General features: G+C 47.4%; 6 protein-coding genes across 7 annotated transcripts in view; 2 read left to right on the top strand and 4 right to left on the bottom strand.

Annotated features, from left to right (window-relative positions):
* Positions 1-14,597, top strand: part of LOC137902555 (rho GTPase-activating protein 20-like) — a 15,206-nt gene extending 609 nt beyond the window's left edge. The window contains exons 2-15 of the mRNA XM_068746643.1: positions 1,406-1,491; positions 5,056-5,232; positions 5,853-6,002; positions 6,140-6,181; positions 6,314-6,398; positions 6,523-6,600; positions 6,708-6,774; positions 6,863-7,060; positions 8,823-9,013; positions 9,161-9,325; positions 9,425-9,534; positions 9,895-10,084; positions 12,449-12,566; positions 12,985-14,597. Coding sequence (XP_068602744.1) covers positions 1,406-1,491; positions 5,056-5,232; positions 5,853-6,002; positions 6,140-6,181; positions 6,314-6,398; positions 6,523-6,600; positions 6,708-6,774; positions 6,863-7,060; positions 8,823-9,013; positions 9,161-9,325; positions 9,425-9,534; positions 9,895-10,084; positions 12,449-12,566; positions 12,985-14,597 — 3,270 coding nt within the window. The remainder of the gene's footprint in view (positions 1-1,405; positions 1,492-5,055; positions 5,233-5,852; positions 6,003-6,139; positions 6,182-6,313; positions 6,399-6,522; positions 6,601-6,707; positions 6,775-6,862; positions 7,061-8,822; positions 9,014-9,160; positions 9,326-9,424; positions 9,535-9,894; positions 10,085-12,448; positions 12,567-12,984) is intronic.
* A 7,572-nt stretch (positions 14,598-22,169) lies between these two features.
* On the top strand, positions 22,170-35,243 carry LOC137902563 (radixin). Its single transcript, XM_068746651.1, has 15 exons — positions 22,170-22,370; positions 25,828-25,929; positions 29,629-29,712; positions 30,721-30,816; positions 30,997-31,119; positions 31,222-31,373; positions 31,488-31,571; positions 31,662-31,808; positions 32,158-32,254; positions 32,336-32,499; positions 32,950-33,080; positions 33,210-33,370; positions 33,531-33,623; positions 33,871-34,080; positions 34,387-35,243. The coding sequence occupies exons 2-15, from the start codon at positions 25,918-25,920 to the stop codon at positions 34,549-34,551; spliced, it is 1,719 nt and encodes a 572-aa protein (XP_068602752.1). The 5' UTR covers positions 22,170-22,370; positions 25,828-25,917; the 3' UTR covers positions 34,552-35,243.
* A 1,814-nt stretch (positions 35,244-37,057) lies between these two features.
* LOC137902525 (probable ribonuclease ZC3H12C) lies at positions 37,058-40,434 on the bottom strand. The gene is made up of 6 exons (XM_068746612.1): positions 39,689-40,434; positions 39,372-39,511; positions 39,042-39,276; positions 38,826-38,932; positions 37,897-38,568; positions 37,058-37,341 (listed from the first exon to the last, which is right to left on the bottom strand). The coding sequence occupies exons 1-6, from the start codon at positions 40,432-40,434 to the stop codon at positions 37,058-37,060; spliced, it is 2,184 nt and encodes a 727-aa protein (XP_068602713.1).
* A 6,720-nt stretch (positions 40,435-47,154) lies between these two features.
* Positions 47,155-56,077, bottom strand: LOC137902523 (uncharacterized). The gene is made up of 22 exons (XM_068746611.1): positions 55,963-56,077; positions 55,041-55,251; positions 54,580-54,745; positions 54,258-54,432; positions 54,086-54,157; positions 53,810-53,936; positions 53,580-53,722; positions 53,345-53,491; positions 53,059-53,217; positions 52,628-52,834; positions 52,316-52,520; positions 50,488-50,552; positions 49,904-50,144; positions 49,622-49,802; positions 49,256-49,406; positions 49,013-49,078; positions 48,630-48,741; positions 48,258-48,406; positions 48,006-48,143; positions 47,759-47,920; positions 47,500-47,645; positions 47,155-47,410 (listed from the first exon to the last, which is right to left on the bottom strand). Exons 1-22 carry the CDS (start codon positions 56,024-56,026, stop codon positions 47,162-47,164), a joined length of 3,336 nt encoding a protein of 1,111 aa, XP_068602712.1. The 5' UTR covers positions 56,027-56,077; the 3' UTR covers positions 47,155-47,161.
* Positions 56,078-56,916: 839 nt separating this feature from the next.
* Positions 56,917-62,770, bottom strand: zmp:0000000936 (interleukin-1 receptor type 1). 2 transcript variants are annotated; one of them, XM_068746201.1, is made up of 12 exons: positions 62,630-62,770; positions 60,649-60,726; positions 60,315-60,546; positions 60,030-60,225; positions 59,779-59,950; positions 59,628-59,690; positions 58,965-59,100; positions 58,722-58,876; positions 58,494-58,637; positions 57,976-58,143; positions 57,647-57,879; positions 56,917-57,522 (listed from the first exon to the last, which is right to left on the bottom strand). In XM_068746201.1, exons 2-12 carry the CDS (start codon positions 60,722-60,724, stop codon positions 57,226-57,228), a joined length of 1,872 nt encoding a protein of 623 aa, XP_068602302.1. In that variant the 5' UTR covers positions 60,725-60,726; positions 62,630-62,770; the 3' UTR covers positions 56,917-57,225. The 2 variants fall into 2 exon arrangements, with proteins under 2 accessions (XP_068602302.1, XP_068602303.1); XM_068746202.1 differs by having other exon boundaries at positions 60,030-60,204.
* A 637-nt stretch (positions 62,771-63,407) lies between these two features.
* On the bottom strand, positions 63,408-67,499 carry LOC137902234 (interleukin-1 receptor type 2). Its single transcript, XM_068746312.1, has 9 exons — positions 67,415-67,499; positions 67,075-67,333; positions 66,675-66,849; positions 66,377-66,545; positions 65,942-66,025; positions 65,781-65,846; positions 65,543-65,678; positions 63,843-63,988; positions 63,408-63,719 (listed from the first exon to the last, which is right to left on the bottom strand). Exons 1-9 carry the CDS (start codon positions 67,497-67,499, stop codon positions 63,574-63,576), a joined length of 1,266 nt encoding a protein of 421 aa, XP_068602413.1. The 3' UTR covers positions 63,408-63,573.
* Between the last annotated feature and the right edge of the window lie 1,276 nt (positions 67,500-68,775).

The raw sequence follows: 68,775 nt of genomic DNA, 5'->3' as shown, positions 1-68,775 counted from the left end.
AAAGTACTTTAAAGGTAATATTGAAAATTTAAGTTCTGGCTTCTCATCGCTGCAGCTGTAATAAAAAAAATAAAGGTAGTTTTAAATATGAGTCGTGCATTTTCTGTGAACGCAGTCCTCTTTGGTAGAATTATTAATTTAGTGTAGATTTAATTCATGAATTTGTAGTAAACAGCGCCCCCCATTCAGCGCGTGTTTAAAACGTGTAACTGCAGCTTTCAGCAGCCAGGACGTTGGAGGATTTTAAATCAATAAAAATGCTGCAAAAATCAGAGATCGGTGGAGTTAAAGCCAATATTAATATAATATACAGTATCAGAAATTGATTTAACCTGTATAATAAAATATAATTATTGCGTAGGATATTAATAATGTAATTAGTTCACAGATGAATAGTGAAATAAAGTGAGATCAATAAATAATAACGTCTTAAATGATAATAAAAGTAATTAAAAAAGGTTCTGTGTTTGTGCCAGAATACAATCACTTCCCTTTTCTGAGTGTTTGTCTGCTACATCTCAGCCTGTTCTGTATTCCGGCCCGCTTTGAGAAACACTCTGTCGCGTTCATCTCTGGTAAATTGTGAAAAGCGAACCACCGGACTCGGCCGAGGGAACCGAACCCTCTGCTTTGTCCTCGCCGACTCATAAACTCTGCACAAACGTCGAGTTTCTGCATGCCGCCCAACACCCAGGAATTATGAGTGTTGACATGTAAGTGTCAGAATGTTAAGGGTCCGCCTTGAACTGCACTCGAGGTGCATGATGGGTATTTACTCGGCGCTGGTGACGGGCCCCCGGCTTCCTGTTCGGTTCCTGCATGCGGATTGAAAAGCACGTCAAACGTTGCTCCCCATCCCATCCGCACCTCGTTGGAAATGTGTGTGTGTGTGTGTGTGAAAAGCAGAAGTGCATCAATCGTGGAGGTCGTATGGAAAACTGCTGACCTTTGCAGGATCGTCTGCGTCAGTGAAACCGTTTCATGACGTTTTGACGTCCTGAATAAACACGCTAGAAACGCGCTGCATCTCAAACGGCATGTCGGGATGACCCGAGTCGCCGGAACGCCGCCTCGCCATCGCTGCAAAGCGACCTCAGAGCGCTCGCTGGTTTAATTCCCCTTTGCTGCTTTTGATTCTTCAGCATGAGAGGAAGCACACAAACATTATGCAACCTCCAGACGACACACTTCTCTTCCTCTCGGTCACATCCTCTTCATCAACAGTCCGGTGGCTTTCCTCTTTGCTGCTTTCGCTTCTCGTTGCTTCCCCCCGTCTGTCTGTATTTGTGTTTCGTCTGCTCCTCGTCGCTCGTGAGGATTTTACTCAGAACGGTGCAAAGCATCGCCTTCGGCTTCCATTGACCTTTCTCCCCCCCCCCTTTCTCCCCCTGCCCCCCCCGTGTAGAAGATGAAGACCTTGGCCCAGAGGCGACAGTCGGCTCCCTCGCTGGTCATCAGCAAAGCGCTCACCAGATCCAGGAGCACATCCAGGTATGAGCAAATACAGCAGTTGTTATTCACCAACATTTGTCACTGCAGCTCTGTCACTCGGGGGGGGGGGGCTGCAGGGTTAAGCTGATCACGCTGGACATGAGAAAAATCCAGATGAATAAAGTGTGCTGAAGTGGAAAGTTGGGCTTCCAGCAATATAAATCAGCGGCCGGCCTCCCCAGTCATGGCTCGCTGGGGAGGGGGCGGGGGGGGGGGTCTGACTCCTCCCGGAGCTATCTGGCTTTTCATCACGCTTGTATCCCACAAATCCCTTCCTCTTCCTTTAATGGGCTCGGAAATAAGCCATGCAGGCCCCTCGGGTGGGGTGGGGGGGTGGGGGTGGGTTGTTTATTTACTAGAATGATTGTCTCACTTATCTTTTAGCTTTTTTTTTGCAGAGGGGGGGGGGGGGCATTTTAGAGGAAGAAGATATTCCTGAAATTTAATAGACTTTGAAGAAAACAGATTTCTTTTTTTTTTTTTTTATAAGGAAGCGAATCGGAATCCTTTGGGAAATGCGGTGGACTCGCCGATAGACGGAAGACATTGAAAGGCTTTTTCAAAGGACGCATCACCTGCTCCGTCCTACCTGCGTGTCTCCGGACCCTTGGAGTCACGGCTCCACGGTCTCAGGTGTCAGCCTTAACCTTTGACCTCTCATCAGGAGGCTGGGGGGGGGGGGGTCCCCACTCTGGGTCGACACCTCCCGTGTGAAGGAGTGGGTGGGGGATGTCCGGATGTGGTCTCAGCAGGGGAGGGATGTGAAATTAAAGGAGTCATGCGACTCCCGGTTGGGATTAGTGACACTTTCTTTATTTCCTTCTCTTCCTGTTATGAGTTTAAACTTTTTAAGCAGGTTTTTTCCGTGTTTTTGGAAAACCGTTGCGTGGAGTTTTCTGACTTCCTACAGGCCTGTGAACCGACACGGAGCTCAACACAATGCTCAACACAGCTCAGCTGGACCGCCTGCATCACGTCATGCAGCCTCGCCCCTCGGCCTGCAGGCTCCACGGTCCGGGGTATTAAGCGTTCACAGTGGAAACCCCCCCCTTCCTGCGCTGCATGCAGTAAAGTAGATTCGCAGCGAGGAATGGAAACACGTGATTGGCTGAGACTCAACCTCACAGGCACATGTTCCTCATTAATGCACTCATCAGGTTGTTACGCTGCAAGTCGTGACCTGCCGTTTGTGTCATGGTTCTGGTTACGTCGTTTGAGGACGTCCATCCGTCCATCCGTCCACACGTCACGCTAAAGACGGGCTTTAAAGACCTCTGTTAGAACCATCATGTGTGTGTGTGTTGGATAATGCGAGGATATTCAGTCTCATTCTGGCCTCGTTCTTCAATACGTTCTCCTGAAACTCCTTCTACATCGTCCAGAGGGGCGGGCCGATGCCATTGGCCGTTTGGGAATGTCGAATATCTGCATTTTCCAAAAACTCCACTTGCGTTTCTTCTCATTAAAAAGGGCGAGGTCAGCTTCTGGAACACATCGTTGATTCCTTCAACGTGAAGTCTTCTGACGCATTTCCATGGCAACGCTTTGATGTCGGATAACTTGCTTTTTTTTTTAAACATTTTTATCAATCCTGATTCGGGCTGACTGCTGCACGGAACGCGTCATTTTAACGTTCCTCTTTGAGGAACCGGCTGAGCTTCGCCCATTGTTTCGTCGCCTCTCACACATAAAGTCACTTCTCGTTGTCTTTATTGCTGCTTTTACTGCAGCGCTAAAAAAAAAAAAAGCCTTTGTGGATTTATTTGTGCAATGACATCTCACGTATGCAGGTTAACTGACGCACACACACACACACACACACACACACACACACTCTTATAGACCTGACAATCGTCCCTTGTCCTGACAGCCTTTGTGTCGGGGACAGAGGTCAGTCGTCTCATGATGCTGTCCTCCTCGTGCAGAAACACACGTACAAGTTCAACGGGAGACACACAAACACACACGCTGTGTTTTCAGGTCGTCAACCAATCCCAGTCCTCTTTGGGATTATCATTAAACGGGAGCGGATGGAGTTGCATGAAGACAGGTGCATTGTGGGGTTTGGCAGATTCTATTTAGACGGAGAGAAAAAGTCACATTTGGAGAATAAAGAGTGAAAAGCAGGACCCTGGGAGGAAGAATGAAGTCAAGGAAGTTCCCTGGTTCCCTGTCGGCGTTCCCTCGGAGAGGAACACTGACTGGTTTGTGATTCACGGCCACCGGTTTCCATCGGAGGGTCTCGCTCCGGAACCGGTCCCCTTTTTAATGTAGGCGCGGATCTAGATGAAGGCTTTATGTTTATTTTCCATTAAATGGCAGCGTTTAGCAGCTCTACCTAAAGACGGCGACGCCTCAGCTTCGTGATTGATGCTGATCAGACGCATCAGCATTCACACACGGCTCATGTCCCGCTTCATTATTCATGCGTCCAGCATTAGCATGCAATGGGTCACCGCCGCGCCTCGAGTCCCAAAAAAGTCAACAGTTCTCCCCACAGTCTCCTCCACAAAGGCCGTGTCTGCCGGGTCAGGCCGAGCCGGGCCGCCAATTTATCAACATCACACGATGCACAATGGCGCCCGTCAGCCGTTGCACGTGGGGCATTCCCCCCCCCCCCCCCCCCCAGCAAAGGGGGGACGTGTCCGTGGGACCCATTGGGAAGCTCTGAGGCTCTGAAAAACATTTACAAGCTGCAAACCAGAAAGAAGATGCTTGATTGACATTCCGGATGGGAGAAGGAGATTTGTTCCACTCCCAGTTTTTTTTTTTTACCCCTTAGATGGTATAAATCTAAGAACTCCTGAGGTTCGCTCGGCCTCCCCTTGATTTACTTTGGGCAACACAAACAGAAGGAGACACACTCCGGGGAAATCCTTTTGCCTTTCTCTAATTAATGACGAGCAGCCGTTCATGTGATCTCTGATTCTTTGTTTCCAACCAGCGAGTCGAGTTGGAACGCCGCTGAGGTGTGTGCGTGTGTGTGTGTGTGTGTGTGTGTGAACCCAGAAGTGGGTGTGAACATGCGTGAGAGAGCAAACTTAAAGTGTGTGTGTTTATGTACACAAAAGAGACACAGAGATAGACAATTTGTGTGCGTGTGTGTGTGCGTGTGTGTGTGTAACTGGAGATTTAGGTCTTTAATCTGCCCTCTGGGGTAAACAGGAAAGGATGGAGTTCTTAAACCATTTCCTCTTCCTCCCAGAATTCCCTCCTGAGTTCTCCCGTCCATCAGTGGCACAGATTGACGGCGTTCCATGAAGGTTGTGTGAAAGTGAAGGACAGAAACGGTCTATTCAATGTTCGAGATTGAAAACGGGACGTGGACGGGGAGGGGGAGGGGGGGGGGGGGGGGGGCTCACCGCTCGCCGAAAATCTATGTGAGAAAACATTGTTGTCGTTTCTCAACACACGGTTGCAGGAATTTCAGAATTTCACAACCTAGAAGCCAAAATACGGTTGAAATATTCAGAGAATCCACAAGATATTTCCTAAACCCAACCCGGACCCACGATCCTCCCCTCCAGTAAAACCCGTTTATGCTGATCTGCCCCCCCCCCCCAGGGAAAGCTGCCTGACTCCAGTCAGCCCGGAATGCTGTCCCCTGGTCCAGGCCTTCCTGGCCGAGTGTCCGGGCCGCCTCTTCCTGGGTCACGCCCAATCGCAGCTGAAGACGGGCCTGCAGACCCAGGACCGGCATCTCTTCCTTTTCACCGACGCGCTGCTCGTCGCCAAGGCCAAGTAAGTTTCCTGCTGAACCCCCCCCCCATCCCCATCATTCCTTCCACAGTATATAATTATTTCCCAGCCAATTAAATCCATATGAAGCCTGGCTGAGATCAGAACCACGCCGGCCTCTCTCTCGGGTCGACGGTCCGGGCTCGGCGCCGGCTGAGGGAACGAACTGCAACACACTCCTTCAAAAATAGAAACTTAAAGAGCACATGTTTGTTTTTTTGAAGTCCGTCCACACACACACACACCTCGATGCAGATGCAGCAGGACCTCTGTGGTCATGTGCCAGTGGGCGGAGCTAACCCCTGCGGCTGCTACATCGTGGCCGGGTTAGAGGAATGTGTTGGTGTGTGTGTGTGTACGTGCACAGAGACTATATGTGAATCCACATGGGAACGTTTGGACTTTTTCCCTCCATAATTACAGACGTTCCGGTTGCTGAAGACGCTCCTCCAGAGCCAGTCTGTCCTTAAATGCTGAAAATAGCCGACGGCTTTTTATAATTCTAATCCATACGAAGCGTCTGTGGAGGAGCCGCCGCGCGTGCGTGCGTGTGTGTCGGAAGTTCACGTGGACGCCAGTTTGGATCCTACTGGGTAACACTTTTCCACGTCGGCCCTCTACAGGTCCTCGTCTCACTTCAAGGCGAAGGCTCGGGTGCGAGTGTGTGAGATGTGGACGGCCAGCTGCATCGAGGAGGTGTGTGAGGGGAGCACCAACCCGGAGAGGAGCTTCGTCATGGGCTGGCCCACCTGTAACTGTGTGGCCTCCTTCAGGTAGACACCCCCCCCCACTCCCACAGCCGTACGTTTTCCATCACCACGATCTTCCCAGGGTGCTTCAGCTTCGGTCGCTTCCCACTCGACCCAATCCCGATTATCGATCGTTGGCTCTCTTTGCTTTTCCTCTGCAGCTCCGAGGCGCACAAGGACAAATGGCTGTCGCTCATCAGAAGGTAAACGCTCCGGCTTGGACTCTCACTGATTGTTGCACGGCGGCTCGTTTGACCCGCTGCCGTCTCGTCCACGCTTTCTGATTTTTGGCTTTCTCCTCGGTGTCCCCCCCCCCCCCCCCCCCCAACGTGCAGCCGGATAACCGAGGGAAAAGAAAAGGACGACCCCAAGACGATTCCCCTGAAGATATTTGCGAAGGACATGGGAAATTGCGCCTATGTAAGAATCTCTCGTTTCCTCCGTGACTTTTTTTTTTTGTGGCTTCTGGTCAGCACAGAATTGATTGTTCGCTCCCCCCCCTGGTCGGGATGTTTCTACTCTGATTGCAAAATGCTTCTTCCAGGCCAAGACGCTGGCGGTCAGCAACAACGACTGCACCACGGATGTCATCCGAAAGGCGCTGCTGCAGTTTGGCATAGCAGTGAGTAACCGAAGACCGTCCCGGGGGCAAATCTCAAGCGCTTAGGGGGCAATAATGTGAAAGCGTTTAGTTATTTTCACTGAGGTGGATCTTTCCTCTCGCTCCAGGGCTGCGTTAAAGACCACCGGCTGTGGGTGAGCTCTTGCAAGGACGAACCTCCGTATCCTCTCATTGGTGAGCCAAACCTTTATAATAAATCATTTTAATCATCAGATTTTGTGCTCATGACCTCTAACCTCTGGGACCTTGACCTCTCATTCAGGCCACGAGTTTCCCTTCAGCATTAAGATGAGCCACATTCGGGATGGCGGGAGCAGCGGGGGAGGGGCGTTGAAGGATCCCCTGAGTCCCATAGACTGCCCCGGGGTGCTGCTGCTGGACCAGTGTCTCCCGCCGGACACCCAGTGCCGGTTTATCCTCAAACACAGCAAGGCCGTCCCCGGACCGGCGCCGCTCATTGGTCAGCTGATAGGGACCGTGGTTTTTATACAGGTCATATGATGGGGGGGGGGGAGTAATCAAATGGTTTGCCCCGAGGAAGACGGAGCAAGTTGCGTCTGAGGAACGGGAGATGATGAGTTTGTTTCATTCAACATGACATTTGATGTTTTTGAATTGGCTGACTCGACTAATCATGAATCGTATTCTCTTTATATAACCGGCAAAAAGGGAATATGAGGATACGGAACGCCGAATCTGGATTTCTTTCGCTCGGGGGGGCATTTTATGAAACCGTTTTTTTCATCCGCTCGGTAACGTTAGAGGAACGAATCGGCAGGAGATCGAGAAGAAGAGGAGTGGATGAGATGAACGGTGGGAAAGGGGTTTTTTTTGCGCCCGGACGCGGGGCTGCAGCAGATGTTATGAGAGGCTCTGTGTCCCGATAAGAAAAACAGCAGACAGACAATGAGGAAGAAACCCCAGGAGAAAAAAACGAGTGTGAGAAGAGGAAGACGGAAAGAGGGAAAGAGACGAGTCAGCTCGTGGAGCGAGTGCGAAGGCCAGCATGGGTGAAGGAAAAAGAAACAACAGACTGCAGGAGATGGAAGGAAGGATTTATGGCGGCGGGGGGGGGGGTGAGAGGGAGGCCGGGGACACGGGTAGGCAGCGGACAAAAAGACACGGACAAGATGAGGAGAAGCCCAGTGTTTTCCATAGCACAGGCCTCGCCGTGTTTTCCTTTGCCCCCAGCAGAATAACATCTTATGCAATGCAGCCATCGATTGCTAATTACTCACTCGCTAGTAGCTGTGGCACGATCCCATTTATAGGCCTTTATTCCCAAGCATCCCTGCAGGCAATTCCTGTTTCGAGGATGTGTTGGGGGGGAAAAACGTTAAAAAAAAAAAAAAGTTTCCCTCTAACTTTTCTCAGACGGCAGAAATGCCCGTCTTTAGACGTTACCGTTATGTCCGAAATGGAAAAAATCAGCAAGATTTGCTGCCGTGTTGACAATCACTTACGTTCTGCTCTGACACGACGGATCTTGACAGACCTTCTTGCTGAAGCATAAACCCTGGCGGAGCCGGAAAGGCCTTCATGTCCCACGGAGACATCGTGGATTTGATTGACACGTCTCTCTCTCTCTCTCTCTCTCAGTTGGCGAAATGATTCCGTGCAGCGGTCGGACGAATGTCTGCTGCAGATTCTCGTCAGCGTGCGCTTCGTTGCGCTCACAAGTGTCCGCTTTCACAAGCGCGGGGACGTGCTGCGCTGTTATGAGGGGACATATAGACCACCGTCCTGCAGACGGACGTTTAAACTAGCGGCCGCTGAGCAAACACTCCACGGGGAGCACGCTGAGACACACAAAGCCCCACACATGGGCCTAACATGGTGTTTGAACACGTCCAACAGGGGCTCTTTCTTAGTCTGCTGTCTCATTGGTGTCTTTCTGTCCCGCCGTGTTTTTTTTCCGGGTAATTTTTAGACAAGGCAGGAATTCAAGCCCTGATCCCAATTGGTCTCTCTGTTCCTCGTTTTTGGAGTGGCCCTCGGCGATACGGGGAGTAGCGGTTGAAGTCGTTGTCTAGGAAACGGGACACGGCCATTCCTACGGTGTGATTGGATCCAAATGATGTTCCTTCCAGGACACGAGGGTTCACACAAACTCAAATCAATGCAATTGTTTTCGTGTATTACTCAAGCATCCGACATTTGGTTCTCTGTGGAAGCGCAGCTCACCTCTTCCTCTTATTCTTCCTCTTCCTCTTCCTCCGCAGAGCCTGGCCAGCAGAAGTCTTTTAAGAGGAAGAGGTCTCTGATCAACTGGCCCTTCTGGAAGGGTTCCAACCCTCAGCTGGACACCCTGCCGCTGTCCACGCCGCCGCCGTCCCCCGCTCAGGGTCGGCTGTTCGGACGACCCTTGACCTCCGTCTGCTCTCCAGACCACGGCCTGCCCAAGCCAGTCATGGTGAGCCGAGTGTGGGGGCGGGGCACGTCTGAAAGGGTCACAGGGTATTTAGGGAAAGGCGGTTGGTTAACACCAAACCCAATGTCTCTCTTTCAGCTCCTTTGTTGCATTCTCATTTTATTTAACCGCTCATCTCTGCATCTCCAGGATATGCTGGCGTACCTCTACCTGGAGGGGCCGTACACCCGGGGCATCTTCAGGAGGTCAGCCGGGGCAAAAGCCTGCCGGGAGCTTCGGGACAGACTGGACAACGGGACGCAGGACCTGGAGATTCCACAGCAGTCTGTCTTCGTCATTGCGGCTGTCTTCAAGGTAAAAAAAAAATCCATCCAGCAAAAAAACAGAAATGATGGAACAATTATTTATTTTTTGTTGCCGGGTAGGTTTGAGACCTAACTCCAATGTTTGCAGGATTTCATGAGAAACATTCCCGGCAGTCTGCTGTGTGTGGATCTGTATGACCGGTGGATGGAGGCGACGGAGGCCGAGGCGATGGAGGAGAGGATGGAAGCCAACCGGAGGTAGGAGCATCGATCCGCGAGTCGGGCTCAAGCCCTGCTTTACTGCGAACGCTCTTTCTTCTGTTTTAAAGTTATGTCATGTGAAATATTAGATATCTTGTAAAAGAAAAGATGGTTTTTATTTTGACACCGTATATAAGAGGATGGAGACGGGGACTATCGCTTCAGCTCCAGACGGGAAAAAAACATTCCTTCTGCGTGGGAAAATAAAAGTAAAATGAAAGCAACAAAGAAAATGTTTGTGGAGAAATTCTTGTGGAGGCTGAGAACACACACACACGCACACACACGCACACATGCACTGCTGCTGCAGTCATTCAGTCGTCCTCATCCCTCCATCCTTCCGTCTCCTCCCCTCAGGTTGCTCCGCCTCCTACCCGGCGAGAACCTCCTCCTGCTGCAGCATGTGATCGCTGTGCTGCACCGTATCCAAGGCAACGCCAACGACAACCAGATGAATGCCTTCAACCTGTCCGTCTGCATCGCTCCCAGCATGCTTTGGGCTCCAGCGCCATGCACCCCCGAGATGGAGGGGGAGGGCACCAAAAAGGTGAGCCTATGGAAAGAGGCTGCGGCTAACTGTCATGAATTAATGCTGCGTATTCTCTATTGACGATCGAAATACTTTGATAGAAATCATTAGATTTCATTTCCTGTCACATGACGACAGGACGCAGGAACATCCAGTGCGATTGAGACGCCATGAAAGGGTTATTTCTGTCCAATAAGACGCAGACATGCCCCTCCGGTGCCGTCACGCCAATAGCTTTGGTCTTTATGTCCTCGGCCCATGGGAGTTTTTTCCCAGGAAGCAGGCGCAGAGCCGATGGCTAATTGCAGCGAGTCCTTATACGGCCTGCGAGTCAAACGGAAACACAAAACAGACACACAAAAAAGCGGAATGGAAAGAAATGCAGATTACAACTGTGTAGACACCAAGACACAAAACATGTACAGCTTTCTGATTCAATGTCTATCTGGAAAGCTGCTAGCATCTGACTAGCGGACAATGGCGTGCTCTTTGTGGGTGGCTTGATTGTGTGTGTGTGTGTGTGTGTGTGTGTGTGTGTGTGTGTGTACAGAGTATACGCTGGATGTGGTCGAGGTTCATTGAGAAAACATGCAAAGAATTTCCTCTAAAATCAAAACTGTGTACGCTTCAGAACAAAATGTTGAAACAGCCCTCCGTTTCACACACACACACACACACACACACACACACACACACACGGACAGTTGTCCGCAAACACATCTCTGACACCCACAAGTACCTAAATATCTCTTTACCATACACTGCCCTGATAACGCTTGACTTTCTCACTCACACTGCTTGTTTGTGCGCAGCCTGAACACAGAAGTCCTTTTTCTGGGAAGAAATGTTCCGAAATAACAAAGCGAGATTTCAACATCACACCCCCCCCCCCACACCCCCCACCCTCCCCTTTTGCGGTTTGAGCCAGGGGCACATTTAAACTAGCGTGGGTCCCTGGCTGTGTATGGGTTAGTACCCAGCCTTGTCTACAGACGTGAAGACTGAGCTCTGGCCACCTCAGTTTAGTCTCCGTGTCGTCCATGAAGCATATAATTTCGATGTTTCTGGCTAAACACAGTCTTTTCGGAGTTTCTAAGCGGCTTTAATTTGCGCGTTGCTTAAGATGGAGGCAGAAACAAATTGCTCCCAAGAATGTTGTTTTTCTCGAGCTCGTTTCTTCAAATCCAGTCCGAACTTTTACGTCAAATATGCATTCTCTTCTGTGTGTGTGTTTTTTTTTTTATTACTGTTAATTCTCAGTATTGCAGTATTAAGAGGAAGAATCTCTAGTGGATACGTTTAAGAATGTTTAAGATGACTTGAAGAGAGGGGAGGAAGGTTATTTTAAGTTTCTTTCACTGATGTAAAAAACACAGTATCATCAGCATAATGCTAACACCTGTACCGGGGGGGCAGAGATGGATTTCATTTCATTCTAATGACTATAGGATTCGGTTTTCAATAATGATGTCTTAATAATGATGTCTTCCGTTTCCTTCACGCTGCGTTTTGGATGTTAGCCCGAAGCCCACCGGCAGATCGACCAATCGGGACGGCTCAAAGGGTTTACAGTTATATCAGAGGCTTTACAGCCAAATCTCTTAAAAGCCACTCTGCTCGGCTTTTTTTACCAGCTTTGCAAATTATTTGTCTGACATGCAGCCGCCGCCGAAATAATCTGTGCGTAATTTAGTATTATGTGTCCTAGTTTAATAAATGCTGTCACTTTATGTTTTACACCGTCCCATATAAATTCAATAAAAGAGTCCATAAGTTAAACAACACATCATTATTTAATTTTAGAACTTGATCTAACAAGTCAAGACTGTTTATTAGTCAGACGGACTCTTCTGGCGAGTCGTGCAACACACACGGACGCCATGCAGACAAATGGACGGACAACATCTGGTCCGACAAATCAACAGCAAGTCCCTGAAGTGTCTTTGAAACCGAAAAAATCGCTCACTTATAAACACAACAGGCAGGTTTTCTAGGAAGAGGGGGGCGGGGGGGGGGGGGGGTGATGTGTCATCTTTGTCTGCTCGGTTTAAAAGATGCCGCTTCCTTGATTCTGAGTCTCTAAATATGACAGCAAATATAGAAAGGTGCATTTTCCTAGATGTGAAATACGCTAGTAACAAATCAAAACAACACATGATGTCATTTCTCATTATCGGGGACGTTATCCGGGGCTGGGAAGGAGGGGTTGGACAAAAAACAGCCTCCTGCAGAATGATAATATAGGTCACAAGAAAACAGCTGGACAGCTGTTTGGAGCTGATGCAACATTCAGAGTTCAAGTAAACGTGCAGGACGGTCAGCAGCTGCAGGTCGTGCACGGAAACGTCGTCGCTGACCGGGTGGGCGTCTCTTTCCCCGCAGGTTTGCGAGCTGGTTTGTTTCCTCATTGAAAACTGCTGCGGCGTCCTGGGAGAAGACGTCGCCTCGCTGTTCGGAGGTTTCTGCCAGAAGAGCGGCGGCGGCAGCGACCACGGTTCAGGTAAGGACCGGGCGCCGGGAAGCTGAGGTGGGGGGGGAAGTGTGTAACGGAAAAAAAAAAAAGAAGTCAGCCACGCTCGGGACAAAGACGCGCATTGAGGTTTGGACACAGGAGACGGCTTCACCTCGACGGTGATTTTTAGCCTGACTGGCTCACTTTGTGTGTTTCCATGTCAGCCGGGCCCGTTGATTGGGGTCAACAGCTTGACCCCGGAGCAATTTAGGTGATTTTGGAGGCTGATTCATTGATTTTCCTGGTGCGGGAACCACCAAAGAAGAAGCACAAATATCCAGATCTGGTTTTTATAGATGCGGGTTAACATGGAAATACATTTCCTTTTCCTCGGGAGTCGGGATATCCCAGTTGGGAGATATTAATATGATCGGTCCTCCTTTTCTTTCCTCCTCTCCCTTCCCAGATGTGTCGTCGTTCCAGATGAACGACTCCTCCTACGACAGTCTGGAGAACGAGCTGAACGACGAGCCGGAATCTCCCTGCCAGGAGCAGCTTCCCCTCCGGGACAAGGACAAGCCGGACAGCCGCAGCCGGGACTCTGTCATCACCCTCAGCGACTGCGAGCCCGACCCCGACCCCGAGGCCGACCTCTTGCTGCAGCTCCCTCCTCTGGCCAGGCCCCGGAGGTTCAGTCCCGTGGTTCGGCAGAACCGCTCCCGCCTGGCCAGCGGGCCGTCGCCGGGTCTCCGAAGGCTGAGGAGGAGCTCTGAGCCCGCCTTGGCCCTGGCGAGCGCGGCGCCCGCCGGGACAGCGGCCGCTCATGCTAACAGCCACCACACGCCGTTGAGGAAGGCGAGCTACGACGCAGCCATGGAGGGGGAGGAGGATGAAGTGTTTCTGGAGCAAGGGTTGAGCGGGCTGCAGCTGAAGGAGGAGGAAGAGGGCGGATGCGAGAAGGTCGGCGCTAAAGTCCAGAACTTCCGGAGGAAGATGAAGCACGTCCCGCCTCCTCCGCTGCGACTTGACGCCAGCTGTTCCAGCCTGTCGTCACCGGCGACTTCGCCCACAGGCTCCTCCCTCAGCTCTTTGGACTCCGCCTTCTCGCAGTACTCCACTGACTACCCCACCGCTGGGGTCGTCCCATTGGCCGAGCCTGCTCCTGCCTGCCCTGGGCGCCACCCGCTGTCCCCCAGGAATTCCCCTCCACAGATCGAAGCCCCAAAGCCCACCCAGGCCCCTCGAAGCAGCCAAACCGCTTCCCACCCCTATACGTGGTTCAAGAAAGAACGCCGTCTGTTGCTAAGGCAACCGGATAACGGACGCACAGAGGAGGACGCGCCTGCGGCAAACAGGAGGAGCCAACCAACGGCTAATGGCTACTCCACCGGTGCCCAGGACGCCGTGGTGGTCGACCAAACCTGCCAACCGAGATCCGGCAGCCCCCCGTCCTACCAGCAGGCTCTGCTTCAGCTCCAGAGGGGACAGTCTCCTTTCTACAGAGGGGCAGAGAAACCCCTGACGGTCCGAGAGCTGAGGCAGCTCGGCAACCAGACCGCCACCGACAGAACCCCGATCCCGCCGTCCCCGAACAGCCCCAAACGCACAGGAAGTGGGGGCGCGCAGCCTCCACAGGGGGTTTTCTACGGACAGAGCTCAACCACTCTGGTGCTGCGGAGACAGAAGTCCCACTCTCTGACCCCAGCCGTCGAGGACCACCAAGCAACGAGGACGCTGGACCGTTCCCGCCGAGCGTCCGAACCCGCCAGGGTCATTGCAAACTTTGCGTCCAGTCTCACTCTGGACAGACGTCGCCCCTCAAAAACTCAGCCCCGAAACGGCCTGAAGGTGTCAGAGGCGGAGCCACGCTGCCGCCTGTCGCCCACCGCCACCCAGGCTGTTCGGAACTACTTTTCCTCCCAGGGTCAGGAGGAGGAGGACGGCGTCTGCCTGAGGAGGAGTCAGGAGGTGGCGCTGGCGATCGCGCAGGGGAAGACGGAGTGGCAGAGCCGGCGGTGCAGTGACCCTCGAGCGGACGAGTTCGGTCAGCTGTTTTTTGCCGAAGAGTCGTACGTGTAAATCGGAGCGGTTTCTTTTCTACGTTCAGATGTGTCCGTCTCTGTTTTCCTGTAATGGTACCTGCAAAGTTTTCAAGGTACAATTTCTGCTTCTTCCTTGCAGCGAAGTCATTGGTTGTAATTATCACAATATTCGAGTTTCCAGAAACGCGGTTCTGGTTTCTGCGGCTGTGATCCGGGATGGAGAACCGTTGGTGTGTGTGTTCCGAGTGCTGCTCAATGGGATGTGATCGTCGATGTGTGTGTCCTGAACAGGAATGTGAGGAAACCTCCTTCATCCTCACTTTTATAGCACTTCTTTAATTTTTACCCAGAAATGGACACCGCCTGCAGAGTGTGTGTGTGTGTGTGTGTGCACGTGCTGACACTTAAAGATAAATGACCATCACCAGACATGCATAGTTAATAGATTACCATGACGACAGAGCGGTTTTAACGGGCTTTATAACAGTGTTATAATGAACTCTACAGACTCACACACTGGAATACGGCCATTATCACGTACTTTATCCTGCTTTATTATTATTATTATTCCCATTACAGTGAATCGTGTTCCTCATGTATAGTTTTAATATTTATGATGCAGAATACATGATTATATATAAATATATATATACCCTTATTTGGTATGTTGAGTGAAAAAAAACTCCAAATGTGTATTTTTCTACATGCCAATTCTGCTGCTGTCTCCATAGAAAGTATATTTGCTACAAAATGCACCATTTGTAAATTGTGTACATCTGACAGAATACCTTTTTGATTATAATAAATGTCGCTGTTGTGAAACTACAATTTGAATTTGAAGCAAAGTGAACATGAATTTGTTGCACGATGACGCATTTGCTGCTTTGGAGTTTCTCGCTCCGTCAGACGGTCCGGATTCAGTGGATCCACTGAATGTTTTGAGAACAGCTGCAGGAATCGAAACGCCTTCAGGTGAGCCGACGGGAGTTCACTGGGAACGAGGCAGCGGATAAATCTAGCGGTGATGTCACGTTTTACATAATCCTGACTTTCAATTTGGGATTATTAAAGTATCAACCAGACAACCCATCCAATAAAATGATTAGTTTGGCTTCAGCTGCAGAAATGTTTCTGCATTCGTGTTTCTTGGTTCTGCATCATAATTCATAAAGTCATAAAATCCCAGTAGCACGGATTACGTTCATGAATCTCTAGATTGACCTATAATTTGTGCAAAAAACAAAAACCACTTATAAAACCTCATAGTAGTATAAATAATCATAATATTTATTGCTTATGTCAGGAAACCAGAGACTCCGCACAGATGGGATTCAAACCCACAACATTCTTGCTGTGAGACGACAGCCCTAACCACTGCGCCACGGTGCCGCCCCAGGCTGAGGCAACCGGAGCTTATTTGATAAAAGTCACCATCAGCCAGGGCAAAGTCAAAAGTCTCATTAGTACGGAGGTTAAATATCTGGAAACATTCAAAAGGAACAACAGAAGAAACCTTTTCACAATAAAAGCTCCTCTTTAACCCCTGATTTAATGAGCTCAACAAACACCCGGACGATCTGGAACAATCCCAAAGGAGCGTCGTACCTGATGAAGGAGCGTCTGCAGGCATCCCAGCGCCCTGAAGCAATCCGTAAATATATTTTCATGTGCCTCAGATGTAAATGTTAGAGTCCAATGCCAAATAGCAACCAGCTGTTTAAACATGATTAATGCAGCTGTCGTCAGATAACAAAAGAAATACTTGGAGATTAACGCTGCGTGCCAAAAAACGTCAAGACATCTGCAGGAATATTTTCTGCTGCCAGTCCTCTGGCAGATGGAACGTGATGGAAGCAACATTTTTGTGGGTATTTGTAAAAAAAAAAAAAAAAAAAAAATCCTGACAGGTAGTTTACTTGCAGGAACAAAGCAAGCAAATACTGATCCATGCATCTGTCCAACTGTCCAATCAGTGAGGCATACTCTTTCAAACTCCTGCCTCCAGTTTCAAACTGTCCTCGGGATGCAGTTATAAAAGAAATGTAAATAATCATTAATCCACTTTATCTGAGGCCAAAATCTATTGAAGTAAAACAAACACTGTGGTTCTATTTCAAAATAAAAGACCCATAAAAACTTCATTCATAATTAAGAACATTAGATGATGAGGAAATTACATCGTAAAGCACGCATGAAGCTCATAAATACGATCGTGTGTGCGCGGAGGTTTATATCGGCCGAATGGCGGGTCAGCACAGCCTCCCGGGTCCAGATGGGTTCGAGCGGCGTGGAGCGAATCCCTCGCCGTCGCACTGATCCACAGAGACAGATCACATCTGCAGCATCTGTGGAATCTGCTCTCCCTCCGTGTCCGGCTGGATCCAGAAGGAATGGCAGCAGAATGAGGCCTTCGATCTAGAACGGCCTCCTTCTTTTGTGCATCTTGACTCCAGATTGGGAATTTTCATCAATCCGAAGCTGAAATAGATCCGGATCACTGAGAATCCCTTTTTTTTTTTCATCTCGTAAGCTACTCACGATAAATAAACCATTTTCAAACACGGCAGGAGTCGAGAGATTAGGATGATGTTTTTCATCTGGAATGAGGCAGAGCTGCGTGAAGCAGCGTTACCATGGCAACACCAGCAAACTATTCATCACTTTCATTGTGAAATCGCTTCTTTGTTTGAGTCCGCTAAAAATTGTGTTGCAATGAAAACGACCCCCCCCCCCCACCCCCCACCCCCGAAGTTAGGCTAACAGGACCCCACATCTGCTGACCATTAGGCTGCAGTTGAAATGGCGCTGACACAAGAGTAACTCCACGCCAGCTCGCATCCCATTATACAATCCCATGATGGACGGAGCTGCTGCTGCAAAGGGAACCGCACATATTCCAGGGATTATTGCCTCTTCCCAACCGGAGCCCACAAGTATGATTGTGTGATGCTTTATGGGACCCTGGTGGAAAAACACGGCACATATTTGTTTGACATTTTCACATCTAAATACTGAAAATTGCAGGAACGTCGCTGCTGGGGGTTCCTGGGGGGGGGGGGGGTTGGGGGTTTGAGACCTCCAACAAAGTTGAATAACAGGAGGGACACAGAGGAAGGGCAAAGTAGATGCAGAGGACGCGCTGTTGACAGGCGATAACGGCAGCAGCAACAGGTACAACAGGAAATGGGACTGGGCCTTCGTGGCCGTGGGTGACGGGAGGCCCGGAGAAAAGCCGCTCCGCTCGGCAACACGGGGAAACCTCAAACAGGCTTCCCACAGGCGTGTCCCTTTTAATGTGGAGGCGGGCGGAGACGCCACACGCCTCCGACCTTTACTGACATTAAAAGAGACAGATTAAGGCTGAAGTTTCATCTGCCGCTTTGTTATCGGCGACAACTCCCCCCAGTCATGTTCCTGATGGAATAAAAGCCAAATCCCTTCCTCTCGTCTGCCGCAGGGATGAGGCGAAACCCGGGGGGGGGGGGGGGGGGGGGGCGTGACAGGCAGCGGAAAGAGCAATGACCTATGAATAAACCTGATTCACCCCTTATTACCTCACCTTTATACTCGCGACCTCCGACCCCCTTACATAAACTCCTTTGTTTACTACGCTCTGGCCTTTCCCCAGCTTTAAATGCAGAGATCTGCTCACTTTGTCTCAGTCAAACTAGGAACTAAAACCACTAAGGTGGTTCCCCCCCAACATCTGGAATGAACTTTATCCTCCCAGCGAGGCCCGAAGGCTTAATGAAGGAACCACAAACCGCACCTCATCCGTTTGCAGTCCTCCACAATCCTTTCTGGCGACACAGTGCGACCTTTGACCTTTTTGTAGTGAGGAAAGACGTGGCTCCTCGCGGTGTTGAGCTTTTTTATCTGCGTCCTCTCTGCAAGAGAATTTAATAAACAGTGTTCGACATTAACAGCTGGATTTTTAATCCGGCCTGCTGTCGTTCTTTCTCTCCGTCTGACCACGCCCTTCTGTTCGCTCCGACTCCCGCCCTGCGTGTAAAACACACTTCATTCACCGAGGAAAGTCAAAATGTCTCAGTTGTTTTTCATTTCTGTAATTTGTCACCATCTGGATTCAATAGGAATGACACGTGTGACATCATCGATGATGTCATCACTGGACTCCAGATTAATTCTTAAAGGGAGGAGTCGACATTGTTTCCCGGTCAACGCTGCAGCTCGAACCCCGGTTACATAACCAGTCCGTTTTGCTTTGTAGGCTACAAAGAGGGATTATTTTATAGAGCTTTTTATTTCTAATTTTCTGATGTCATAAAACGACCAAAAAACAAACAAAGATTTGCTGAAACTCGCTTGATCTTTGCAGCCGCGTTTACATTTTCACATAGCTTGAATAAATAACGGAACACGTGAACGCATTTCAGTCGACTTTGTTCAGCTGCAGATCAGGACACAAACAAATGAAAACAAAAAATATTTGAGCAAATGTAACTTTTTTTTTTTTACGACAGAAATCAGTTCAATCGGCTGATTTGACCCATTTGAAGGCAGATTATATTTGAAGCCCGCTTCGGGCATCATCGGGTGACGTATTAAGCGGAACAACTTCCAGGTTTTCATCGGCCTAGTAAATCCCTTTGAGGGATTCGATTCACAAAAACCCTCAAATCTGATTAATGTCATCTTTGTAAGTGGCTCAAAGAGGATTTGGGCCCAATCAAGCTCATATCTGACAAACCGAACAATAAGAGAAGGACAACTAATATTCAGACGTGCCCCCCCCCCCCCCATCGCTGGTGGGAGGGTAATCCCCCACGCTGACCCGCTTTCTGTTCAGGCATTGGCTCAGAGCCCGCCGTCGTCGGGGGCGACGGAGTTCACCAGCTGTCGTTCACCGGGCTGCTGGCTTGAACGCTCCTCGCTGTGATCTTAATATCTGATTTATGAATGAAAACATTCCATCCGTGGATTGTAAAGAAGGAGTTTATAACAGTTTGTAAAGCGTGTAATAAACTCAAACAGGAACTAGAATCAGACTCAACAAATGAAAGCAGTGATGAGTCACGGTTAGTTTAAATTCAAATTCTCATCCGTCAGAAAGTCAGAAATAAATTAGAAATTATAGGAATTTAGCAGAACCGGGGGCTAAAAATAAATATTTAAAATATTATATCATAATGTTATAATTGTGGAAACGTGTAAAAACAAGTCGCTAGGAGGGCGAGATCTGAGAAAAGGGGAAAAGAAGATGGACGGAGCGCCAGAATGAAAGAGCTGTCAAGTTCAAACGACGTCGCTGTCTTTCCAAAAGCAACGTGTCAAGTCGAGGAGGCGGGGGTCAAAGGTCAAATCTTCAGAGCACCGTACAGAGGGAACGGAAAGCTCTGGTTTAGAGTAGAAAAAAAAAAAGCTAAAATAACCCTGCAACGCCTTTTCCCTTTGTCTCCGGCGCTGTAAAGAGTTTTAAGACAGTTTTATAACTAGTGTTATAGTAGCTCCGTGGTATTTCATTGGGGTGGGGGTGCAAACACACACTGTGAACATTGTGAGCTGCACCGTAAAGTGACCCGTGATGAGGTCACCATGGGAACCGAGGGTTGAGCTGATTCTGCCGTCAAACAAGACAAACCTCTGTTTGCTAAAACTTCAGGTAATCGTTAGACAATGGAAGCCGCGAGCAAACACGTTCAACGATTTACCTGTGAAAGTGCTGCTTGCTTAATATTTATAGAGGTCAACAGGTGATCATTTTTCCACACCCGGTGGTGATTTACTGCCCCCGTGTGGTCAAGTTTAAAAACTCTCTGCCCCTCTGAAACGCCTCATTCTGGGATGGACTGACCCTCATAAAACCATCCTGATCAGAATTTTTTAACATTTTAAAATCAATGTCCACAGAGGGATTCTGTTTGAAAGGAGTCTTTATTATAGGATATAAAAACCTGCCGGCTGGCATTATTAATTATCACATGGGAACACTAAGCCTGAAGGTCGATGTGAAGTGACCTTTTCTTTGGACCTCCTAATGAAGACAACAGTTCAAAGATGGTATTTAATAACACACAGCTCGTTAAATGCTAAAAAAAAAAAAAAAAACCCAAAACAACAGAGCGATGGATTTAAAGTGCAAAATGTTTTTACAACTCGTAATTTTTTTTTTATAAATCACATTTTTACTGGTAATATAGTAAACGGAGAAAAAAAATGCTTTTAGAGATTATTTTTGTGTGATGTTAGGATTTTATTGCTATAAAAAAAAAGATGATTGTTTAAATGTATTTAGGTTCTGCAACCTTACTCCGTGTGAGAGTGAGGCATTTACTGCAATTCATTTGTATCTGATGTTGCCTCGGAAACGAACAAACTGCCTGCAAGCCCGCAAATGACCACGGGGTGTCGCTATGCACCGCAAAAATCAGTAAAAAGCTTCATGGAGCTATAACAGCAAAACAAAATAAACAAAAACTTAATTGCAATAAATAAAAAAAAATTAAAAGCAGAAACAGAATAATATTTAGATTAATTGTATTATTCTCAACAATTTAAAGAAAATATTGTGTAAGTATATAAGTAAAAAAAAAAACTTACAGGTATTTGTAAAAAATACTATTGAAATTTATGAGACTATAATGAAAGCCACACAGATGACGTTTAATCTGTGCATTAGCATTAGCCATACTCTCCTCACATTTCTGTCAGTCGTATTAAATGGGTCAGAGACTCAAACTGATGAATCAGCCTCCCGAGAGAGCCGTCACCATAATCTGGCCTCCATTTTCAACTGGCCTCATGATGAAGTGGACGACGCTCAAATGAGCAGCACTGCCCCACACACTGTGTTTGACAGATGGGAAATAGATTAGTATATATAGAATACATGAATTGCACAGTAATATAGCCAAATCTAACTACCTGTAAAGGTGATATTTAGAAAAAGTGGCATTGCATTGTCAGGGATTATTTTATTTTTTTCTGAAGTGACTCAGAGGCTTTACATACAGATTACTGTCTCCAGGTTGAGGGAAGCATGACTCACCTTGACTCAAACATGACTCACCTTCAATGTGGGATCTGTCTCACAATAAAGCCTTTTATTTTTTAAACAGATGTTAAATAGCAAATTATTTTACTTTGCTGAATGAATGTAGAAAGAAGAGCAATGTTGTGTGTGTGTGTGTGGGGGGGGGGGGGGGGGGGCTCAGCAGAGTCATCCGTCACCACCACCACCGCTGTTCAGAAGCTAAACCTGCGGCTCTAAAAGTATTTATTTATTCACTTGTCTCCCTTTATTTTAATTAAAAATGACCACAGTTACACATTTTACTGGAAACACTACATCACAATAAAAATAATTTAGATGAAGAGATGCTTTTAAAACTAGTAAGTGTGTGTGTGTGCGCGTGTGTGTGCGTGTGTGACTTCACATGCACCTTTATGAACAGTTTTTCCTTTATTAGGCCTAAATGCCTCTGACAGCAGAGTGACCCGTCATGCAGCGTGACGTGACCTTTACCAGAAGGACCAGCGCGTTATTACGCGTCTCCTATTAAATTTTGGAACCCCCAGTTTGCGCCTCGCAGCGGGCAGAGTTTCAGTCACGGGGTGAGGAAGAGGAGGGGGGGGGGGGGGGGATCTGCAGGACTCCGTTCACCACGCCTCGGTACGGTAAACCCGTCAGCCATATTTGACTGTCTGTCTGCACCGCTTCTCCGGAGATAACCGCTCACGCTCGGTGCGCACCGGGTCCGGTAAGCAGCGCCGCGGATACATAAAGTCGTGCTCGCCTGCTCGCACGGACGGGTGACAGTCGGACGCGTCTTCCAACGCCGGGCGTTAGGTGAGTTTGATCGGCTTCCTTTAAGCCAAACGAGGAGGGATTTTATTTCTTTTTATATTCCTCCGCCGGGCGCGTAACGGCGCTTATAACGTCCTTTATAACTGATGCTTTATTTGACTTGCTGCCGGTGGAAAGAAGGAGGCGACGCGCGGCGCGTTTTGCGCTTCTAGTCGGATCATCCACGCACATTATTTCGGTACCGGGGGGGGTGACCCTTGCCGCTTTCACGGCGAGGTGTTTGTGTCGGTTCATCCGTTGTGCAACGGAGCAGGGCCGGACATTAGCGGCGACTGTAATTAGATGCTCGTCCTTTCGAGAATGACCTGAATGTGGGTGACGTCACAAATAAATGCGTTTGTTATTATTATTTTTTTTGGTGCTAAAATGTCGGCTTCTGTTTGTGGCTTCCTGGCGGCTGCTCGAAGCGGAAACAATGTGGTTTTTTTTGCGCTTTTTGCAACTTTTGCGGCGGATCAGTGCGCCTGCTGACGATGCGCGTTTCTCTCTACAGTACAGCGAACGGCTAAAGCTGCATTAGCACGCTGCCACAGAGAACCCAGGCCGTAAACGTTCCTATTCGCGGTCCGAAATACTCCAAAAAATACCCGCGGGTCCATTCAAACCCCGTAAATATTTGCGTCTAACTTTTATAGACGCAAATTAGCTTCCATTAGCAGCCGCTTTTGACACTTGTTGCTTTTTGCTAACACTGGCGCGTGAGAGAGATGGATTCTGGGTTACCAAACTCCGCCCCTCCTCATTGAATGCGTTAGCCTGCGCGAGTTCACACCGGGACACGCCGGTGAGGTTTTTACGCGTAAACAGCACGTAAACACACAAAGTTGCTAGCGGCTCCATCTGGCACAAACAGACGCTCGGGAAGCTTTGGAGTCTGATTGGGTGCGACGCGACGAAGGGCGCGATTCTATTGGCTGTCACCCCCCGTCGCTCAGGTCCTCCCACCGCGGCTGGCCACGCCTCCTCCCGGGGACCGAGTTACATCTCATTTGAGAAAGAGGCTTCCTGCGTCCTGACACGGGATAGCAGCGACGGCTGGGTTTAGATTACTGGTTATTTTTGTTACCTGTTGAGTAATCTCACAGCTCGGGGTTATAACTATAGGAATGGCGCCTTATTTTAGTCAAATGCAGGTGAATTGTTGTTGTTATTGTTGCTCTTGTGCAGCCTTAGTTCAGGTTTACATTAATTCTACAGGTACGGCAGTCAGCTACTATAGAACCCCGCAGGATTAATGTTTAAAAAAATATTTGTATTAATTGCGAATAAAAATATGGACTGTTTGGAGTGTTTGTTGTTAAATTTTAAATTTGGGATTTTAAATTAAAGTCAGAAAAGCGATTCTGAAGGCCTGACGTGAGGAATAAAAATGGTTATGGTTTTATTTTATGCAGAAACCAAATTTAGATGACAAAACAACGTCAGCTTTGTGACTGAATCCTAGACACCAGCTTGTTACTGACATCTGAAACTGGCCTGCAGTGATTGTGTTGACTGGAAGTCTGGAAAACTGTCCCTTACTGCAGGCCTTAATGCTCGTTCACGTGCGCACATATCCAAGTGGCCTGGGTCACATAAAAAGTAAAATTATTATCAGGGTCAGCAAAGTTTTCCATCAACTACGAACGCGACCAAATCCGACCGTTTTATGAGGAGGAAAGCAGGAATCAGTAAAATAGATGTTTTTTGTGTGTGTGTGTGTGTGTGCGCGCCATTTGTAGATTTAATCTTTTTCACCTTGACAAAATGAGGAAAAAAGCTGATGTTATCAGTGTAAGTGTAAAAAAAAAAAACACCCAGAGGAAGACTGGATATAAATGATCTAAGAGGCATTTCCAACATTCAACTCATGCAGGATGACTTGCCTTGCCGAGCGGGACGGTTACTTATCAGTATTCAGTGTCCTTTCCTGTCTCCTGCCTGCAGCCTTATGGGTCAAGGGAAGCTTTGAATATGCTGAAAGTCTCCTCCATAATGCATTTTTGCCCCCCCCCCTCCCACACACACACACACACTTTTGCGCCGTTGATAAGGTAGAACACAAAGGCGAGGTGCAAGAGAAGGAGATATGGAGGTTGAGGGGAAACTGCACAGTTATCAAGCCTGCCTGCTTTAGGGTTGAGTCTTTAAACTCACGGACCTCTAGTGAAAGTTCAGGCTCCGCTCTTTGCATTGCGTAACGAAGCTGCGTCTTTGATTTTCTTTGGCTCGGTGGGGGAACAGCCAATAAACCAGCGGCAGATGATGTCAGCGTCGCTGGAGGCGAACGGTGAACAAAGGACGACGTCCACGGAAACACGAGATGCACGGGAACCCGGCGTTAAAACTGTCTTTTAGTTTTCTTAATTAAAGTTTGTTACAATAATCAAACGAACTCCAAAGAAAAGCCTGAAGGTCCGTCCTCTGGTAGGTTTCAAAGGTGGCTCTACCGTAGATCTGAATTCAAGATCGTGTCAGGATGGAAGACCCGACATACCACATGCTAAACTCTTCTTCTGAGAGTTTGGACAGATGTGGAGGGAAATGAAAACTTGGCCACGACCATGAATAAGTTACATAACAGCCAAGTTAGAGTCTACTTTTATTAACGGGATTCAAAGTGAAGTCAGGCGCCTACAAGCGTGCACAATCTTTACGAGTATCTTGCGCGTTTCGTTGACTGAAGTCCCCCCCGGGCAAATCGTATCCACCGACTTCTACGATACAGAGTGAAGGACATTCCAAAGTCAGTCCTGAAAGGGAAGAGGAACATTTTCAGTTTCTTTAAATTCATCGTGAGCTTGCATCCCTGATAACGAAACGAAGTGTCTCCAAAAGCTTGTTTTGGTCCAAACAAATATTATACCTGAATCAGGTCCACTGATGAAGAGGCTTTGATCCACATGGGACAGTTCAAACCTTTCTAGACACTCCCTGGACAGACCTGAATGATGAAGACTCAACGGCCTTCTCAGACCCGTTTTTAATCCTCTTGCGCTGACACTTGAGCTATTTTTGACCCCGTTCATCAAAGGTCTGGTACTTGGTGGACACCTACCAACAGCTCCCTTTCAAATTCGAGTCTTTTGGCTGACTTGCAGTTCTAGGTAATCAAACACCGTCCAGAAAAGTTGCCTCAACAGCTCAACAGTAATCTGAAGACCGTATTTAAGCCACTTCTCTAAAATCTGACAATCTTTTATCTCTCTCCGTTAGACTTCTCGTTTTGTTTACTGAATCTTTGTAGCTCTATCTCTTCCAAACTTCCATTTAGCATGTTGTCGGGTTTCTACTTGATTCAAATAGTATAGCAGTATTTTTCTATCTCTTTATTTCCCTCTATGTCCCCCAAATAACGATTAGATGACGTAGACAAAATTAACAAGTGTGGAAAGGGGCTGCGTGCAAAAAGGCGTCAATCAATGTGGTCGATTAAACGTTTTTTTCTGCTCTGTCCCAGGCTCTGGTGCCCCGAGGACAAGGCAGGAAGACGGAGGACGGCTTCTTTGTGTTTTCTCACCAACAGAGGACGGGCGGAGAGAGGAGAAAGATGCCCAAACCAGTGAGTACCCACCCGGAAGTAATGTCTATTCCAAAGCATCATGCCCCAAGTCCTCCGTCTGTCGGTAACTTTGCTACGCCGCGTTGCGTAAATGAGGAGTAAGAGTTCCGCTCCAGTCAGACGCTGCTCTCTGCTTTGCCCTTTTGGATCAGGAACAGCACTGGGGGGGGGGTTAAGTTTCTGAGGGCAATGGAGGTTGACTGCAAGTGCGGGATTTATTTCAGCTCTTAAAAAAACAGAGTTAAGTCTCTGTATTCTTAAGTGCAGCCGACCATACCTTTTTTTTTTTTAATAAGTGGGCACAAAGTCTGGCCTCAGCGCTCCCATTCTGAAGTAATGTGTAACAGGAGCGCTCGGGTCGGGAGGAGTTTTTTTTTTTGGGAAAACATGCACCCGAGCGCTCACACAGTCGCCCGCTCTGTGGATGTGAACCGTTGAACAGAGCAAACACAAAGAGGGCTTTCTCCGCTCTATTTTCGGACGACAAGGACAGTGGGAGCTTTCATGTTGCTCTGACACAAACACACACACACACACACACACACACACACACACACACAGGTCGAGTTCTCACTGCAGCTTAAAGGACGGGATTACACACCGAGTCCTGCAAAAGACGTTTACCTTTTATTGCATCGGGAGCGGGAACGTTGAATCTGTGACAGAGCCTGAGCGTGGAATCATCGTGTTTTTCATGGAGATCAATAATTCTAATATTATTATAAGCATATATGTTTCGCGCCTGACATTTACGTGACTTACACACATTTTTGCGTATTTAAAATCTGCAGCTTCTAAATGCGTGTCTTGTAGAAAGTGCCTCCCAGCAGAGAGCAAGCTGTTCAAACACCGTAGGAATGGAAACCGGGGCGACAGCCAGTCGCTCCGATACTTTTCCCACACCTTGAATCTCAAATCTTGAATCGTGCATTTCATTCCACGATATAAGGAGCTCTCCTGTACGTGTTCGGTTATATTTATAGCGATATAACCAAGAAATCTGCTTTTGCTTCATCATTTGTCTGTTTCGGGAGATAGAAGCCAAAAAAATAAAAATCTGTTTTAGCGTTTACATCCTTCAAAATCCGAACACCAAGTCGCACCAACTAAAAATAGATGGACGGGGGGGTCAGCGAAAAGCTACAGCAAGGATAGAGGAGGGTTTAAAACCCGGCCGCCTGTTACATGTTCAACGCTCAAACACTTATCTACTGCCAGCCGACTGCCCCCACCCCCCCGTCCCCCATCAATCTCCATAATGGGGTATTAGGCCTGGACCGATTCCTGGACATGCGATGGAAAAAGCAGTGTGAGGATGGGCGCTGAAGAGAGAGACGGGAGGCGTCATAAGAGATGAGAGGAAAGGAGAAATGAAAATGTCGGGGGGGGCTTTTAAAGCGAACTAGGAGTTTAAAACCGTGGACGGACTCGGGAGAAATCAACGAATCGGCTGGAGAAGAAGCCAAGAGAGGGAACCGTGTGGATGCACCAAGTCATTGAAAGCACCGCGGGGGGGGGGGGGGGGATAAGGCACATAAAGGGATTACAGAGGATTTGGGAGAGGACTGAGTGACGGGGCACTTTGTTCATATCTGGGCCAGAAAAATGACACCCAAGCCGCCCTGGAGGGGGGGGGGGGGGGGCTCCTGCTCGGGTTACACTAGGCTTTACTTTGACATCAATACTCGCAGTTGGACAGTAAACACATCGGCCCTTTCACTCCCACGTTGGTTTAAAAGCCCCGACCCCTGCAGGCACGCCGAATGATCACCAGCCCGGCTCCAGCGTCCTCATGTCTGACGCAGGCGAGGGCAGCGAAGCCCCCACCGCCTTGCAGTAACCGTTCACCCTCAGGCTGGCCATTAAAGGGTGAATTCGGTCTCGTCTTCTCTGATGCGTTTTAATAATAAGCATCAGAAGGACGACCGACGAGTCGCGTGGAAACGGACACGGAATCACGCGGTCTCCGTCGAGAGCAAGAGGACAACGAGCGGCGCGATTAAATGAATGTGGACGTGGATCTGGATCACAATGTTTCACTCCAGAAGTTCGGGCAATGGCAGAAACACATTTTTTAAACGCTCCGCATGCTAAAGAAGATCCGGGTCCCCCAGAGGCGACGCTGCGCCGTCTCCGTCCAGAAGCCGGTTGACCCTACTGAGACCTGGAGGGGAAGCAAAGGTGAAACGTGCAGCCGAGAAGACAATAGAAGGGGGGGGGGGTGTATTGATTTTCTATATCTTTTAGTCAGTGTCTGCATTTCTTCGCTGCGCTGTTGGGAGTGTGTGTCCACGGCTGCACCGGGGTGTGAGACGCGCCGGTACGTCCTGCATTATTGATTTATTGCTGCGTTTTGCACATGTTGCCCCTTCCTGGCCGTGGCGTCCCTGGGTGTGTGGGGGGGGGGGTGCAGGACGAGGGGAGGAAGCAAGCCCGCCCCAGAGGCTTTAAATATTTCAGAGGGCCATTTTCATTTATATAATGGGAATTATCCAAGTCACTAAATCTAATTAGAGGGAGGGTGTGATGTTCCCCGCTCCGCCCCCCCCCCCCCCCCCCCCTCCCTCCTCCCTCTGACCTCCACATTCAGTCACTGCTTCATAGGAATGCACGAAAGAAACAAAGAGAATAATTTGATATTGAAGTGATAACAGAGGGCATGCTTTGAATTCCTTAGAACTTCTACGTGTATCCGGCCGGCGCGCTGCGGTAGATGGCGGCACGCCCGCTCCACACAGAGCAGACATGAGACTTGGACTTGGGACAGCCGACTCGTGACTTGGACTTGGAATACATTTGCGAGCTACTGGACTGCCCCGTGCATCTTTTCATATTCCTGGGGCGGTTAAGTAGAAGAGCAAATAAAGCCCGACGTCAAGTCAGGGGCCGTGGCGGCGGCGGCGGCGGCGGCTGATGACTCTGCTGAGGCCGAGGAGCTGCATGAATGAACTCAAAGTACATGTAAAAGACACACGCACACGCACACGCACATCACACGAGGCAAAAGCAGCTCGTTCTCCAGAAGTGTCCCGCACTGTCCTCCTGTTGGACTGAGGTCAAGGGTTAAATCCCTCCCCGGGGTGCCCGGGAGGCTTTGTAGAAAATGACATTGAAATCAGCTGCGTGGGGTGTTGCTATGGAAACCTTATCAGCCGGAACACAGAGACGCACGATGCAGCAGAATCAGCACAAAAGCTGTTTGTACGGGAGACGAATCAACGACACCAGTTCATTTCGGTTCTGTTCGGGTCCATCATGTCGTGATGCAGTAATATTTATATATATATATATATATATAGTATATCAGCACTACTTTTACCTTCCCCTCTCTTTCATTGACACGTTCTCAACATCTTTACATTTAGTTTCAGGACTTTCACCGTTCTCTTTGCTCGAGTTTCACTTCTATATAACACGTCCTTTCTTTTTTTTTTCTTGTGGTGTGACCGCCCTTTTTCGATTCTCTTTCATTTCCCCTTTCATAAGTGACGGTTGAGTCAGAGCGGTTTCGGGATCGAGGTACCGTCTCATCAGCTGCTTGTGCTGTTTTGGGGTCACCGGGCTCCTTTATCAAGGGAAGCGGGCGCCGCGTCCGGCTTTTATGTCGTGTTGAAATGTCAAATATCTGAATAACTGAGGAAGCGGGAGGGATGAAGAACAATGCGTGTTTATTCCATTCACGTTTGTGTGTTTGTGCAGATCAACGTTCGCGTCACCACCATGGACGCCGAGCTCGAGTTTGCCATCCAGCCAAACACGACGGGCAAACAGCTGTTTGATCAGGTAAAGGACACCCCCCCCCCCCCCCCCCCGCTCAAAAACAGAGCAACTAGAGGCGTCCATAAATACACGCGTATGATCTCAAAATGAGATGTGCTTCTGTTCATCACATTGTCGTCCCGGGTTGGTGCTGGTTCTGTGAACGACGGACACACAAAGCGCCCTTTGTCTAAAGTGGGCGTGTTTAAGGGACGGAGGATGGACGCGTGGGTCGGGGACGTGACAGAGCAGCTTTTCAGCGTTGTTTCACGCCGAGGTTTGTCGAGGCTGTTGGAAAAAGGAGGCTGAACCTTCTGACATCATCACTGGGGAGTTTTGCGTTGGACATTTTTAGCACTTTTTATTTGTTTTTGTTTTTTACCAGATGATTGCATTTTGGTGACGATTCAGAAAAGATCCTGGATTCTTGGTCAAACTTGAGACGTCACGTTTCAGGAACGTCTCGTCTGAATCCGGGACAAACTTCCACTCAAGGGTGAAGCGATACCGGATTCGGGAGTCAAACATTAAGGTCACCGTGACAACAGCAAAACACGTTTATGGTCATGACTCCCAAGAACTCATGAAGCGTCACACAAACACCCGAATGCGTCAAACAATTCCTCGTCCAGGAAGTCCAGGAACGTTTTTTTGGACAGGAACTCTTCCTCTGCCCGTTGTTTTCAGCGCCAGTTTGACCAAAGTGGGAAAACAACACACCGGGGGCGTGTGTGCGTGTTTAACGTGTTTACGCGTCACACAGACTGCTTAACGACATCGGACTGAGCGAGCAGCCACTTCCTGCTCTGTGAAACACTTTGTCTTTGGCAGAGGAGTCGTAAAAGGGAGAACCATGATGGATAGGGCTGGCTGAGCGGCGCTCCCTCAAAGGTCATCCCGCCTTCGGGAACGTTTGGAAATAAGCCTCCGTTTTGGCTGTACTGTATGCAAATGAGCCGAAAAGCCTCTCGGAGCGCTTTCCCACGTTGGAAAAATGTCTCGCAAACGGACGACGCCGTTGTTTGGCTGCAGGTGGTGAAGACGGTGGGTCTGAGGGAGATCTGGTTCTTCGGCCTCCAGTACACGGACAGCAAAGGCTACGTCACGTGGCTCAAACTCAACAAGAAGGTGAGGGCTCTCGAATTCATTTGTCGATCGTCGTTTTTACGTTGCGATGCCTTTAATCCTTTTTCCGTTGAAGTCGCAGCCTCAGATTTCCTCGTGGCACCGACATAGCGCCGTAAAGGCGGTCGTGAGTAAACGCGCGTGTGTGTGTGTGTGTGGGGGGGGGGGGCGGGTTCTCTCCAGGTGACCCAGCAGGACGTGAAGAAAGAGAATCCCCTGCAGTTCAAGTTCAGAGCGAAGTTCTTTCCGGAGGACGTGTCTGAGGAGCTGATCCAGGAGATCACGCAGAAACTCTTCTTCCTGCAGGTACCGTAGGACGAGGGTAAAACCCGGCCCGGGTGGTTTCGGCTGCAGTCTTTGTGTGGTAAAACCATCTCTTGTTTGTTTGTTTATTTGTTTGTTTTGCAGGTGAAAGAGGCCATCCTGAATGACGAGAACTACTGTCCCCCGGAGACAGCCGTGCTGGTGGCGTCCTACGCGGTCCAGGCCAAGTATGGAGATTACAGCAAAGACATTCACAAGATGGGCTACTTGGCCTCGGACCGGCTACTGCCACAGAGGTGCAGCAGGGATACTCTGTACTGTACTGCAATACAATATACTGTACAGTACTATACATAGACACATTTTTACATATTCATTGTGTCGAATGTTGTATGTTTTGTGTCCTGCAGAGTCCTCGAGCAGCACAAGCTGACAAAGGAGCAGTGGGAGGACCGGATACAGGCGTGGCACGAGGAACACAGGAGCATGCTCAGGTTAAGCGTGACTCGTGGCGTCCGTCGTCACATTTAGGAGGGAAGTTATTGTGATTTTTCAAAACGAATCGTTTCCCGTGCGTCTCGCAGAGAGGACGCGATGATGGAATACCTGAAGATCGCTCAGGATTTAGAGATGTACGGCGTCAACTACTTTGAAATCAAAAACAAAAAGGGCACGGAACTGTGGCTGGGGGTCGACGCCTTGGGACTCAACATCTACGAGCACGAAGACAAGTAAACACACACAGATGATATATAAATAAGTAGTTATATATGAGATGAGTGTATTTTTTTATTTATATCTTTATATACTTTATTTATATCTCTTGTAAAAAAAAAATCAGTTTTGAATAGAACTGAAGTTTCCCTTCCCTCGGTGACCTCAGACCAAATTGATTTGAGCACAGCGCCCTCTTCTGGTGGTGAAGAGCACTTCTCCCAAATAACCTGAAAACAGGCGACCGAATATTTCAAGTTAATTTTTACCTTTGAAGGAGGAAGTGTTTAAACAAACAAACATCTAAAAATAAATCTTCATTGCCCTTTTGATCATTAACTGAAAACCTCGTCATTGTCATTTAAGGCTGTCGCCAAAGATCGGCTTCCCCTGGAGCGAGATACGAAACATTTCATTCAACGACAAGAAATTTGTCATCAAGCCCATCGACAAGAAAGCGCCGGTAGGTTTTGGGACGATGTCCGTTTGATTTCTAAAAGCATGTTTCGACACCGCTGTGCCACAACCTTCACATCTTCTGCAGGATTTTGTGTTCTACGCTCCACGGTTGCGGATCAACAAACGCATCCTAGCGTTATGCATGGGAAACCATGAGCTGTACATGAGGAGGAGGAAGCCCGACACTATCGAGGTGCAGCAGATGAAGGCTCAGGCCAGGGAAGAGAAGCACCACAAACAGATGGAAAGGTACATCCATCTGTAGCTTCTGAAGTAATCGAAAAATATTCTTTTCATCTGCATTAAATTGCTCTCCTCTCTGAACTGGCATAAAGTTCTAAGATCTAATATTGCTGTGAAAAAATTGAACTATTAGACATTATTAAATGAAACAGATTAATTAGACCACACCAATTTATATTGTGATAAATATTGAAATGAATAAATGACAAAAACCTCTCTTGCAGCATCATGTGGCATGACACTTTGTCAACACTAGAGGGCGGTGCTGCGCAAAACAAGATGCATGTGCTAAAGTAGTTTCCTTTCTCTGGGATACTGTTTTACTCAAATATTGTGTTTGAGTGTTTAAAAAGAAAGACAAGAATTATGGCGATGCTTAAAATCAGACCTTTACGTGAAAACAAGTTTTCATTTTAAAAGATGATAAGATTCGCTCGTTTCCTGTCGTTCTGACAGAGCGCAGCTGGAGAACGAGAAGAAGAAGCGTGAGCATGCGGAGAAAGAGAAGGAGCGGATAGAGCGAGAGAAAGACGAGCTGATCGAGAGGCTGAGGCAGATTGAAGAGCAGACGCAAAGAGCTCAGAAGGGTATGAGAAATAAACATTTTGTTTACCTGTCATCATCTGCTCGTTCTTGATTCGGACAGCTGTTTGGGTTTAGACGACATCGGTGTGTGTGTGTGTGTGTGTGTGCGACTCCTGTTTCCACTCGTGCAGACCTGGAGGCGCAGACTCGCAAGGCACTGGAGTTGGAGCAGGAGAGGAGGAAGGCGAAGGAGGAGGCGGAGCGACTGGAGAAGGAGAAGCAGGTGGCGGAGGAGGCGAAGGCGTCGCTGGCTCAGCAGGCGGCCGACCAGATGAAGAACCAGGAGCAGCTGGTACCAGCACGACCGTTTCACCTGAGCTAGCGTAGCAGTAGCATTTACCTTTTCCCAACATGTTCCACAAATACGTGACGTTTCTAACCCCCCACCTCTTTCATACCGCTGTAAATCTTTGTGTTACCGCCTGAAACCGGTGTTTCTTTTTACCCAACAGGCTGCCGAGTTGGCAGAGTTCACCGCCAAAATCGCTCTGCTCGAAGAGGCCAAGAGGAAAAAAGATGACGAAGCAACGGAATGGCAACACAAAGTAATACCACGAAAAACCAGACGGAACGAAGAATAAAGGCTTTTTATAAAGCTTTAATGCGTTTTACGGTCGACGCCTCTGCTAGCGTTTAGCTTAAATATTAACCTGATAAGCCATTTGCATCCCATTTTAAGTTCAGACCGGGGTGAACCTCACTTATCTCCGTGGTTAGACGCGTGCGTCCGCCTCTTTTCAAGGAGCGACTGTGCGGGTTCCCTCTGTAAGTCTCCACATCGCTCACTTCCAGGCTCTGGCGGCACAAGACGATCTGGAGAAAACCAGGGAGGAGCTGAAGTCGGCCATGACATCCCCTCCGGCGCCGGAACACGACGAGCAGGACGAGACGAACGCCGAGGCGAGCGCCGAGCTGCTCAGCGAGGGCGTCTCCAGCCACCGCAGCGAAGAGGAGCGCATCACCGAGGCGCAGAAGAACGACCGCGTCAAGAAACAGCTACAGGTAAGAGACGCGCCACCGGATAGGAGATCAATTGGTGGGATTTAATTGATTAAATGTGAGCTAAAGCTACACCGGACATATAAAAAGCTTCTTAAACATGCAGAAAAAATACTTTAAAATACTTTATTGTAGTCTTTAAACATGACCTTCAAACTACATCACGAATGAAAGTCGCGAATTCGCGCTGAAGCTGGACGACTTCGCCAAGTTACAGCGTTAGCACCATCGGGCTAACAGCTAATTCATTTAAGGCTGCTAGCATTTGCTAATCTTTTTTTTTCTCCTCTGTTTTTATTCTATGCGCAGGCCCTGAGTTCAGAACTGGCAGAGGCCCGGGACGATACCATGAAGACGCAGAACGACATGCTGCACGCCGAAAACGTCAGGGCGGGAAGAGACAAGTACAAAACCCTGCGCCAGATTCGCCAGGGCAACACCAAGCAGCGCATCGACGAGTTCGAGTCCATGTGAGGCGGGAAGGACAGAGGGGCGGATACAAAATGAGGCGCTTTGTCTCACTTGAACGTCGACGCCTCGCTTTTTTTCTGCTGCCGCCAAGAACTCCTGCCCGTTCGCTACCCTGGAGACAGACCGGCTAACAGGCTTCGTAGCGTTAGCCTCGCCAAAGCCTAGCAGCGTTTGGCCAATCATACTGCTACCTGCTTTTTAGAGCTTCACCCCTCCCTCCCCAATGAAGCACACCTGTCAGAAAAATGGCAAGCACAACAATAATGACCATTTTAAAGCTCGCATGCGTCATAATACGAGACGAGGCGAGAGACTGGGCCTAACTGGTTGCGGTTTTGCTTTTATATAACACAATAAAATGGCCACCTGTAGCTGCGTGTTGCCGGAACGCTCGTCCGTGAAGCTTTAATATCTGTCACTTCTTTTGTCATCCGTTGAACAAGTGAAATAACTTGTTCTTAAAAAAAGCCTTATTTGTCTCTTTTCCTTCCTGCGTAGCGTCAGTTTGTCGATCCGACGTGTTATCGTTCATGTCATGTCAGCTAACTAGAACTCTGACAGCTGTAAGCAACAGATATGCAAACTAAAATTTGCTTATTTGACATTTTTGCTGTGTTGGCATCTCTATCCATTGAGACGTTTGTTCATGAATATTTTGCCCCGCAATAAAGAATGAATTTATATTTGCAACTATGCAGTGGACTTGAGGCTCCTGTCTGAAGCGGGTTCAGCTGGATTTATTGATTTATAATTATGGGATGATCCTTCATGTCTGAATCTTACAGTTTGGAATGAAAGATGTGCGCATTGATCAGACACAGCAGCACAACATAATGAAATGTGTTATCTTTAAGGTGATTGATCACCTTTATGTGCCTAAATCTAATAATATAAATAAATACGGGTAATTTTATAACTTTGGTTGAGGCTTAATTTAAAGTATTGTACAATTTAAACTACTTTTTAATCCGCTAATCCCATCGGAGCCTGTCAGTGTTGTTGTTTTCAACAAAACACGCACAGAACCAGAAAATTTGATCAACTCTTTCTTCGAATAACATTTCTCCACTCCACAGAAACCGGATCTTCTTCCCTTCAGAATTTAACAGACAGTAATGAACAACATATGAAAGCTTCGGTAGGTCTTTTATTCTTCACTTTTACACAACACACAAGAACAGTCAGCATGTCTCATTTGGCCATACATTCCCTGAATTTATAGAAATGACATTTTCTTTTTGTGCTTTTGTTTTGGGTTTTATTGCCTAAAGCTCAGTTGAGTTCCACTCAAAATAAAAAGATATATTTGGTTAAAAATAATATGGATAAAGATGAGTTGAAGTCATGTCACAGAGAAACCGCTGCAATTATATAAGGTTTGGATCCCTTTTATGTGTAAGAATACACCAAAAATCATTTTAATCCCCTGAAAAGGTCACATGTAAATGATCTAGTATAATAAAATATAAGTCACTTTGAGTTTTTCTCAATTATGACCTGTTTTATTTTATCCTCAATTCCTCTGAGAAAACTTTGTAGAACTTAAAACTGATATACATTGTAATGATATAAAATGTCTGGTGACAGAATTATTAGAAGTATTCATTATAGTTTGACCCTGTTTGTGGTGCCTCTCCACTACTAATGTTCACCAGTGAGAGGAGACCCTGTGTCTCATGTGCTACACGATTCTCACACATTTAAAACGTAATAAATTAACACATATTATAAATTAAAATAACAGCTATCCTCATTCCACCAATATATTTGTGGTTATTCTGGCCCAACAGCCACCTTGGTATTAAAAAATGATATAAAAAAGGACAAAAATCATTACTAAGACTTCATGATCTGTAAAACTGACAGAGCTATCCTGATGGAGGACAACAACCTGTAGTTTTCATGTGAATGTTTTTCTATTTTCCTTTTTCTTTCACATCCTTTGGGGAAAATCCACAAAATCTTACATCAGCATAAGCTGTCAGTTCCAAAAGATAACTTAATCATTCAAGGAATCAGGTAGGAATGTAACTTGGGTGACTGGAAACTGGTTTTTACTCATTTTATTGGCGCTATACTCACACCCTGATATGATTGGCGAATAAAAAGCTAAAATAGAAACTCAACAATAAAAAAAAAAAGTGCAGAAACAGAATAAAAAAACATGTAAATAACTTAAAATGTAACAAATAAATAAATTAATTTAAAACAACACTGTCACCCTCGAAACACATCAGTGCGATTCTTAAGCAGTAGGTCAGACTTTTACATTAAACCCCAACCTTTTCTGAAGTGCTGAAAAATATGGTTATTTTAGGTATTTCCCTTTACAAAAATACAATTAAAACACTTAAATTCCCTGCATTTTAAATAAGCAGTTCATTAACAGCTCAAGGAGCTTCATACCTTGTGCCTTTGGTTTATGTATGTCCAACCGCACTTTAAGGTAATTGCAAGGGATAAACCTGCAAAAGTGACACAGACTGAGATGAAGCTGTAACTTCGTCATTCAAGAACTGTGCTGCGATTTCTCCACCAAAATGGCAGCTGCAAGTTCCTGAGCATCAATCAAATAAGGGTTCCTGGTCATCACTATCCTCACCAAATCTGGAGGGAAGATGCGGCACAAGTTAGCAAACACCCTCTCCCTAAAGTCTTGGTATCGACCCAATGCAGAGGGCTGCTGGTGCTGGGTCGTCGAGGGCAGCAGGCTTTTGTGGGTAGTAATGGATGGAAGGGACCGCTTCGGGATTGGTGAAAGGTCTGATGCTGAAAGGCTTGATGCCGAAATCCCTGATGCCGAAAGGCCACAGGGAGACGATTGGAGTTGCCTGTCCCAAGAAGATTGCCAAGACTTCTCGTGGAATTCTGGAAGGCTTGAGTAGGCAAATAGATCAAAGCAAGGATTCGGGGCATGCTGATAATTGTTGTCCCAGTTTGTTTCATGCTGTGGTTGTTGGTTTATCTCAGAGTGGTTTCTTCTGGACTGAAAAGGTGATCTTTTATACGCCTCGGAATCCTGGACACCAGCTTCCTGCCAAAGAGAGCTCGTCACATTGTGGTGAAACGGGGAGCTCTGGCAGCGAGTCGTGGATGTTCGGGGCGGATGTGGTGAGCGAGGTGTGAATTCCCCTGGGAAAATGTTCAGCAAAGAATTCTGACGATGGGGTTGGATGCAGGCTGGAGGGGTCTTGAAGGGACGTGGAGACGCACGAGAGGTAGCAGAATATGCAGGATCGGCCAAGCCGAAACCATTTTTTCCCTGTAGTGTTGGAGTAATGGGACAGACGTGTGGACTATGTTGGCGTAGACCAGGTGGGACACGACTTGGAGCATGACTGCACTGACTAGAGTAATGAAGATGGTGGTGATGGTAGCATTCGGGGACATCATCTAACAAGAGGTCAGGGGGGAAAGAGTCCGAGCTGACGCTGCCTTTACGATTACATTCTGATGGCAGAGTTCCAGCGCGCAGATCGGTTGGGGGGAAGCGTTCAGGACTCCGTGGCACCAGAAGACTGAGGCTTGAGTAGGCCTTTACCATTGAGCTGTAGCCCAGATCTGGAGAGTCACATCTAAGGTAAGTTTCAGACAGGTTTGACCCTGAAGCTCCACCCACCCTGGAGCTGCTTCCCACAGGGAGCTCATTTACGCCCAGGGTTCCTGATGAATGGGGTCCTCCTGGAGCTGAATGTGCAAGAAAACTGCTGTTACTCCCTCCACATCCCTCCAGTTTGGACTGGACCCAAAGCCTATCGTCCAGGAGGTCATTGAAGGCATTCAGAGGGCTCGGGTTTAGCCATTTCTTTGGAGTATCCTGACTTTGTACAGCCTCAGCCGTTCCTTCTTGTTGAGCAGAACTTTGGCACTTTAACGTAAAGGCATCTTCCAGCAAACCTTTGGAAGCTACTGATGACATTTTGGCACTGGCACGGAGCTCATCGGCCACAGAACGCTGGGGGTGGCTTCCCCTTTCCGGGTGGTAAAACTTGCACTTGTGTCCATATGTGCACTTCTTCCCTAAATGAAGAAAGATAAGAATTATTATTTCCAGACATTATATTTTAAAGCATCTAGGTCAGTGGATCACATTTATATCTGTTAATTCCAATTAATTAAATTCATTATAAAAATATCTCAATATTTTGAAGAATATTTAGATATTTTTTCCCAAATATTAAACGCAAAATTAAACTGCAAAATTATGTACAGGATAGTAAATGTATTATTGACATATGTATATATAACAATGTACAACAATTTTAAAACTTTTATACCATAAGGACATGGCTGCTTCCTGTATTCAGGAATAACAGGCCTTTTCCTCAGGAAGTTCTCCAGACTGGGTCCGTGACGTCCCAGTGGGTCATCTGGTGGCATGAACCTAAATAAGCAGTTAACAGGATAACAACCACAAAAAAATTAGACTGGTTTCTTTTTGACATCTTATTAAATCTTTCTCCTTCTTTGCTTTCATATAATCTGTTACTTACTTGTCATTTACAAAGGAGTACATCAGCAGACGCTCGTCGATGAATTTCTTCCACTCTGGCTTCTCGTTGGCTAGGTCACGGTAGTTGTCGTTGGAAACGATAACGCCATCAGACTCGTAGGCCAGCTTGACAATAAAACGGTCATCGTAGCACACCACGCGGCGTCCTTGCACGCGGCGCGATGGAGTGAAGACCAGGATCTTATCTTTCTCTAGGCGACGAAGGATCTCTTGGTCTTAAGAAGAATGCAATTAAAGGACAATGTAAGAGATGCGTTCGATAAACTTTCTTCCTTGTCAAATCCTAATTAACAGGTATCATGGCTGTTACCTGTGATGAGGGCATCAGGTCGTGATTGCTCCTTTCTCCAGGCAGGGACAAAAACAGTGACGTTGCAGTGACCTCGTTCCAAGAACCAATCAACAGCCAGCTGAATGCCTTGACAGGAGAACACTTCCTTATTTCCATGACTGGAAGAATAGAAAAACATTAAAAGCGGAATGGGAGATTTAAGTGCAGATTTTTGACAGCGGAAGTGGGTTGGCATGAAGGAAATAAGGAAGTCAGCGTTCAAAGCGAAGCGATTGGTTTTCAGGGTCTTGACCATATATGGGTTGGTGGCTCGTTGAGGAAACCCTCATCCTTACCTCATGGCAACGTTGCTCCCATCCACCACAACAGGCCGGAGGTTTTCTTTGTCGTCCAGCACCTGTGATGGACATAGTAGCCGAAAAGAGTCCGGTGAGGAGCTGGAGGAGGAGGAGGAGGAGGAGGAGCAGGATGAAGAGGAGGGGGATACGTGGTAGACGGCTGAACCTCCTGGCTGCTCCAGCTCTGTCTTCGTTCCCAGTTTTACAAGCTCACCCAGGATGTCATTGATTAGTGCGTCTGGGCCCAGTTTCCTCAACACCAGCAGCACCAGGCTCTCAGAGTAGCCCAACTTCAAAGCAAAGCCCACCTTACTCCGGTAATCTGTGGTAGGGCCAGTCACACATGATGTTTCCGGCTGAGGTAGGTCTCCTGGGAATGTTTTTGATGCCAGGTCCAGCCTGGCTGTTTGAAAGACAGTCGAGGAATCTCGGTGTTGTTGATAATTTTGCTGACCATCACATGTAGATCCATTATGGATCCGTTCATCGTCGCTGTCAAAGACGGCACTCTCCTCAGAGGAGTTACTGTAACTGCTGCTGCAGCTTGAATCCATGCTAAAGATGGCGGCGCTGTGACCATTGCTCCTACTCTGTGCACCAGCGGCGACCTCTGTATTCCCAGCACCTTGCGTGGCACTCAGGTCGGCCTGTCGCTCAGAACCTTCCACGTGGAGGTAGTCCAAATCCAGCCCCAGGCTGCGGATGTGGCCTGTCCCATCCTCCAGATGGTCCTTCACGCCCATGAAGCCGTCTCATACATCCAGCTCCACGCCCTCGGCGACCTCCTGGGCACCTGACAGACCCCACCGTTACTGGATATCAAATTCCTGAAAATTGCACAAAAGTGGGTCGTATGCATAAAATATACAAAGTTCCAAAAACGGAACTGCTGAAACTTCATTTTTAAGTGACAAGGCAATTCAAAGCTTTAAAAAACTGATTCTAAGACAAAGCACAAAACTATAGAGTGATGAAGCTGCAGGAAATTAAGAGACCTGCAAGCCTGAGTAACTATGGCCACGAGCATCAAAGGAGTATGGAGCAAAGACAGGATACAGCCAACACATCTCTTTGTATATTAAAACACAATCAGTGAAATTCAGTGTCAACCAGTCTCTAAAACAGATTTTTAATTGCGTTTTACTTGCAGATACATGTTACTGATAGCTGTAATAAGTCTCTTGAATCTCAAGCAAAAGCACCGGAAAGCGGGGTCCCCTTTAATGTCCTGACCCCGACGTCGAAGCTGCAGCACTGCTGGTTGTCACCCTGAATGCCCACAAGACAACTGGAATAATTTAGTCCTCCAGCAACAAAGGGGACACAAAGGGAAACAGTGAGAGTGTGTTTGTGTACGTAAGCGTGCGCTTCAAGGGGGCGGGCTAAAGAAGTGTGTCTGGCTCGCCGTCCTTCGACAATGCAGCTGCCGCCCAATCTGTCCTCTTGTGATGGGGGTATTGTTCTCTTAGCCTGAGCGGCAAGCACAGACGGAGGCTGGGGCTCCATAAACCCGTTCACCTCCACACACACACACACACACACACACACTATTGACTGGGACCATGAGTCAGAGAAATGCAAATCATTCCATACAATCAAAGTAAGATCGTATTCGCCAAACAAATTGCAATTATGAAAGAAGCCGTAATAAATTAAGGATGGAGAACGCAGGGATCTTCCCATGTCTAATGCAAGTAAGTCTTTTCTCTTGTCTTCAGACCCCAAAATAATTTATGAACAGACGCTTTAGTGCTCCCATCCATTAAAATGAAATCTGCTGAACATTTCAAATAATTAGATTTCTTTTATGCCTTTCCCCCCCGCCCCATAATCCTTCCACTGGTCTTTGTTTTAAGTTAACATTTCATGATAAAGACAGTATGAGTTGAATCAACTCTTTTGTTTTGTGCACTCGTTAAGTTTTCTATCAAACAAGACATTGAGAATTAAATCACATTAAAAGTTTTCACATCATATATATTTTTTACTTTGTATTTAAAGATAATTTTTCACAATAACATTTCATTTCTTGGAGTCAAAAACCAAGAGAATGAGAAACGCTTCTAGAATTTGAACTTCCATGACGATCATGTTCAGGTTTTTGTATTTTGACTGAAGACATGAACTCATCATCCAGATATTCCCTGCCTGTCGACATGTTCTGAGGGAGATCGGGGGGGGGGGGGGGATCTTCCGCAGCAGGCAGATGCTGCCGTCTCCACCTCAGTGACCCGGCCTGCCTTTACTGCCTGTATCTCAGTAGGTGTCATGATCCGGGCCCTTCGGGGGTACGAAGGGATGGGCTCCCCTGAGGCCAGACCCGGGACCAGCCCCTCAGGGCCGTTGCGTGCCAGCCATTCGCTCACTGAGCGCAGCGGTGAGCCAGTCTGCCACCCCGGTGACCGGCTGGGAGGGGGGACAAAGGGGGCATAGAAGGGGTGGGGTGGGGGGTATATGGACAGCGGGGGCAACAGATGCCTGCTGAAGCCACAGGGGACCTCCCTGAAAGCATCCTCCTCGACCCCCACCCCCTCCCCCCCCCCATCTCTCGCCTGCAACTGGTGGTGTCCAGATTCACCCTCAGTGATACATATCACCACTGTCGGTCATGTGACCTTTGTGGTCGCACTCGCCTTCACCTCTGAAGTCCAGACTCTTATCAGCTACATCGACCACCCGGTAGGTAAGAGAGGCTGCTAAGTCATACGTGGAAATATATCGTAGAACCAATAATAATCACCGGCTCCACTTTCATTAAAACGTACGGAACGCTCTAATTTAAAGTGGTATAATTAAATGGAGAACAATGCATGAATAAATTAAGATGAAAAATGCACATAGCCCATCTATTTGTTTCTATTCTGCCTCTGAAAGTGGCAAATATATTCTCGAAAATCGCACATTCATATGTCGCAGCAATCCATCCAGTCGACGACGGGGTTTTCCATTCTCGGTGGAATTGATGGGTTCAAGTGGGAGCACAATTTCTGTCAGCATTTTAGACGTTTGCAATTTTCAACAACCAATCATGAAGCAAATGAAGGATCACTGTGAGCTGAGTCGCCACACACTTTGGGAGAATGGTTACCGTGCGCGTGCGACAAACGAACAATAAACAAAGCTAAGATGAAACCACACAGAAACAAAAAGGCAGTAACACTTACCACACAGCCCCAATGGAAAACGGCAAGAAAGCAAAACAAGAAAGGCAACACGTCCTACAGTTTTTCGACTGAAACAAACACAGTCACGATAACTTCACAGGAAACTTCCCCCAGAAGGCTGCCAGTAAAGAGAGCCTGGATTTGTGATACAGCAACAATTAAGGAAGTCAAATCTCAGTATCCAGTAGAAAGATGGCGAGCCTTGTCAATCCAAAGTGAAATTGTCTTCCCGGTTGACAGTCCTTAAGCGATAAGCCTGCCTCTGGGCTTAGAGAGTGGCGTGTCCTGTTGCTGCTGGTTCAGCGATGTGACTGGGAACAGATGGAGCGTAAGCCCATCTACCATCCTTCCCTCACGCCGGAGTCTGCCTGCCGACCAATACGAATACAGGAATCACAAAACCAACGCATGCCTCATGCTTTCCTGTCCTCGCCACAGCTTGTGCAACAATCGTCCTCCTCGCTACCAATAACAACACTGAGATAATCTAGGGTATCTCCGCCCATCTCCCCCCCCCACCCCCCCAAAAAAACCTTGTACACACAACCAGCCCATCCGCTGGCTTGAGTCGTGAATGGACAAGAAAGTATGAGTTAATTGTGTGTGTGTGTGGGGGGGGGGGGGGGGGGGGGCACAAAGAAAGGCCTATGGCGGCAGCTGCACGTGCACACACACATGCCACATGCATGCACGCACACACAGATACATGAGGAGAAAGAGGGAGAGAGAAAAAAAAAACAGGACCCAAAATTGCGCCTTGCGGAACACCTGGCCAACTGGGGGGGACGGCTGCCGCCTGCAACCTCTTTGTTTCACGGGTGGGGGGATCGGCTTGACTCAGACAATGAGACGAATTATGTTAAAAGTAGTGTGTGCTCTTAAAATCGGTGCTAGGGGTGTGTGTGTGTGTGTGCGTGCGTATGCGTGTGTGTCCGATGGAAAGCTAGCAGGTGGGGAAGGAAGCTGTGGAGGATAAAAGGCTTCAAAATAACGACAAACAGAAAAGGCAAAGAGTTAGAAAAGACCAAAAAGAGGGGAGGAAAGGAGCGAGAGCAAGGCTTTGCTGTGGCAACATGGCGACATCTTTTCAAAGGCCCCAGGTTATGAGGGGGGGGGGGCTTTACTTTTAGGATCAGTGGAGGTCAGAAACAAAGACTGTCTGCCTGTCGGGATGGACTTAAACAGTCCTGCTTACCGTCCCGCTTTACCTTCAGAAAGGAGGAGAGGCTTCTTTCACTTCCCAAACAGTGACGGGAACTAAAAGGAGTACAGAACAGATCTGAATACGCGATAAAAAGTAGATCTTAAATCATAACATAACAGTCAAATATATGTGAATAAAAAATCTGTCTGCCTGAAACAATATAATTTAAATTACTCCAGTGAATGGAAAACTTAAATGGGGGAAAAAAGGAAGGAATGGTGGAATTCCAAAATCCAATTGACTCACATTAAACTTACTTTATTATCAGGCTCTTTTTTAATTTTTAACTCTCCATCCTCCACCCTGCTCCTCTCTGACTCCTTAATTGGGGCTCAGCTGACAGGTTCTCCCCCTCGGGGAGTGGGAGTCATGTGGGCCATCTGCTCCTAGTCGCAGGCTGAACAGGTGTCCTGCTCCCCGCCGCCTGTCTGAACCGTAGCAACCATCTTGAGCGCGGTGCAGCCAGGCGCCGAGCGTGCTGTTTAGCACAAACTAAATCTGAGTGGTTGCGTTTGACCTGTTTGGCTTTTCTACCTCCAACAAAGCAGAAATCATACGGATGTTCCACCAAACACGACAAACCGCCACAAACATAAAGCCTCTCTTTACAGTTCTGAGTCAATCAGTCGTTGTTTGACTGTTGCGTCTATGCATGTTAAATATTTTCTAAAATGGATCTGTGTATTTTTTTTATAAACTTCTCTGTAATCTGTAACTTATTAAATCCACAGTTGTCTCTGCTTGGTTTGTGTCTTTTTAAATTAAGGGCGGTAGGGACATGATCCCTTCTGTTGTGGCATCACCCCATTTTTGACTTAAATGTTATTTATTTTAAATTAAAATTTGATTATTTTGTTGTTTCATAGATTCTGAAAAACATCCAAATGAATGGGGAAATTCAAAATATTTCTTTTGTGAAACCAGTGCAGGCATGGAGGGGATCGTGTGACGTTAAGGATACGTCTGTACCTGCACTCATAAAGCACTTATTGATATGAAATATATAAAAAAAAATAACTCAAAAAAAAAGTTGTTAGAATAGAATAGAAAGCCTTTATTGTCATGGCATAGTAGCTACACAATGAGATTGTTCCAATTATCTTGGTATAAAGCTCCACTTGGGATCCACATTATAACTCATCCAAAAGGAATTCTATAGTAGAGTAGTCCGGCCTCATTGATAAAGTAATTTTTTCTAGAACAAATAATGAAAATTCATTCATAATTTTATGAGAAAATGAGCCAGCGACAATATTACAAGAATAAACTTATATTCGAGACAAACTTTGAGAATGTTTTTAATTTTTCAACAAAGATATTAAAAAGTCAATATGAGAATTCAACCCCATAACATTGAAAATAAACAAAAAAGTTGCAAAAAAATGTTTTATGTAAAATTTAGATTTTCGTGCATATTATTTCACCTGATCGGAAATGGGCCCGAACGAGCCCGCAATCAAATGACTCTGACTCAGAGGCAAAAAAAAAAACAGATAGGAACATCCCTACATTTGGAGAGGGATGCCAAACACCCCAGAGTAGACCACATGGTCTGTGTGTGTGTGTAGGGGGGTTAAGACGGGGTCACAGAAGGGACTGAAGGGACAAAGGGTTGGCCTTAGGCCCAGTGCCCTCTGGGTCATTTAAGGAGGCAGTAAGAAAACACGAGCACGCACACACACACACGCACACACACCACCTGCTGTTTGCACAGCCTCAATCTCAGTGTAGTGGAGATGGAGCGATTCAGCAGCAAAACAAAGCAGAGGTTTAACACGTAACTCCGGCGAATAAAATATCCACGTCCACCTGGTCTGCATCTTCAGACTTGTAGTTTTTGAAGGGTAAAGTAGGACTACAAATGCGGATTTATTTTCAAACTGCATCAGAGATTCTAGTCATTGCATTGAAATCACTTGTGTGCACAACGTGTTATTACTAGACAACGTGTTATGACTACACGAGACACAGGTTGTAATCAAAGATCCAACAAACAAACAAAACATTTTATTAATTAAGAAAAATAAAAATGTGACATGCATTCTGAAGAAAGTTTCAGGCCTGATTGAGAGAGACTCACAAGATTGATTCTAGATATGGCTTCAAAAAACTTCTTCTTTACTTAGAAACTATTTTGAGATTTCAAGAGACGTCAGGAAGAGTAAACACATGCGCATACACACACACACACACACACACACACACACACACGCTCACACATATACACACAGAGCTCCCTGATTAAGTCATGATAGATCACCTACGCAGGGACAGGTCTATGGTTTCTAAATGTGTGTCTGCATTGTATTTTAGCAATTTCACATCTACATACGTGCGTGCGCGTGTGTGTGTGTGTGTGTGTGTGACATCAGGGCGAGTGCCATGTCAGTGGGGTCAGAGGGGAACAAAAGAAGGGAGCAGCTCCCAGATGCCGGGCCAAACGTCACGCCTTCCTTGCTTTTCTGCAGGAGCGTGCCGCCGTTCTGCTTTTGCTGACACATGCACATTTACGCACACGCGTACCATCCGGCTTTCCATTGCCGGGTCTACGTCTCCCTGCGGCGGACAAAGGGGGGGGGGGACATATGGGGGGGGGACACATGCAGAACACACGGGACGCACACACATCAGATTCTCACAGCATGTCGTCTGTTTCTGAACATTTTCCCAAAATAACACGTCAACAGCGCATCTATCAAGAACAAAATGTTTGAATTTACATTTTAATTACATTAAATTCAAAATTCGAATGAGTCATTTGTGGATTTTGAGTTTAAACTGCTTTATAGGTCGCTTATGAAGGTCGCTGTGTGGGATTTGCTGCCATCTAGCGGTCTGGTAGAAGATGGCAGGGAGCCGAACGAGAAGCTGAGAAAGGCAGATCATTCATTCATAATAGACTAAATTAATCACATTAATTACAAGGCAATTAAGAGATCTGCTGTTCTTTATTAAGCGTAAAAAAAAAAAAAAAGCAATCCCACAGTAGGTTACAATCGGAGAAAGGAAATAAGTTGCAAGAATATCCGTAGATCTATAAATCCTACATGCGATGAGAGTTTTCCAGTAACGGTTCCTTCGTATCCAGAGCCCGTGAATATTTCAAATAATATCTGGAACCGGACATGTCCCGGCAGGTGTGGCCGGCATCAGGTATCTCACTCTCTTCCAGAAGCGTGAGTTCCACGCGGAAGCGCCCCGCGAACCCTCTGGCCACCTCAAAGGGGCGCTGCAGCGAATCAGGTGCTGCAAGCCAGGAGGAAGGTGCAAGTATTCTTCTGGCCCAGCGTGACTGAGCTGGATGAGAATCACACCCATGTCCCTCTGGACCAACACGTGGTAGAGCCCCATCTGGAAAATTAAATGAATTAAATTATAATAATACAAAATAGGACAACAATTTGCAAGTCATTTAAAAAAAAAAGGAAATAAAGACTCACCTGACAGGCGAAACCTCCCATTGCTGAGGTCTGGGGTGAGACCAGATGTTGTTCTGGGTTATTGGACCCTGATCCTGAGCCCGGGGGGAGGATGACCATTAACCTCCTGCTCTGCTTGATGCGATCCACAACCAGCTCCACGGAGTCTGCGAGATCAGACAAAAAAAAAAGTCTCCAAAATAACGTACATTATAAATAAGAAACTGAATAAATAACTAAAAAACATTTCAAGAAGAAAGATGAGAAACAAACTCCTGACCTTCCCCGGGTAAGTCGTCCCTCCCGTGGATGAAAAGTTGATATCTGCACTTTTTCTCGAGGACAGACGTCAAAACCGCGACGAACCGGCAAAGCGTGTCCTCGGCGGCTTTGTTGATGCTCTGCATTTGAAAGACCACGTACGCGTCGTACACTTTTTTATCTGAAAGTACACGATTCAGGGTTTCAGTTTGGGCGCTTCTTATAGGACTTCTCGATCCGTTTCCCAGCGCTCTCGTCCTTCTCACCTTTATTTTGAGTCTTTCGTGGGAAGTACGGCCTGAAGAAGAGAGCGAGGTCTGTAGCGGCGCACTTAACCACCAAAGTAGTTGATACACAGATCAACAACACACACACTCCTCTGACGACAAGTGGAATGACTGAGTCTGGGAAGCGATATTAAAGTTTGAAATAAAATGTTTGCTTTATTTATGAGCGACAAACAAAGCTGGCATGTTAACACTCAAACCAAGCAACCAATCGACGATCCCGTCACTGACCTCTTCTTTTAAGTTTTACAGTTTTAGATAATACTTTGTAAAAGCCCTCGCCGACGCATTCGAAGTCCGTCTGGAAATCTTGAGCGGTCACTTTCTCAATGGTCAAGACCGCTGTGGAGATGGTGGCCTCCGATTGGCTGTCGGTGACCCTAACAAAGGAGCAGAGGGACATTATCTTAACTTTTTTTCCCCCATCTTATCGTTTCAATTTGATTTTTATTAAATATCTTACGATTGCAGAAAGATGTTTAGCCCTTCGAGGGAAAGAAGTTAGCGTTAGCGACCTTGCATTTGTTGCTAAGGCATGGTAGGTAACAAATACGCGGAACATTTTGATATACGGTATATTTATTTAATATTAATCAGGCTTACGTCTGGGTGGTTTCATTATATCCGCTGGTCTGGACGACGTTCCAGCTAGCCTTACAATGAGCTTCCACGTTAGTCCCACACAAAACCGAGCAGTTCAGCGAGATTGGGAATCCTGGCAGAAGAAGGAAGACAGGATTCATACAGGAAACTTCACAGCTTCCCCAGTGCTACTTTTATTTTATTTAACCAGGAAAGTCAGTTGAGAATGAATTCTCTTTTGCAATAACGACCTGGACCTAAGTTGTATGTTCTTGGTTTATCTTTATGCAGATGATTCACATGTATTTCATTGATGTGAGAGTATTTCAGGTGGGTGACTCATGCAGGAATTGTTTTTGCTACAACACACATGTAAAAACATGTAAGTTAATACGTTTTCCGACCTTCATCGGCGAGCTGCTCGTTGCTAGCTGGAGCGATGAACTCCGGCACGAGATGGACGCTTTGTTCTGAATCGAGGGACAAATAAAACGCACACGTTTTCCTCCCGTAGGACACATTCTGGTGTTGCAACCATACATTATTATTTTATACGCTTTAAACTAAAAAAAAACTGAAGATATTTTAGCATTAGCAAGCGTTATCGGGGACTCCTGCACACTTCAAAATCCGAAAACGCCTCTCACTGATATAGATGAGACCCTTGGAGGCTGAACAGGTGTACTCCTTCCTGTTGTACGTCCAGGTACAAGCGCACGTGTAGATGCCCTCGTCCTTTTTGGTGGCTTTACGAACCCACAGAGTGGCATCGCTGTGATCGTGGAGGAGTTTGAAGTCCTGCGGCCGAGACAAAAAAAAAAAAAGGGTCACGGATGTCAGAAGAGGTGAGGTCGTTTGAAGTCCGGCAAACCCTAACCCTAACCCTAACCCATCGTTTAATCATCCAGTAAATAAATAAAAAGACAAATTCATTCAAAACATAAATATTTAACCTCTGTCATTGGAGGGTTTGTTGCGTGTTTTCACGCATTCATCTTTATGACTTGAGTTACCTTCATCCAGGTAAAGTTCCCTCCCAGCGTTCTGCACGTGAACCTGACGACTTCTGGACACGTGACCTTCTTATTCACGTCCGAGTTCCTGATCGATCCGTAGAGAAGCGCCTGGTCGGTTCTGTTCTTGAACACTTGGATCTTCAGGTAAACGTTGTGGCACCCTGACGCGCCTTCGTACCTGCGGCGGCGGGGGGGGGGGGGGGGGGGGGGGAGAGAAGCGAGGACGCGCGCGCGTTCAAGGTGCGTTTCGCTCTCCTAATTTGCGTCGCGCTTTCTTACCGGCAGGCGTACGAGCCGGAGCTCTCGGTGCGGAGGTCCAAGAAGAAGAGAGACGCGCCGTGGAAATGCACGCTCTCGTTTTTGTCCGTGGAGATGGGCTCCATCCTCGAGTTGTTTCTGTGCCACGTCACGTGGTCGCCGCTCGGGTCCTGCTCGCCCAGACATTTGGGCACGAAATAAAAGGCTTCGCCTTCAACCAGGTTAAAGCGCTCCACGGCGCAGTCGGCACAGCCGGGATGGTCTGCGTGGGGCGGGGAAGGAAGGCGAGCGTGGGAAGGTGGAGGAACAAATAAGGAAGATTTACCAGGAAAAAGGTAAGGTAAATAAAGACAGAATAAATAAAGTAAATATCTTTTTTCTAGCCACAATTATTTATAATATTATTATTATAATATTATAAGCGTTATTTAATCAGATATAAGATCAAACTGCGGTATAAAGTTACTGTCAGGACTTTACTTTATTTTTAATTACAGTAGATTATTACCTACTCTAAATAATTGAAGTAATCTATACTTTTTCTTCCAGGTTACATCGTATAAGTCGCATTTGAAACGTCTCCTCGTCGATAAGGTTTTTCCTACCTGAACATTCAGACGGAATCATCGCCGCGAAGATGACGAGGAGAAATCGGTAAGAATACATTTTTCTAAAAAATAAAAAAATAAAAAGACGTGAAAAGTTCAAACGGTGTTGATCGGTGACGCGCGGGATGCGTGTTGCGCTACTTGACGAGCGTCCGCCGCAGATGTGATCAGCTGTCAGATCGGTGCTCAGAAGCCATGTGAGACGACCGAGTCACGTGACTTACGGGCGTCAAACTTTCTGCAAAAAACAATTCTGTGAAATTTCAAACGAACCAGGACATGCAGGGATTATAAAAGCATGACGCCTGATATTTATAAATCTGGATTTTCCCATTTACTTATAATGGAGGCTTGATTTTGATATAGTCCAGGGTTATAATAGTTTTTGATCTTTAATTATAGTTTAGTTTTAGTTAGTTTTTAGAGTGGATTTGTTAGTTTTTATTAGTTTTAGTTTTTCATACTTTGTGTTATTTGTCAGATGCAGGATTAAAAAATAATAAAATAATACAACTCAACAAATTACACTATCATGAGAAAGGTCTTCTGGATCTGGTCCAGAATGAGGTCAGGAAAATATATAACATTTTAACATTAAAATCCATTCGTGTAATTAAAAGTAAAAAATACTCTGATTCACTTTTACTTTTCATTGTTGGTGTATAAAGGTAAGAACAATTTAGAACCTTCTGGTGCTGATCCAGATCACCATGTGGATGGTGTGGATCCAATTAGGAGGGGAATGAGCTGCTTGGTGGAGGTCTGCGCGCTCTGATTGCTTTTCTAGTTTCCTGTTTTATTTTGTAGGGATGACATGGCATAAAGCATGGAATAATCCAACACAAAAAGGCAGGATGCAAATGATGCTATAATCTAAAGGTTTATTGCCCACCTTAATAATATTAAGCAATCCAATAATATAAAATTGTGATTCCAGCATACGCTGGAGGCGAGTCATCAGTTTAATTGCTGCTAGGCGTGGAAGATTCCACATCCAAAACAAATGATTCATAAAGCTCACATGTCTGAGTTTCGTCTGTCAACCTCATATTTTCCTCTGTTTTTTTCCCAGTCACTCATATTTATTGTGAAATGTCCCAGTTCATGGGAATACATGGCTCACAAACGTTTCCTTCCAAATGCTTAAATGGAATTAGTGGTTTGTATTGGATGTGTAGGAAGTTCTTCTTTCCTGGACAAATCCAACACCTCCTATATTTTCTGGAGTTCTGATTTTCTCTCATCCATAATTTCAGTATCCCCCCCCCCCCCCCACCCCCCTCTTTGGAAATAAATTAAAGCAGCAAAATCCAGTAAACTGAGGCTCTGACAATGAAATAAACACAGCAAGCGTTATTCTAACATAAGTAAACGTTTATTTTATTAGGTTTAATTTCCTCTCTGTTTCTGGACGAGGAAACGTTCTCTGAAACGAACCCCCCCTCCGACGGACATTAAACTGTGACTTGCGTTATTTGTGCGAGACGCAAAGTGAACGCAGGAAGTGTTCTGAGAGCGAGCGGAGGAAAAGGCCTCCGATATCATCTCCACGCTTCTGATAACAGCGCTGAGCTCGCCGGTTATCTCTCTTCTTCTGAAACGCAGAGGAAGATTACATCATGTGTTGCGATGCATCTGAACCGGGAGGAAATCCGCCGCGTGTCGTTGTCCAACGGTGTCGGTCTGGTACCGGCGCCGCCGGAGGCGTTTCTATGGGTTCGTTTCCAGTAACGCAGCCCGTCAGAGATAGGAGTTTTCCAGCTAACAAGCCTGCAATAAGCAGAATGTTTGTGCTGGAGCTGCGCCGTTTAAGGCGACTTATAGTTCAGCGCTTGGCTCGGCAGCGGCCCGGAGCCTCCCGACCGGCGCCGAGGGCATGTAGAACCTCAGCTTCTTCCAGAAGGTTCTGTTCAGGAACATTCCGGCGAGTCTGTGGGCCCCGCCGGACGGTTCCGTCCACTTCAGAGATCCTTGTTTTCTTTTGATGTAGCGCAGGGACTCCGGCAGGCGGCTGTAATCCACCGGACCACCTGGCGGGACAGAACAGAACCCTGAGCTCCCGTGTGGAGAAGGATCAACGCTCAAATTCATTCCTTGAAGCGTTTTATTCGTCGTCGTCCCCGTCCCCCCTCCTCACCGACTTCCAGCAGAATGACTTTGGGGTCGTTCTGGGTCAGCGCGTCGTGGAGGCCGAGTTTCCGCTCGTAGCATATCTGGCTTCGGTAGTTGCAGAAGGGTTCTTCCTCCGGTCGGCCCGGAGCGGCGGCGGCCGTGGCGTCAGGTGACAGGATGACTATCAGCCTGCAGCACCGGCCAACGGCTGCAGCGACGGCGTCGTGCATCGCTGCAGACGAAAGCACAGGAAGCGAGAGACGCCGTTTCAGGGCCGCGGCGGACCTCGAACGGTATTTTCCGTTCACCCAAGTCAGAACCGGCGTTTAAACTGCAGCTGTAAATGAGTTAAGCAGCTTTTCCTTTTTCTGGTTATTTAACTGTAAAATGAAAATGACACTTGTTTTTATTTTTTTTTCTTTTTTTTTGGCACATTTCAGGGGAAAGTGGACGGACCTTCTCCGGGGCGGTCATCCCGTCCTCTGATGTACAGGGAGTATCCGTGCCGTTGCTCCAACTTTTCCGGTAATATCCGCAGAGCAAAGATCTCGGCGGTATCTGGAGCGTCTCGGTGGAGGAAGCTCACGTAGGCGTCGTAGAGCTTCCCATCCGGAGCTGCGACAAAGACAGGAAGCGCCAGGATTAATGATTAATGTCTTTTTAATCTGTATTTCACTTACTTGGAAGAAACGTGCGAGAGTTTTATCAGGTGGAGGATTCGGCAGAAAAGCAAAAAGTGTACCCTTTTGTTTGGCGAAATGTCTCGACAGTTCCCTGGAAGCCAGGACGAGGTCTTCCTTAAACAAGAGGAAGACAGCGACCAGGATCAGGACAGTCAGAGACGCAGCGAGACAAAGTCCGACGAGGGTGTGGAAGGCGCTGTGGTCAGCTGGAGGGGGGGGGGGGGGGGGGGGGGGGGAGAGGACAGTTTAGTCCAGGCATGAAGAGGAGGAGGAGGAGGAGGAGGAGGACATTACCTTCTTGAAGACGCACCGAGCCAACCTTCCTCTCCGCCGGGCTCATTATATGGCAGTAGAATGAGACGTTCAGGAACTGACGGAGAACTTCAGAGATGTACAGGGTGGACCTGCGGTAGACCCTGGCGTCGCCGTCACTGTAACTGGAACACAAATCGATCGATCGGCAAGTCAAAGCACGATAGATCACACCGGGGGGGGGGGGTTGTCTTCATTTGTCTCACACTCACTTTCTCCACGACTCTTTCAATTCCTTGTACTTCTCCGGGTATTCCGAGCCGACCGTCCAATAAGTTAAAATCTCGCTGTCCTCCCAGAAGCCGATGTAGATCAGACACTCCAGTTCTGTTCCGGAACCTGGACGTCGGCGGGATTAAAACAGAAAACGGCTTTAAGATGCTTATAGTGTGTATATATATATATATATATATATATCCAGAATTCCTTATTTCCAGGAATATACAGCTCGAGCCCAACAGATCAGCTCGGTGGACGGCGTTCCTTACCCACTTCCACTGTGACCACTTTCTGTTGAGGGTACACCACCTCAGGCTCGGAGAAAACTTCACCTTTAACCCCTAAAGACAAACAAAACAAGGAGCGACAGAAAAGGAAAACAGAGCCGGAGGTTTAAATGAGAAGTTCTCTCCGGATTGAATCCAGCGAGGCGCTCGGCACCGTCTTTGATGCTCAGCTGGATGCTGCGGGCGCCGCTGTACTCCTCGCCGTCCACGCTGACGTCCACCAGGCAGGTGTATCGTCCGGCATCGCTCTCGGAGGCGGCGGGAAGCCTCAGGAAGCCGTTTTCCTCCACGGAGACGGGATTCTGCTCACGCTCCACCGGGCTGCAGTCCTACACAGACCGTCGTTATTTATTTATGGGCATGATGAAAAACTTGTGCCCAATTCACATACTTATACACAAAAAAGCACAAATATTATATTAATTTAGACAAATATATTATTGATTACAGATCATAAGTGAGGCAGCGGAGCCGACCTTCAACCACCGTACGTTCCTCGTGTTGTTCAGGCTGAAGATCTCCTCCTGTTTGCAGGGAAGGCCTCCATTTACCCCCCGGGGGAGGGCTATCCGTTCCGGTGGATCGGGACACTTCCCGTTGGAAACAGACACCCAGAATGTCATCTTTGTTCCAGGTTTGTCCCTTCGGATAAATAAGGAAACGGGTGAAAAGGGAGGAAGAAGCTGAGCTGCAGGAACGCAGATGAAGCCGCGTGGCAACGTGTAAAAAAAGAAGAAGAAGAAGACAAACGATATAAATAGATTATTAATATATTTACTTATTAGAATTTTCTCCAGGAAAATTGTTCTAATGTTCAGCCCATATAGGAATGTAGTGAACAAGAAGTTTAAGATGGAAAAAAACAAATAAAAAAAGATATTCTAACTTAAAATAAGGTAGAAGTAACAAGATGAAGAACTCCCAAACCCGTCTCTACCTCTTCTCACAGGTGTAGGGTCCATCGTGATCCGCCTGCACAGGTAGGAAAAACAGCAGCCCGCCCCTGACCTCCACTCCAGCGGGCAGACTCCCACCTCTGCGCCAGGTGACGTCGACGTCACCACCGGCGACGCTGCACCGCAGCACAAAGACGTAGCCGACGCTGACGTGGTAGGTCTCTACCTCCCCCCTGTGGTCTGGAGGCGACACTGCAAAGGAAGGTTGCTTATTAGTCATTCAAAACCAGCGGGACATCTGAGTTCTGATTGGCTGGTGGTAAAGATAGTGCGGTGATTGTAGTTGTTTACTTCCGGTGGCTGTAATCTTCACAGCTGTTCCGTTAATATAATACTAGTATTTTATATTTTATTCTTTAACAGTACCCTTCCGGGATTCTCAATATTTTTTTTCCGGATTCGCCTGAACGCAGCATTTGAACACCGTTTGTTTCCGGCTTGACGTGAAACGAGATGAAAAACAAACCTCAGCGTCTCTTAAACTGTTTGTTTGCTTGTTTATTGATATTTCTAGAAGTTCTTAATAAATTCTAAATAGATTCTAAATTATTTTAAATCAAATTAAAATTAAAATCGACATCTGATTCCTGTCCTTGTTTTTTTGTTTTTGTTTTCGTTTTCATCCTGAGACGAGAATATAATCGATGATGTTTCTGAATGGAGCTCCAAACAGGTGACGTTGAGACGGACACGAACAGATTATTATCATTTAAATCCAAATTATTTAAATAATAATGATTTTCAGATTTTAGTTTTTGTGTATTGCTTTTTATTTTACATGGGTTCAAAAGTTGCTGCTTTTATATAGAAAGTACTGAAACTGATCAAACCTAATAGTCATAAAGTCATTGATTACTTATCGACCCGTAAACACACCGGGGTTCTGCGATGATCGGGACTCACCGTGCCCAGCCGCCTCCAGAACCAGGAGCGCAACCGGCAGGAAGATCCAGCCCGCCGCCGCCATCGTCCTCTGAGACGCGGATCACACGTGATCACGTGGTCAGTTTTAGTTTCTCCTTCTCTGCGGTAAAAAGCTTTGGTGACACATTTCCTGACGGACAGACGGACTGAATGAAGGAAGTGAGACGCGCAGAATTCATGTCCAGCCCTCTCCTTTATTGCTTTATCAATCTTTCCATCTTAATCAATCAGCTGTTTTATCAGCTGGACTTTGATTCTACATTTAGAGTCTGGCGTATTTATTTATATATATTTTTATGAGAGGTTTCTTCCCTTCAGATCACTTATTTAATGAGTAATAATATATCATTTACAATTTGATTCAATTTATTTAGTGCATATTTTCCATTTATTCGTTTTTTTCTCTCATTAAGTTAATTATTATCTGTGTTAAATACAATAAAAAATATTGATTTCAGAATATTATGACATCATAAATACGAATACATTTAGTCAACACAGAATAATCTCACCAGCAGTCGATCATTGAATGATGTCGTCTCACCGTTTGGCTTCTTGAAGCCGCTCCAGTCCTTCCTGGGACTGATTTGTCTTCTTGGTGGACTCGAGCACCTCCTTTATTCTGTTCCACTAACCTCCTCGTAACCCCCCCCCCCAAGAGAACAGTTCAAGCGGATGCCGACAGACCGCGTGCTCCAGTTAAACGACTTTCTTCTCTTGCACCAGTTTTCCACCAACCACATTCATTTTCTATGTTCGGAGCTCCTCCTTCCTCCTTCCTCCTTCATCCTCTTCGTACAGAAGCCACAGAGGCAACACGTTTTACTTTTTAATCTAAATTGATCTTTCATTCAGAATCAATAATCGGAGCTTTCCCCTTCCTCCTCTTTAATCCTCCTGAATAAACGGAAACGATTAAAGTTCAACTTTTTCTGGTGCCACAACATTTATTCATTTATTTTACATATTTAAACTATATTTCTTCACATCATCTTCCGACCTTCGTCTCTGCCTGCTGGGGAGGCAGCGGTCGGGGGGGGGGGGGGGGGGCGTCCCGTCACAGCCTCTCCTACCTTTCGGGAATCGATGACTCCGCCTTCAGGTGCGCCGTGGAACCGCTCACTATCATGACTGTCCGATTTGGCAGGTCGTGGTGGTGAAGCGGTATTTGTGCGTCGCGTGGGGGGGGAAGGGGGGACCCGCCGCCGCCTGTGTTTGCGTTTCCGGTCCGATCCGACCCCATCATATGTCCAGGAGGGCAGTTTTCTCGGGGTACACCGTCCTCTTGCCCCTCACCGGCATGTGATACCTCACCTCCTTCCAAAACCCGAAGGAAGGCGAGAGGGGCGGTGCGAGCCTGGCGTCCCGCGCCACTCTCTCCTCCCCTCCTCTCCCACTCATGCACGTCCTCCATTTTCGCCCCCGCCTCCGGTTCTCCCACCAGCAGACGGCGCCTTGCTTCTTCCTCAGGTGACGCACCGACTCCGGGAACAGCGCCAGCTGAGCCGGGCTGATCTCTTCCAACTCCACCAGGATCACCTGCCAAGCAGCGTTCGAAGGAGGACACGAGAATGAACAGAACCATTGTTTACTTGTTTGTTTGTTTTTTGGGGGCGGGGCTTCTTTTACATAGAGGTTAGCCTCGCCAATCCTTCCTCCCCACCTTGAGCGAGCCCTCCAGCAGCGCCCTGTGCATCGCCAACACGCACTCCAGCTGCTGCCTCGTGTCCGGATGCGCTTCCTGGCTTTCCGGGTCGCCGCCGTCGCCATTGTGGTTCTTGGAGGCGACGTCGTTGTTGTTGCTCGGGTGTCTTTTGCCGACGAAGGTGGAGGCGGTGTAGATCAGCAGCAGGCGGCGGCTGGCTTGCATGTTCTCTTCCACCGAGTCCACGGTGGCTGCAGGCGAGAGAAGCAAAAAGGAAGGAAGATGAAGGAAGGCGCGGGAAAAAAGAAACACAGAAACGGAGCTCGGATCCGCCCCCCCGGATTTACCCTGGCCCGGGAGACAGTCCCGGCCAGCGATGAAGAGTTTGTATCCGCAGGCCTTTTCCAACACTTGAGGCAACATGTTGACGGCGAAGGTCTCCACCTCTTGGCTGAATCCTCTGGAGCACGGCGGCGGGTGCGCAACGTAGGCGTCGTATAGCTTCCCATCCAGATCTGACACGGGGTCGGGGGTGGGGGGGGGGGGCAGAGGAGGTCGTTAGAGCGGGCTCAGGAGAACGCGAATCTGATGTCGGTCAAAGTAGTGGTGGGAAAAGTGTTTTAGATTAAAGACGATAATCTGTATTGTTCTAGACACTAAAATAAACGGTGTTGGCGCTCAGGTGAGAACGTTTCCGGTTTCCTCTCGACGAGGCTCAAAACGTTTCAAAGGTGTCGAAGGTATCAGCGACGCAGACGCTCTGCGGTCGGCGTGTTTCCCCGTGGTCGGCGGCGTGACGCAAATCGCGAGCGAAGCGTCAGCCTTTGGTTTTTTTCTGACGTTCTCTTTTAGGCGGTTCTTCTACCTTTATTGGGGTAGAAGAACGGAAACGTCCTCCTGAACCACAGGACGATGTCGACCTTGAAGAGGTGGTAGACGAGGACGTTGATGATGGAGAGAACCGCCACGCCGCCAAGCACCAACCCGATGGGGAGGACGAGGTTAGGGTCTGCAGACGAACACACACACACACACACACACACACATCTAATCTCCTGATCGACCGCAGTAATAACAGACTCTGTGGTTTTACCTTTTGGTAGGAGCTTAAAATATCCCTCAGTGGAACCCCTGAAACTAAAGGTTTTGCAAACGTGGTTGGTGCCGAAGTCGTCCCCCCGCAGCTCCGGAAAGATGAGCAGCCTCTCCATCCACACGCCCTTACGGGGAACTTCCTGGCTCCACGAGCTGCGGGACAAACGGACGACGAAGGTGAAAGCGATGTGACTCCTAAAGAAGGATGGACCCAAATAAATGGGCGAGGGGATGTTCTCACTGTAGGTTTGTCGTGTAGACATCAGGAGAGGGAACGGTATTCTGAACGAGCTTTCCTCTGACGAGCCAGAGGATATTGGCATCCGGCTTTCCGACACACGGAACGAACACCTGGCACTTCTTTGTGAAAGGCGCCCCTAAAAAAAGGCACGAAAATAACAATGAAAGCAATTAATAAAGCAAAATCAATAAAGTTAAATCAATAAAGCTAAATGGGAAGCTGCTATTAGCATTGCTTCTGTTACCCCCTGTTAGCTAACCAGAAAAGATTGAACTTAAATTCAAGAAAATGTAAACTATATTGAAAAAAAAGTCCCTTATTGAGCTAATTAAATACTGAAAAATAAAGTTGATCAATATTTAAATTGATCACCGTCGTTTCCTCAGGAGCACATCATATAAAAAACTTTAACCTACAAACATAATGAATAAAACTAATTGTTCTGAATTGATTGCTCAGCGCAAAAAACAAAAAAACCACAGCGCCACCTACTGGAGTGAATGTGCAATTACACTTTATTCGAGTACGGCAACAACTACAAAAAGCAAACCGTGGTTTCGCATGGATTTCAAAATATATATATTTTTATGAATATTCTATTTTAGCTTTCAGTGCTACAAAACAGGATTTGCAGGTAAAACTCATCCTAAAGCAGACGCTCACCCATCTCTGCCCGGATCATCTCATTGGCCGGCTGGTGCACCTCTGGATCCAAAGAGTAATCCCCTGAAACGGAAGCAGCGCGGCGTTTGTTTTACGGGCTGAGATTCGACTCTAACGGCAGACGGTGAAGTTAACTCTTTATCGGCCTGACCCCTGATCGATGCCAAGATGGTGTCCGACACGGATCCCGGAACCCCGCCCAGAGTGAAGTTCAGCGTGCAGGTGTAGCTGCCGCCGTGCTCCGCCTCCACCCTGGCGATGTACAGCTTCCACCTCTCCCTGTAGGCGAAGCTGCCCGTCCCGTCCTCTATGAGCTCGCAGCCCTGGGGACGAAATGTCCCATCAGACGACGACGAAGACGTTCCGCGCGAGCTTTCGCGGCAGCAGACGGGCGGTACTCACTCTGAACCACCTGAGGGTGGCGCCGACGTTGTAGCGGTCCAGTTTCCTGATGTGGCTTTTCAACGGGCAGACCAGGAAGTCGGTGACCCCCTTCGTGAGCATCTGGTTGTACTTCTTTGGCCTTCCGCACCCTTCGGCGACCGGCGGCCGCGCCACCGCCAGCCGGACGGCCTTCCTGTAGCACCGGGTGGGAGTTCTGTTCAGGGGTCAAAGCGGTCGATTACTTTCTGCTTTGTTGGGACGCAGTTCAGTCTCTTCACAACTTCTATTTCGGCGCTCTCGTACTTCACTACGCTCACATATTCCCCGTCGTCTTCCAGCGTCAGGTTGAGGAACCACAGGCTGTCCCCGAGCACCAGGGTCCGGCCCGTCTGGTTTCTTACTTCCCGGCCCGTCTTTGAGTCGTACCAGCTGATGACGTGCGGCGTGGCCGAAGACACGGCGGGGTTCTGCAGCATCGCCACGTCCCCCAGGACGGAGGACACGTCTCTCAGCCGCAGGAAGTTGGTGCAGTTCCCTGCAACACACACACACACACACATCAGTCATAATCAATAAATCTGATGATAAAAGGTTTATTAAACATCCCTCAGGGGTCGAATCGTGTGACTCGGCTCACCTGGAAGACGTTCGGCACCAATCCCACGCAGCACGAGGCAGAGCAGGAGACGTCCCGGCGCGGACCTGAGGTCCATGGCTGGGGACGGACGCACGGACAGCGGGTTAGAGACGCACGAGTCAAATCACGGTTCGACTGCTCAGAGACGGTTTCACAAGAAGTCAAGCGTCAGCAAAAAAAAAGGCGAACTTCATCCCAGCGTGAATCTCTCAAAGAAGCCCCTCCCTCTTCCTCTTCCTCCTTCCCCTTTCTGTCTGAGGGCTGATTCCCAGTCTCCAGGGATGGACGCCATGAAGGACCTGGAATGGGATGTCACATCCCCGAAAGAGGATCGCTGGAATCAGATTTAAAGCCGTTTTTTTTTTTTGTCAACGTCTGCCTGAAGCGGAACCTAAAGAGTCGAGATGATGATGATGATGATGATGATGATGATGTAAAAAGCGCCTGCGTGACGGAAGCCGTTGGGAAACTAAACCTCGGCAGCTGGACGGCGTTTGTGCAATGTTTGATTTCACCAGCAACAAACCGACAGAGGGAACAAGCGGCCATTTGCTTTGTTTGCATTTTGCCGCTCGGCCATGCAGACTTTGACCATCTGTTTTTGGAGCGGCGGTGACGGATCCCGGGGTCAAAAGGTCACGGACGCCCTCCGAACGGGTAATCGGCTGAAAGTCCTGTGAGTCAGTTCAAACACGGAGACGCCATGAGTCAAAGTACAAACGTCAGGAAACAGAACACAACGCCGTCCTCCGGTCTGCCCCCTAACCCCCCCCCCCCCCCAACACACACACACATTAGTGATCGGAAGCGGATCTGATTTCGTCCCGAAACCCAGACCCGGTTCTCGCGTCTCATAATTTGGCCTCTGTGGGAACAACCGCCGGCCGTAAACGAGACAAGGAGGAATCCTGAGATGGAATGATTGATATGAGGAAAAGCTGGAAGCTGCGGGACACGACGAGACTCGTTCAGATCTGAAGAGGGGAAATAATGAGATTCACCTCTCCCACAGAAGAGCATGAGAAACAGCAGGGGGGGGGCTGAAATACACTGTACACAATACAGATGTTATTTTTGTTGTTGCTTCTTTTTCTTTTAAACATGCAGAATAAAAAAAAAAACATTCACAGACGAAATGCTGCTGTTACCTAGGAGACGAGGAGCTGTCATAGAAAACACTTCGAAAGTTTTAGAATGATAATACTTGCTTTTTTAAATAAAACTTAAATAAAAAAATAATAATATAAACACATATCAGCATTAAAAATAATCAAATAATTTACACCGCTGCAGATTTTAGGCCCATTTCTGTGTTGGTTTGTCTCAGCAGCGTCCATATTAGAAAGTGTGTATATATATATATATATATATAAAGTGTGTATATATATATATATATATATACACACTTTATATATAAAACGCAGGAATATTTTGTCTCACCTCGGAGAAGGAGACGCGGAGGCACCAGGGAGGAGGTGAAGGATGAGAGGAGCTGTGTTACTCAGCGGCTCTCAGGGGGAGGGGGAGGGGGAGGACAAATTACGCACACACGAGGGGGGGGGGGGCTGCGGGTGGATCGGCAGAACCCGCCCCTAAAAAGAACCGAGCCGAACTCAAACAATATTCACTCCGAACAATATTCACTTTAACCGGAGTCATGTTAGGAATGAAGACAGAAATGTTCTGATTAGTCAGTATTTTTGAGGGCTTGGATTTAAACGAGAGAAATATTTTCATTCTATCAAACTTTATTTAAAAAGGAAAATAAAAACCCTTTATTCAGGAGCAAAAATGAGTTTTTGCTCAAATATTCTGACCAAAAAGTAAAGAGGTTCGTTTATTTCATGACTCATGAAACGCTCAACGCCCAGATCTGCAGCGTCACGTCTGCTGACGGTGACGTCAGGGATTCTGATCGGGCTGGAATGATCCCAGAGCTCGTGTTATTAATACCGTAGAAAAACAAAAACCAGGGACTCACCAGGCGGACGGTTCCGGAGCCGAACTCTTCCGCCGGTCACGGTAAAACCCTGTAGAACATCTTCTTCTTTTTTTATTTTTTTTTATAAAAGAACTACAACTCCAGGTGAGTTGTCTCCAGCTTCGACTTCCCCTTCGGCGGACACAGCATGTTGTAATTTCCCTCTCCGGATCCTGTTGAAATCCAGACCAGCGTGCTCTGATCGATTGAGCAACAACTGGGAGGAGAACCCATCCCGCAGCTCCGGTTATTAGTATCAGAAAACTGTCACATGGCGCCCTCTAGTGGCCGCATGTAAAACCCATCCCGCAGCTCCGGTTATTAGTATCAGAAAACTGTCACGTGGCGCACTCTAGTGGCCGCATGTAAAACCCATCCCGCAGCTCCGGTTATTAGTATCAGAAAACCGTCACGTGGCGCCCTCTAGTGGCCGCACGTAGAACCCATCCCGTTCCCCCTGTTAGTTTTTTGACTCTATTACGTGGCGCCCTCCAATGGCCGCATGGAGAACACCCGCAAAAAACGATCTTGACTGAATGAATCTATTATTGATGAACAAACACGGTCTTAAAAACCAATTATCGGTGATCAAAAATGTTATTAAAAGCCTCAATCAATTATCAAACTCATTGACATTACACTCAAGGAAATAGCAATTATAAATAATGCAAATCTGCTAAAAATTTGATACGAGTATGATAAAAAATAATCCTCTGCACGAACAGGCACAACCTCCTGATGATGTCATCAATAGATCAGGTCTAACACTGGAGACGCTTCCCTGGGAGTTTTTATTGTGTTTGAGAAAATACACACATTTACACACATTTGATAAATACATATTTATGAAAACAAACACAAACAACAAACACTTCCTGCTAGTCCAAGTTACAGCCTCTACGACGAATGCATCTACAGCGGCGCTCAGAAAGGTCCGTGCAGAATCAGAAGGCGCTGTTCTGCCGAGCCAACATGTAATCCATCTTCCGTTTCCCTTTAGGTCTGAAGAGGACGTAGAGGAAGATGGAAACCACCGCGAGGAAGCAGAGCGCGGCCACGCCGGCGAGCGCCAGCCACGTAGACGTCGAGTCTGGGAAGACATGATCACGAAGGCTGTTTATTATGGGATGGTCTGTGTTTGATACACCGAGCGCGCACGCACACACACACACACACACACACACACACACACACACACGCGCGTAAAGCTCACCCTCCAGCCGAAGCCGCGTAACGACTTCCCGCCTCCCGCCCCGGTTCTGAGCGACACACTTCAGCCGCGTCTCCACGTCCTCCACGGTCACCTTCACAACGAGAAGCTTCAACTCAACGCGGCATCCCTCAGGCAACCTGGTTACCCTGGAAACGACGAGGAAGACCCCCCCAACATCTCTCATCATGGTGTTAAGTAGCCAGGTGGCAAAATCCTGGCAACTGTCACGTGGAATAATAGTTCCGGTTTCTGTCCCGCCTCTCGCTCTGATAGGCTCCAGCAAACCAGAATCGACGAATGAAGAATCGTTTATATTTGCATATGTATTTTCCATTATTCTGTACATTTATACTGCACATTCTGTAACTAAATCATCGTTGAAGGAGGACCAGCTGTGTTTCAGGCCAACGAGGAGTAAAAAGCCAGCGATCCCTCCTACTTCGCGGGGGTTACGTTCAAGACCCTCCCGCGAAATAGGAATTTCCGTAAACTAGAAATTGGATACAAAATTTACAACAAATCTGGGTATAAACTAATTTTAACACTTTCAAATCATTATAAAGTATTGCACTTTATATATATTAATATATTTTACACTTTTACTGCATTTTAAGCACAGAAATCATCTGTAGGGGGGGGGGGGGCTTATGTATTAAAAATAAAATGCATCAGTGAACGCTAACCTTTTAAGAAACCGCGGCGGAAGAGCGTGTTTGATGATGATGATGATGATGATGATGATGAGGGTTTTGCTCTTCTGAGGACAGCGCCTCGGCGGGCTCTTCTCCGGGAGGTGGAGGAGCCTCCTCGGCTTTCTCCGTCACCGGAAGCTGCTCCTTCGTCTTCCTCAGCAGCTTCCGGTAAACCTCCACGGCCCCATCGATGGCGTCGCGGAACCGCAGCGCGCGGACCATGTTGTCGTCCCACTCCGCGGCCTTTCTCTGGAGTTCTCCGGCGCTCCGGACCAGGTCCGTCAGACGCTCCGCGGTCAGACCGGCACCTTCGCTGGCCCCCTCCTTCACGATGAAGGTCCGCGCCGGCCTCTTCTTCCGCGGGACTCCGGTTTCTTCCGCGGGACGGTCGCCCCCCTGCTCGGTGCTCTTGGCGGCGTCGGGATCGCCGTTCAAAGGGACGCTTTTCAGGTTAAATCGTTTCTGGAATCTCTCGAACCAGCCTTTGCTCGCCATGAATTCTGCCGGCGACGTTCCCGGTTGCGGCTCGTCGGGCTTCTCCTCCTCGGCCACGGAGAACCGCGCGTGGAGCTGCCTCGCCTTCTCCCGAATAGCTAGCGTGTTGAGCTGAATGTTCTTTTTGCGGCAATCCCCGATCCAAAAAGCGAGGGCGTTCTCCGTCCGTGACATCGTTTGGTTGCGTGACGTCACCACCCTCTTCGCCGTTTTGCCGCGCGTCACGCCAGCCGTGGCTCTGATGTTGCGTTCGTCTTTCTTGATGTAGCGCACGCTCGACTCGTTGAGGCCGTAATGGCGGCCGACAGCCGCGTAGCTCTTGCCTTCTTCTTGCAGCATGTCCAGCAGTCGGACCTTCTCAGCTATCGTTAGCGTCTTCCTGCGGCGCTTCGGGGCAGGAAGAGACGCCGTAGGACGCTTAGCTGCCATTGTTGCTCCACGAAAACGCGACAGTAATCACACAATCCGGAAGCGACGCGCGAGCGGCGGAACAGGAATAAATCATCCAATTACCTCCTTTCTCCCTGTAGAGCCCGCCCATTCAGGTAGGATGACTCCACCGATTGGCCGTTAACCGTCCACGTGACCACAGTGGACTCTGCCATTGGACATCCAGTGATCACCTCGCAAAACAGCTCCAGTACCGAACCTGAAGAGAAGTTAGAGATTAATAAATAAGTTTGCACCGGTTTAACAATATCCTTTCTTATTAAATTTATTTATATATGTTTTTAATAAAATCCTGGCTCACCGTGAAGAATTTCATAAAAGGTTCCATTCAGTGGCGATACGATGACAGGTGGGAGGATTACAGGGGCTATATTTTGAAGATAAATTGTACGATGTTAGTTTTATTGTCTCCACAGCGACGTTTGGTTTAAATAAATCCTTTTTTTTCCCCTTAATACTCACTTTGAGGTGCGCTTAAGCTGCTGATCCGCCCGGGGTCAGAGGTTACGGATGGGTCCGGAGCTGTACCGTCTGCAGGGTCAAGACCTTCACGCATACCCACACATTTAGACACGCTTAAAAAAAAAACTATAACGATCTACTACACTCAATAAACACAATTCAAACTCGTCAACCACGTGTTTTGTGCAGCTTTTCATGAGTTTGAAAGACACAAATGTGTTACACCTGTTCGGCCACTAGAGGGCAGACACGCCCAAGTCACCACTTTATTATCAGGGAATAAACTGATGTCAGCCAATGAATCAATACGATTATTACACAAAAAGGTGGTAAAATGTGGTGATGACATGCCAGTTATTTAACAAAACGAAAATATATATTTGTGTAATGCGACCGGAGAGGGTTCTATCTTCACTTGGTTGTGCTTCGACTCACCTTTCACTCTGAGCTGGATGCTTCTGCTGACTTCGTACTGCTGGTTCTGGATGAGCACCCTGAGCAGACAGGTGTATGCACCTGCGTGCGATCGCTTCACGATAGGGATCAATAGTGGTCCGTTATTCTGGGGGAAGGAGACCAGCCGAAGGCCAGTAGGGCTTGAAATCTGTAGGGAATCATCGGGAACACGAAGGAACGCTTTCACAACCTGCTCAATTTTTCCTCAAATAAATCAAGATTTAAACACAAACAAAATAAAGTGTAGAGACAATGATCAAAGGATTCCACCTCTCACCTTGTACCACTCGATCAGTCTCCCTGTCTTGTTGAAATAACTTATAGATGGACATTTAAATTCGAGCTTTTCTCCCACCGTGGCTGAGATGGGATAGGACAGCGTCTTCGTGTCCACGGCGTTGGACGGGTAAACGTGTAACTGGATGCTGCCGGTCACACAGTACGTTTCATTGCTGCAGATAGAAGTTAATAGAATTATTAACATCTTTATTAAGTGCTCGACTTAATTTGAGCCCAGATTTTATGCACCAGAACTGAACCTGCACCGTCTTATCTACAAGAAAATGGATGGATGGAAGGCCAATGCAAGATAAAACGAATCTCATCAGCTTTGCTTGAAAACAATCTATCCTGTCCCTGATTTGCGGCCCCTGCACGCAGGTGGGGTGGAAGTTTACCTGTAAGAGCAGACGTATCTCCCTGAGTCCGAAGCCTCAGCTGGGAGGAGCCACAGCTGCTTATGACGCTGCTGCACACGCCCCTCACCCAGGTAGGGCACGTCACCTGTCCCGTTGGGGCCGGTGATGACGTAATTAGCCCTCGGGGGTGCAATCCTTCGTGCTCGTAGGACACTCTGGAACATGGGAAAGGAGAGGACCACCGGCTCGCCCTCCACCCTGAATACCCCCACCTCTGGATTCACCAGGTAGCAGCCACCTGCAGCGGAAACGGGACGGACTGCATGGAGACATCTTTTTTATTTCATATGAACATGTGTTATTTTAAACAAATGCTCACCTCGCATCGGTAGAGAAGGGAGTGGAGGTCTTCCGTAAGCATAATCAATGATGCCCACAGCAAGTATCAATCCCAGGAGGGCCATGACGGCGGCCTGAAGGGGACACAAATCTTAATTCAAAGGTCCAAAATGTCCAGCGAGGGGACAGAGTTCGGTTAATTCTGTTAACGCATATTCTGGTTAATACTACAAAATAAAAGCATAAGTATCCGATGACGTCACAGGTCATATGCGGAGTTCAGACTGGAAGGTGAGCTCTATTATTGGTGCAGATGATTGTTGTGTGAAACCATTTCCATGGAAACGAGCTGATTTTCATTTTAGAAAATAAACTAAAATTATATACAATATGCAAAAAATATTAACTACATTGAATATAAACATACCAAATATAAAATATACTACACAAATAATAAATATAAATATAATATTTAATAACATTTCACAATGTATATGTCCTTATATACTATATAATAACATCAATAATAAATATACTATATATATATATACATTTATGGCATCCGCCCGGCGGTCCAGCGTACTCACGGCGGTCCCAGCAGGGTGCAGCGAGGCAGGATCGATGTGTTCACAGCAGAACCTCAGCAACATGTGTTCAGTTCCCCGTCTGAATGGAACCAACGGCCTTTTCAAGGTTCTCAACCCACTGGCAGGGAAATTCCTGGTTTCTCAATGCATCTCAGCCTACTGCGCACTCATGTCTGCTCATCACACGCACGCACACACACACAATGTATAAATCACATGCAAGAAAAGCCCAAATAGAGATTTCCTGCCATTTCATTCATTGGTCTTTTACAGCTGTTGTAGATCTTCCTCTCTTCCTCTGCATCATCATCATCATCATACTTTTGCATCAGCGGTGAACATCGCTATGTTTGTTTAGAACAAGAACACACGCACACACTTGCATGCATGACTCATGGTTTAGATTAACTGTGAGAGGTTAGAAGGAGTGTCTCTTCAGCTGATGTTTGTGTTTCCATGACAACAACTTATATCCATCTACGCATGACATATGTGTTTCATTTGAGTCATTTTTTTATCAACATGTTGAATTAAGCAATGAATGACACCAGTTAGACTGGAGGCGGAGCATCGTCACGTCATACCTCATCAGTGATGATGTCACCATGCTGCCGTAAAATAGCAAACCAGACATCTAACCCAGTTTGTACAATCGGACACACAAAGCAGCTTCTCGCTGGCGATGGTGACGTTTGTCTGCATCCATGTGATGCTGCAGGGAAGGCAGACATTTTTGTTAGCACGCTACGCTGACAGGCATGATTTCTTGTGAATGACTTTCAGGTGGTCGGAGGTCCGTAGAGAGAAGTAGTCT

Source organism: Brachionichthys hirsutus, chromosome 12, assembly GCF_040956055.1.
Source record: "Brachionichthys hirsutus isolate HB-005 chromosome 12, CSIRO-AGI_Bhir_v1, whole genome shotgun sequence".
NCBI classification, from domain to species: domain Eukaryota; kingdom Metazoa; phylum Chordata; class Actinopteri; order Lophiiformes; family Brachionichthyidae; genus Brachionichthys; species Brachionichthys hirsutus.
This window is presented reverse-complemented; position numbering and strand designations above follow the sequence as displayed.

Excerpts from the sequence above, each read along its gene's own strand:
- LOC137902563 (XM_068746651.1), top strand. Across the intron at positions 31,572-31,661 it reads GAACACAGGAGCATGCTCAG|AGAGGACGCGATGATGGAAT; the intron begins GTTAAGCGTGAC and ends TGCGTCTCGCAG. Across the intron at positions 31,809-32,157 it reads ATCTACGAGCACGAAGACAA|GCTGTCGCCAAAGATCGGCT; the intron begins GTAAACACACAC and ends TTGTCATTTAAG.
- LOC137902525 (XM_068746612.1), bottom strand. The coding sequence starts at position 40,434 with ATGGGCGTGAAGGACCATCTGGAGGATGGGACAGGCCACATCCGCAGC. Across the intron at positions 39,512-39,688 it reads GGGAGCAACGTTGCCATGAG|TCATGGAAATAAGGAAGTGT; the intron begins GTAAGGATGAGG and ends CTATTCTTCCAG. Across the intron at positions 37,342-37,896 it reads CCACCATCTTCATTACTCTA|GGATTTCGGCATCAAGCCTT; the intron begins GTCAGTGCAGTC and ends TTTCGGCATCAG.
- LOC137902523 (XM_068746611.1), bottom strand. The coding sequence starts at position 56,026 with ATGGCGGCGGCGGGCTGGATCTTCCTGCCGGTTGCGCTCCTGGTTCTG. Across the intron at positions 54,158-54,257 it reads CCAGCTGAGCATCAAAGACG|GGGTTAAAGGTGAAGTTTTC; the intron begins GTGCCGAGCGCC and ends GTTTGTCTTTAG. Across the intron at positions 49,407-49,621 it reads GGAACTTTACCTGGATGAAG|GACTTCAAACTCCTCCACGA; the intron begins GTAACTCAAGTC and ends TCTCGGCCGCAG.
- zmp:0000000936 (XM_068746201.1), bottom strand. The coding sequence starts at position 60,724 with ATGGACCTCAGGTCCGCGCCGGGACGTCTCCTGCTCTGCCTCGTGCTG. Across the intron at positions 60,226-60,314 it reads GAATATGTGAGCGTAGTGAA|AACTCCCACCCGGTGCTACA; the intron begins GTACGAGAGCGC and ends ACCCCTGAACAG. Across the intron at positions 59,691-59,778 it reads CATCTTGGCATCGATCAGGG|GGGATTACTCTTTGGATCCA; the intron begins GTCAGGCCGATA and ends CTTCCGTTTCAG.
- LOC137902234 (XM_068746312.1), bottom strand. The coding sequence starts at position 67,499 with ATGGCCCTCCTGGGATTGATACTTGCTGTGGGCATCATTGATTATGCT. Across the intron at positions 66,850-67,074 it reads AGATACGTCTGCTCTTACAG|CAATGAAACGTACTGTGTGA; the intron begins GTAAACTTCCAC and ends TTCTATCTGCAG. Across the intron at positions 63,989-65,542 it reads GCTCTACAGGGAGAAAGGAG|GGTAACCAGGTTGCCTGAGG; the intron begins GTAATTGGATGA and ends CGTCGTTTCCAG.